At 42.9% G+C, this 55,744-nt stretch overlaps 6 protein-coding genes across 10 annotated transcripts in view; 5 read left to right on the top strand and 1 right to left on the bottom strand.

Moving 5' to 3' along the window:
• Positions 1-15,164: 15,164 nt before the first annotated feature.
• Positions 15,165-27,627, top strand: eda (ectodysplasin A). Of its 2 annotated transcripts, none has more exons than XM_069171801.1 (8): positions 15,165-15,571; positions 22,368-22,467; positions 24,400-24,438; positions 24,757-24,927; positions 25,249-25,283; positions 25,406-25,457; positions 26,023-26,153; positions 26,460-27,627. In XM_069171801.1, exons 1-8 carry the CDS (start codon positions 15,248-15,250, stop codon positions 26,721-26,723), a joined length of 1,116 nt encoding a protein of 371 aa, XP_069027902.1. In that variant the 5' UTR covers positions 15,165-15,247; the 3' UTR covers positions 26,724-27,627. The 2 variants fall into 2 exon arrangements, with proteins under 2 accessions (XP_069027902.1, XP_069027903.1); XM_069171802.1 differs by having other exon boundaries at positions 26,023-26,147.
• A 294-nt stretch (positions 27,628-27,921) lies between these two features.
• Positions 27,922-30,163, top strand: LOC138211279 (tumor necrosis factor ligand superfamily member 13B-like). 2 transcript variants are annotated; one of them, XM_069171041.1, is made up of 6 exons: positions 27,922-28,146; positions 28,272-28,359; positions 28,485-28,541; positions 28,625-28,737; positions 28,828-28,972; positions 29,429-30,163. In XM_069171041.1, the coding sequence occupies exons 1-6, from the start codon at positions 27,961-27,963 to the stop codon at positions 29,542-29,544; spliced, it is 705 nt and encodes a 234-aa protein (XP_069027142.1). In that variant the 5' UTR covers positions 27,922-27,960; the 3' UTR covers positions 29,545-30,163. The 2 variants fall into 2 exon arrangements, with proteins under 2 accessions (XP_069027142.1, XP_069027141.1); XM_069171040.1 differs by having other exon boundaries at positions 28,625-28,972.
• A 196-nt stretch (positions 30,164-30,359) lies between these two features.
• Positions 30,360-33,321, top strand: LOC138211267 (transforming growth factor beta activator LRRC32-like). The gene is made up of 2 exons (XM_069171022.1): positions 30,360-30,447; positions 30,612-33,321. Exons 1-2 carry the CDS (start codon positions 30,370-30,372, stop codon positions 32,484-32,486), a joined length of 1,953 nt encoding a protein of 650 aa, XP_069027123.1. The 5' UTR covers positions 30,360-30,369; the 3' UTR covers positions 32,487-33,321.
• A 9,160-nt stretch (positions 33,322-42,481) lies between these two features.
• LOC138211438 (gap junction beta-1 protein-like) lies at positions 42,482-46,551 on the top strand. 2 transcript variants are annotated; one of them, XM_069171327.1, is made up of 2 exons: positions 42,482-42,645; positions 43,554-46,551. In XM_069171327.1, the coding sequence occupies exon 2, from the start codon at positions 43,568-43,570 to the stop codon at positions 44,393-44,395; it is 828 nt and encodes a 275-aa protein (XP_069027428.1). In that variant the 5' UTR covers positions 42,482-42,645; positions 43,554-43,567; the 3' UTR covers positions 44,396-46,551. The 2 variants fall into 2 exon arrangements, with proteins under 2 accessions (XP_069027428.1, XP_069027430.1); XM_069171329.1 differs by lacking the exon at positions 42,482-42,645 and adding an exon at positions 43,197-43,275.
• Positions 46,552-46,857: 306 nt separating this feature from the next.
• On the top strand, positions 46,858-50,001 carry LOC138211336 (gap junction alpha-3 protein-like). 2 transcript variants are annotated; one of them, XM_069171125.1, is made up of 2 exons: positions 46,858-47,150; positions 48,007-50,001. In XM_069171125.1, exon 2 carries the CDS (start codon positions 48,025-48,027, stop codon positions 49,105-49,107), a length of 1,083 nt encoding a protein of 360 aa, XP_069027226.1. In that variant the 5' UTR covers positions 46,858-47,150; positions 48,007-48,024; the 3' UTR covers positions 49,108-50,001. The 2 variants fall into 2 exon arrangements, with proteins under 2 accessions (XP_069027226.1, XP_069027228.1); XM_069171127.1 differs by lacking the exon at positions 46,858-47,150 and adding an exon at positions 47,626-47,847.
• A 5,506-nt stretch (positions 50,002-55,507) lies between these two features.
• The window catches only part of vma21 (vacuolar ATPase assembly factor VMA21), a 3,466-nt gene continuing 3,229 nt past the window's right edge, over positions 55,508-55,744 (bottom strand). Inside the window, exon 3 of the mRNA XM_069171128.1 lies at positions 55,508-55,744. This exon is cut by the window's right edge and continues 768 nt beyond it. The gene's annotated coding sequence lies outside the window, so the exon portion shown is untranslated.

Here is a 55,744-nt window from a genome sequence, read left to right on the forward strand (position 1 = left end):
TGTTTCCTCCTCTGCCTCCTCTTCTTCTTCTGCCGCCTGATTTTTTTTCTCTCTCCTCTCCTCTCCTGTCCTGTCCTGCCGACAATTAACCCTTACCAGCCTCCTATTTCCGAGTTCTCACTTCCTCTGTTTCTTTCTTTATTCCCAGCACTCATCTGCCTATTTAAAATGCAAGACGTGTGGATGCAGTTGTTGCCGAGAACCCCAACGGCGTGTGGGGAACTCTAATTGGTTTGCTTAACCTTCAGAGCACAGTGAGCAGGCTGTAATGAAGGCTCATGATTCATGGCCAGGTAATAAAGCTGAAGAGGGCCGTTTACCCAACAGTACACACACACACATACGCACATAAGACGCTCCGAGTAACACACAGCTGCATATGGGATTTAACACAACATCGGGAGTGTGTTGTCAGACAGGCGTATGGTCCCTAATAAACCCCCGAGCTATTCTACTGAGAGACTATTGAAAAGCATTCCTTCTTGGCAAGTGATTTTCATCAAAAACATGCAACCAACATGGCAACCAGGTGCGGGTAAATTAAACGCTGGATGCCAGGAGGGAAAACGATCAGGGTGTGTGACAGTTGACAACATAAAGTAAAAGTTTTCACATCAGCAGATCTGCTTGTGACGGATCGAAGTTACACAGGTGTTTCACAGGTTTTATGGACGGCACAGCTCTGTCCAAATGTCCGGCAACATTTCACCTGCTGCAGCCTAAAGACAAGTTTCATGTGTTCTGACAAAGGCCTTTCTCCAGGACAACATCCAGATCTTACACCCTGACAAGACACGATAAGAGAGCTGGAGGAAACTTGTTAGCACCACAGGGCAATCCTTCCCAGAAAGCTGAATTAGCTGGTGTGTGTGTGTGTGTGTTGGCGTGCGCGTGTCTGCGTGTTTGTGTTGCGCATATCTGATGAGGTTTTTTAATGAACTGGCAGACTCTTGGTGGATATTGCTGTGTCAGGGTATCGTCTGCCTTTTAAGGGCTTCTGAATAAGTTATGATATTTGGAGAGATAATGAGATGGAGGAAAGGAGATGGAGGGCGTGGGGGAGCCGAGATCATCAGCAGAAAAGTCTTAATGCAAAGTGACAGTTGGAAGTCTGAGGCACTTTTCAAGGTCAAACGCAGATATTCCAACTTCCACTCTTTTAAATATTTTTGCTGCACTTCAACAAATAAGTCTACGGACATGAAATCTGTATTCAGGCACACGTTATCTGAAAATATCCACCTCAAACTGTGGTTGCGATTTATTGATAAAGCTTCCTTCGCTTCTCCATCTAATTGGAACATATTTACATTAAACCTAACCTTTAAAAGGTTGACCATATGCCAAAAAAAGTCCGAAGAATATTGCTCAATCACACTCGGAAATTGCACCATCTATATGACATCATTTTTCAGACAGTGCAGCAGCCAAAGCTCACTCGTATGAGCTAATGACGCTGCCTCACAGTCTGACTGCTGTACTTCCACCTGAGCATCGAGGCCACATTTCAAACTGGCTCTGCCTTCATCGTGTGTTGCCACAGAAATCAGCCCTGGTGCTCTGACGCACAGATGCACCGTGTCACATAGCAGCAATGAATTATGGTCATTGCAGTTCACTAAGAGGCTCTCTGGGCTCGGCAGCATTAAATCTTAAAAGTTTGAAAACTACATTATTTAGGCTTCGTGTATCATGGCAGCTGTGATAAATCCAAAACAAAGGTTTACTTATTGGATTGGTGATTTAGCTGGCAATGCTGTGATGGCACCTCCAGTCATATATCAATGACCACAACCTCTGCTTGCTCACATGTAACGGACTACCTGTTTCCATTAGTCAGTGCCTGTAAAGAAGAATGTAGAGGTAGCCTTACCTTAAAAACCACACAGAAGTGAGGCCTGCCCCTAACCTCAACAAGTGAAATCTAATCTATATCACATACAAAGCTGACCACGTTGTGCTCATGCAGATTGCCATTAAGAGAGCGGTCCAGTGAATAAGATAACTGTGGTCACAACAGTAGCTTGGCTAAAAATGGCAGGTTTACGCAGGATGCGTGTCACACAATGACAGAGTAATGATTCTCTCTCACCTGTCAGCGGTGTTTTCACGTCAACTTTTAGAATCAGCTCGCCTTACTATAAACCTCAAAAGAGGAGATGCCAAAATAAGTACCAGGTACTATCCACAGCTTATGCCGGATGGAAAAACCAAAAGGCGAGAGTCGAGTCGAGTCAGAGGTGAGAAAGAGGCTTAAAGGTCATGGTGGCTCTTAGCTCCACAATTCCCACTAATAGCTCACTAAGGCAGCTGTGCGTTGTTATTTCATATAGGTGGGAAGCACAATGATACACTTGCACAGGCGGCTTCACAAAGCTACTTCATTGCAGTGGTTGCTATATGACAGCACAAAGTTGCTAATCAACTCACAAAATGAATAAATAAACTCCAATAATAGTGGGCCAAGCAACATTCAGCTGCCCATATTGTCATCACCAACACAACAGATGTAGTGTTAATATAGCTAAAGCCTACACATACACACTGGTGATTGTTAACTTTTTCAACCAGGGCGTCATTTAACCTCCACCCCATCACACACACACACACACACACACACAGATACACACAACAAGAAACATCTCCAATCCGTGGGCGGCGCCAGGATTTATTTTTTGCAGCAGTAGTAGTTGCTATATGACAGGACTAAGTTGTTTGTCAACTTTTCAAAAATAAACACAACAACACCAGTGGACCAAGCAGCAGTAGCCTGTTCATTCTGACATTGTCATCACAACACATATAACATTCATATATTATGCCTACACATACACAGTGGCGATTGTTGACATTTTCATCCATGGTTTGGCATTTAACTTCCCGCAAAAAACAAACACACACACACACACACGCACACACACGAGTGAAAAGATGTAGGACGTCACGTGTGTCCGAACATGTCTGTTCTTGTAGTTCCACGATGTCCTGCACACTCTGTCCTTTACTTGAATCATGCATGCTTCCATGTGTAACCATGTCCAGCACTCCCACCACGTGAATAGAAAGACAGAAGCTTCAGCCCAGATGCTTAAACGTCAAGTGTTTTATTTATGGGACCGGCGGTCCTGCATGCAAACAAAATGCTCTCGCAGTCCAAACGTCTTTGGTTACGTCCAGGGCGCCTCAGTCCATCACTGGCTGATATGTCGCACTGCAGCGAGGTAGCAGGTAGCGGCCAGCCGGGCCTCCTGCTGCGGGTCACAGGGCGCAGGCACCCGCGCCTCGTCGTCCCGATCCTCCCAGTGGTCGTCGGAGCAAACGTGTGCGATCCTGGCTGTCGCTCTGCTCCTCTGTGTTGTCTCGCCGGCCGTGGATGTGGCCTAACGTCCGGCTCCGTTGAAGTTTGCGTCCTTTTCGCTGACATCGCTGACAAATTTCACCATGATGCACTAGAGCTGGCTACATTGGCCACGCCAACATGCGACACCTCCATACACCTTGAGCTGCTACATCACGCGACCCTGACACAATCTCGCGAGACTTGCCACGTTGACGTTGTGTTGCGCTAAAACTCAATTGCAGTAATATTTTTCCAAAACTATCATAAAAATGATCATAACTGTATAGATAGATAGATAGATCTTAGTGGGAAAAAAGTCTGCGTGCTTCACTATTATGGTTTGCTATTATGATCTTTAACTAAAAAAGTCGAAGGGAGTTCCAGCAAGCCAGTTCTCTTGTAGAGTCTGATTGTTGACGCCAAAAGCAAAAACCACGGAGTTGGAGAGGTGCTTGTTGATCACTCTTTCCTCCAATCCCTCCCCTTTGAAGGAAATGTAGGCTATTTGAAACATAATACCTATTATAGAAGTAATTACTATAATACCAAAATTTCAAGGTATTCTACGACCTTTCTTTGTTGTAATAACAACATAAGTCATAACATTAGGCAAGATTATGCTGAACTTGCTTCTTTTCTGGAGATGTTCCTATCCGTATTGATAAAAGTCAATGGGATGACCTCACAGTGACTAAGAATCTCGATCACCATGCCTTTATTTCTGGGCCTTCAACCTCGTGTTGACCCATAATGCTATGCTTTCACACTGATAGCATGCACTTGTACTGTACTGAACTATAAATCCTTCATCCACTGGCTGGCTGTGAAACACCAAACTCCCCTCTCAGACACCATACTTCTTCCCAGACACTGCAATAATGACTTTCTTAGGTATGCATTCAAACATCTGGGGGGAGATTGTGCATCCAGTTCTTGCAGTGAGCCTGGGAGACCAGTGCTTTTGAGTTGTAATTTGATGCTTCTGAAATAAGTGGGGATTTTTCCTCGAAATGAATGTTCTTTTTTTAGCCACACGCAGTGTTAGTTTGTTATCCGACACAGTTGGTCAGAACTGAAATATCTCAATAACCACATACAACTTGAACCAGGCAGTAGCTCTTTGTTAAACAGTAGATTACCCTTTACACTAAAGCCATGGAGTCCCTCACAGTTGTCTATAAGGTTGTTATGATAACTGATAACAATGATCTTCAATCATAGCTATTAAAATAAGAGCTGGGTTGTAAAACAAAGCAGAGAAGTCCTTTTATTTGAAGTGGATGGTGTCCATAACCACTGCTGAATATCAACTTCAACTCCAACTTCTTTAATGTCAATCCACCATAAGACATACAGACATACAGATGGATCTAAAAACTGTTTATCACAGTCCCACTGTATGCAAAATAAATAGACAAAACAAGAAAAGCATAAATATGCAACAACAACAAAAACAATAAAACAGACAAAGTAGTGTAAATGTGGGTCCGCAGTGCACAAGTTCCAAGTTTATGGGCCATAAACTCTGTTTCAGCATCCCGACAGCCTCTTGGCTGAGGCCGTTCCTCAGTCTGGAGGAGCATCCACAGAGGCTGCAGCACCTCCTCCCAGTAGGTAGAAGGCTGAAGAGCCTGTGTGAGGGATGGGCCGAGTCTCTCACGATGCCAACTGCTTTGCGGGTAAGACGGATGCTGTAGATGACCAGGAGGGAGGGGAGGGCGGAGCCAATGATCTCACCAGCTGCCTTCACTATGCACTGCAGGGTCTTTCGGTTGGAGGCGGTGTAGCTCCCATACCACACAGTGATGCAGCTGGTCAGGATGCGCTCCATGGTGCCTCGGTAGAAGGAGCACATGATGGGTACCGGGGCTCCTGCTGTCTTTCATTTGCGGCGGACGTAGAGGCGCTGCTGGGCTTTCTTGGCCAGTGATGCAGTGTTGTTTGTCCAGGAGAGATCCTCGGTGATGTTCACATGCAGAAATGTGGTGCTGCTCACCCGCTCCACAGCAGAACCGTTGATGAGCAGGGGGGGTGTTGGGTGAGGGTTCTCCTGAAGTCTATAACAATCGCCTTTGTTTTTGTCATATTGAGGGAGAGATTGTTATTCCTGCACCACGTGGCCACTCGGTTCACCCCATTCCTGTGGTTTTCCTCATCATTGTTGATGACCCACCACAGTCGTGTCGTCTGCAAACTTTACGATGTGATTGGTGCACAGTCAGGAGTTAGCAGGGTGAACAGCAGGGACTGAGCACACATCCTTGGGGAGGCCCCATGCTCAGTGTGATGGTTCCTGATGTATTGTTGCCAACCTGTAGTGGACCGGTTGGCTCGATATGCAAATTGATATGGGTCCAGAGAGGGAGGGAGGGTGGATTTTATTTGCTGCATGATTAGTCTTTCAAAGCACTTCATGATGGTGGAGGTTCATGATTAAAGCAGAATGGGGATGCCTTTTTAGGCACAGGTAGGATGGTGGTGGCTTTGAAGCACGTGGGGACAACAGCCTGGCTCAGAGAGGTGGCCTTCTGTGCAGGAATGTTGTTTTGTGCATCAAAACATGCAACGAAGTTGTTGAGGTTGTTGAGCGGAGAGATGTCCCTGTCACAGGTCTGTGGTGAGGGTTTGTAGTCTGTGATGGTCTTGATGGCCTGCCACAAGCTCTGTGTGTCTCTTCTGTCTCTGAAATGGCAGGTAATCTTTTTTGTGTATTGATGTTTCACTTTCCTGATTCCACGAGACAGGTTGGCCCTTGCTGTTCTCAGACCGGCTGCGTCCCCGGCTCTGAAGGCAGCGTTCCGTACCCTCAGCAGCCTGCAGACCTTCCCCGTCAGCCATGGTTTCTGGCTAGACCAGGTGGTGATGGTTTTCATGTGGGTCACGTCATCAACGCATTTGGTGATGTGGGCAGGAACAGCCTCTGTGTATTCCTGGATGTTTGTGTGGTTGTTTCCGGTGGCCGCCTGCTTAAACATGTTCCAGTCTGTAATATCAAAGCAGTCTTGAAGTGCAGCGGTACCGTTTTCTGGCCACACCTGTACCTGTTTCTGAGCTGGTCTGGTAACTTTAACCCTCGGTCTGTCTGCTGGTTTTAGCGTAACAGTGATGTGGTCACTGGGGTGTAGCCTTGTATGCTCCTTTAAGGGTTGTGTACACCTGGTCCAGTGTATTATTTCCCCTTGTTGTAAAATCCACATGCTGGTATATTTTTGGAAGCACAGTCTTAAGGTCTGCGTGGTTGAAATCCCTGGCGAGAATGAGAAGTCTGGTTGAGCTGTCTGATGTTCACTGATGGCCTGATACAGTTCACTGAGTGCCTCATTTCTGTCCTTGTTGTTGGGGCTGGGGGAGGATGTACACCAGAATGGCTGTGAATTCTCTCGGCAGGTAAAATATGAACACAATATGAAAAACATTGTATGATATAAGGCCTTTTCAAAAGGATTGGACTAGTATTGGGCTTGTCAGTGTTGCATCTTTTTCCACCCTTGTCCCTTTCGTGTCCTCGCAGTTATCACAGGTAAGCCTGAAAGAGCTGGTTGTGGTTTACTGACACCACATTACATGATGTCTGGGTGTCACATTTATAAACAGCTGTCTCTTGCTGCCTTTTAAGGTCATCAGTGTGTGAAGGTGTCAGGTGCCACAGCATTAAAACTGCTTTCTGTGTTTGGTGTTTTTCCAAAAGACAGTCAAAATAAGTGAGAAAGCTTTAAAATGAATTAGTTCATTTCGGGTGAATGAACCTTTGCCACTTCTGCCTGAGCAATTTGATACGTTGCTCTCATGGTGCGCTGCAAATAACTTCTTTGTAAGTTGTTTTCTTTTTCTCTGGTGAACACAGCAGCAATTACTTTCGGTGGTTGGCCTCTTCACACCTCCCATTTGTATTTTTGAGCCTGTCCATTCAGCTATTTGAAGGAAGGAATGGGGTTGTATTGTTTAACTACAGCCATTTCCCAGTGCGAGCGCTGGAGTCATTTATCTTGTCGAGTACAGGTGAGCTCACCCCAAGAGGGAAGAAATATGAACACTGACCCGAACAAACGGGTATTTTCTTCCTAGAAATGACTGTCCTGCGAAGTGGGGATCCAAGTTAAGAATAGTAGTAAGATTGAGGGAAACAACAAAAAAATTGTGACAAAGTATGTGGTCTGTGGTAGATGAAATGGACTAAGGTCACTGGATCTTGGGTGGAAAATGGAAATACGAAAGTAACATACTATTATGACTTTATATTGTAGAGGATTCAGTGAGGTCGAATCAAGGGGATGATACTGTGTTCCGCTACGAAATATCCTTCCCACTCCAAACCAAAAGAAAATCTGAGTAAGTAAAACACTAAAAGACAGGGAGGAAAAAATAAAGAGGGCGGCCCAGAAAGAGAGGCTGGGGGGTTAGATTACCTCTGGGTTCCCCTCAGATGTGCCTCTTGATCATGCTGTTGGACTGGCTTAAAGGTTTTGATAAGGGTAGTGACTGTTTATTGAAGGTGGCAGCCTCACATGAGCCTCAGAAACAAGCAGCGTGGAAAACATCCAGGCAACAGAGAGGCTGTAAACTTCATCATCTTGGCACATATAAAGGCTCATATAAACATGCATCTCACTCATATTTCACCTTTATTGGACTACGTGTCATGTGCACGTCCAAGTGTCTACAAGAAGATCTAAAGTCTACACTATATCTCGGTCACTGTACCTGCTGTGGGTTACTGAGCAATTTGATGCCTAAAAAGCCAAAACGTAAACATTCCTCCGATGATGAAGCTGGCAGCAAAGCATGGAGTATATGACATAGTTTTCACTGTCATTGATGAACTCTGTGATGAACTCACTAATAATAAATTCTATAGTTCATTTTTGGAGCCCTCACCTAACTTTTTTTCAGTTTTCAGGCCTGCAACTTTACTGTTTGTCACTCTCAGTCACAGACAGAAACAAAAGAAATTCTGATAATCTCACCATATACCAGCAAACAGGCCAGAGTTACTAGCTGCTGAACATTGTGGGCACTGAGCAGCTGAAAAGCCATCTATTTACCGCAGAAGTTGGTGAACCAAAAACAGAGCCCAAAAAGAGCAATTGGACTTGTATTCATAATGTGATCAGATGCAAAATAGTGCACTAAAAAACGCTAAACATCTCAGTGAAGCAAAGAGAAGTGATTGGTCCCAACAAAACATCCCTTTCAAAATATGCTTGCTGATTGTATCCATTGCATGAAAAAAAAGAAAAAAAAAAAAAAGATTATTCCAGCTTTAACCTTTACAGTGCATCCGGAAAGTATTCACAGCGCTTCACTTTTTCCACAATTTGTTATGTTACAGCCTTATTCCAAAATGGATTAAATACATTTTTTTTCCCTCAAAATTCTACACACAATACCCCATAATGACAGTGAAAAATATTTTTACAAATTATTGCAAATCTATTAAAAATAAAGAACGAAAATATAATACGTACATAAGTATTCACAGCCTTTGCTCAATACTTTGTTGAAGCACCTTTGGCAGCAATTACAGCCTCAAGTCTTTTTGAGTATGATGCTATAAGCTTGGCACACCTATTCTTGGGCAGTTTCTCCCATTCTTCTTTGCAGAACCTCTCAAGCTCCATCAGGTTGGATGGGGAGCTATTCAATCAGGTTCAAGGTTCTGGTTGGGCCACTCAAGGACATTCACAGAGTTGTCCCGAAGCCACTCCTTTGTTATCTTGGCTGTGTGCTTCGGGTCGTTGTCCTGTTGGAAGATGAACCTTCGCCCCAGTCTGAGGTCCAGAGCGCTCTGGAGCAGGTTTTCATCAAGGATGTCTCTGTACATTGCTGCATTCATCTTTCCTTCGATCCTGACTAGTCTCCCAGTTCCTGCCACTGAAAAACATCCCCACAGCATGATGCTGCCACCACCATGCGTCACTGTAGGGATGGTATTGGCAGGTGATGAGTGGTGCCTGGTTTCCTCCAAACATGACGCTTGGCATTCAGGCCAAAGAGTTCAATCTTTGTTTCATCAACCAGAGAATTTAGTTTCTCATGGTCTGAGAGTCCTTCAGGTGCCTTTTGGTAAACTCCAGGCGGGCTGTCATGTGCCTTTTACTGAGGAGTGTCTTCCGTCTGGCCACTCTACCATACAGGCCTGCTTGGTGGAGTGCTGCAGAGATGGTTGTCCTTCTGGAAGGTTCTCCTCTCTTCACAGAGCAACACTGGAGCTCTGTCAGAGTGACCATCGGGTTCTTGGTCACCTCCCTGACTAAGGCCCTTCCCCCCCGATCGCCCAGTTTGGCCGGGCGGCCGACTCTAGGAAGAGTCCTGATGGTTCCAAACTTCTTCCCTTTACGGATGATGGAGGCCACTGTGCTCATTGGGACCTTCAATGCTGCAGACATTTTTCTGTACCCTTCCCAGATCTGTGCCTCGATACAACCGTGTCTCAGAGGTCTACAGACAATTCCTTGGAGTTCATGGCTTGGTATGTGCTCTGACATGCACTGTCCACTGTGGGACCTTATATAGACAGTGTGTGCCTTTCTAAATCATGTCCAATCAACTGAATTTACCACAGGTGGACTCCAATCAAGTTGTAGAAACATCTCAAGGATGATCAGTGGAAACAGGATGCACCTGAGTTCAATTTTGAGTGTCATGGCAAAGGCTGTGAATATTTGAGTACATGTGATTTTTTTCTTTTTTGATTTTTCATAGATTTGCAAAAATTTCAAAAAAACCGTTTTCCACATTATCATTATGCAGTATTGTGTGTACAATTTTGAGGGGAAAAAATTAATTTAATCCATTTTGGAATAAGGCTGTAACATAACAAAATGTGGAAAAAGTGAAGTGCTGTGAATACTTTCCGGATGCACTGTAAACACATACCTCAGATCACTAGCAATCAGAAACTATATCAAACACTGTCTAATTATTTCATGAAAGATGTACAATAAGTTTAGTCTTTAGTTTGTCCAGATTGTTGGTGATTCCACATCTGTACTTCATCGTCCGACCACAAAGCGGTGGAGCAGTGCATGCTTTGTGCAGTGACCATGTCATACTAACCACAAGTATGTAAATTTGGATTAGCTTGGTATCCATCAGTCTGCATAATTAAATATTTAACAATTTCAAAAAAGCAATTTTCACTTATTTTGATAAATGGCTCAAACTGCCTCATGGAGCCCAAGTGCCAGGTTGCCAGTGACCTGAGGTATCTAAGTGTTTGAAAAATGACATGCTTTTCACTGGTTAATTAATTACAACATCAGTCTAACAGTAAAATGTTCAGGACTTCTGCAGTCATATAAGTGTAAATAATTTGCTAATTAAATGTTGATGAGCGAACAGTCGTGACTAGTCCTACAGTTCCCTTTAATATCCATGAGGTAGTTGATCATCAGTGGTGTTGTATTCTACTGGGGTTTCCTCGAGTGTATGTGTTAAAGGTCCTCTGCTTTTCTTTAATATAGCCTATACAATTACAGATGCATGACTCCGCTGACAGAGCTGCGGTATAACAGACAAGGTTACTCACGGAGGAGTACTGCTGAGCTTTAGGCAAGTTAAGAAATTATATCCTTTTCAGCAAAACATCGCTGTTTAATATTTTGCCTCAAACAGTAAAGCCTTGGCACAGGAAGAACTGCTTTTAGGCCCAGAAACTTTTACTAAGTGTGCACACAGTTTATGTGACAAAGTTCAACTGTGAACTTTGGTCAAATGTGTACTTGTGAATGTGAAATGTCAGTGATCTGAGCTTCCACTTTGTGGCGCTATCTACTTGCCAGATACTATTGTTAAAGCTGCGCTAATTTTTGTTTTTATATGGGTCTAATGACTTTGTGTGTAATGTGAAAGCTATCTGTTGCAGTGAGCCACTGCCAACTATCACCAGAATCTATAGTTCTCCTCAGCTCTGTGGGGCATTTTAGTGTCTTTTAGCCCTCTGTTTTGGTTTCATGGCCCGCAATTTAATTTAATTTAATTGTATGGTTCCATCTATCTGCTCTCAGAATTATTTCTTGAAACAGCAGGCAGCTTTTTTTTTCCACCACAAAAAGCTTTGACAAGCCCACTTTATGATATCTGCCAAATGGCAGACAGAAAAAGTTATTGACTACCTGGTTGAAATAGTGGAGCTAAAGAGCCTGATTGTTCCACCAGGAGACCAAACCAGGAGCTAAAAGGAGAGCGAAGATTGGACTACAGATAGATCATCATCTGTTGGATGTGAGATTGGGCAACTGTGCGCTAACAAATTTACCATATAAATTTTAGTGGTGTGTTTGCAGCTTGTGCCACTTCCCCCAGTTGTCCAAAGGCATTATAATTAGACAAAACAAATTTGAGCTGAAGTTCCTTTAGTGTCTCCATTTTATGCTACTTTTATCTTCAATTTCAAAAAGGATTATACTTTTAATCTGATGCAATTGATTGATGGAACTATGTATGTCCAACTTTATATACAACAGTAGAAAATACTGCAGCTCCACCTCATCCAAATACAACAAGATTTCCTGTGCGCAGATTAATGAACCAGTCAAAGTTAGCAAATAATATTTATAATAATTTGATACTGAGAGGGTCATTGCATATAATGAGCACCATCACTTTTGATAGTATATTTTGTTTGCTTTAGTACTTTTACTGAAAATGCCATATTTTTTACACTTTAATATTACTACCTTTACTTCATTAAAGGCTATTTACACTTTTTTGCTTGTTGCATGTTGAACCTCTGTCTCTGTGTTTCCTACCTTTATCTATTCTGTTCCTATCTAATGCTGACAAAATTCCCCCCAAAATAATATAAAAAACAGAGCTTGTAAATGAATACATGCAATTTTAGAATGGTATTGTTTGCTGATTTCCCTGAACATGGTTACCTTGAGAAAACACAAAAGCAGCCCTTTGCATGCTCAAAAGAGCAACTAAACTGCATCAATTCTGTGTGTAAAGAACAAAAATCAATTAAGCTTACCCACATTGTTTCTATGCTGAGTTGCACACAGGAGTCACAAAATGGAAAGAAACAGAGAGAGCAAGGTGAAGGAACAAAAGCAGCCCAGTACAAAGAGACAAGCAGGGAGAGAGTGTTCTCCGTTTTGATGAGGACTCTTAAGATAGACACCCACAATGAGACAGAATTAATCATTGTTCGGGGAAATGGCAGACATGGTCCAATTTACAGGAGATTTAAAGGTAGGAAATCAAATGCCACAGGATATCAATTAGCCAAGGTTACACCTCTGCAATTCAATGAAACACTGACTCCTTCCTGGGAAGGTAACGTATGGGGTATAGAGGTCTAAAACAATTTGCTGTAATATGTAATGGCATTGTTCTATTCGTCATGAATCACTTTCGCCGAACGTGATTCCTTCTAATGGCGAGCGAAAGTCGATTGTAATTTGTACTCTTTTATCAATCAGTGGGAGAAAGGAGAAATGTACAGGTAGCAACTCCTTAGATGAGACTGAGCAGACAACAGCTGCTTGAAGCCACGAACCTCAGCCCACCAATCAACTCTCCGTGGTAAAATATCAGAGTACCTATTCCTCCTGCAAAACTCTATCATCTGGCACAGAAAGCCTCTAAATCTTGTTATAAGCTCAGAGAGGATAGAGTGGCACACCATTTATGAACGCTGCATCGAAGCCCGGGGGATGTTATAAGAATTATTCCTGCTCTTTTCAATGCCAAAAAACCCAATCATGACAAAACTGGTTTCATTTGTCACAGGCTTTAATACTGAGTTGTGTTGTCTGAAACAACAGTGACTCAGATAGTGGCATTGTGTTGAGTTTGACCTTTTAGCTCAGGGCTGTCTGACCTCTTATATCCCTAAAAACAAGCAGGAACTCATGTAATTTGATTACGAAAATTTATGGAATAAATAGCCTGGAGCTATTGCTCATATGTATGCTAAAAATAGATTTTAAATAAAATAAATTGGCTGAAATTATAGGAAATGCACATGCTTAACTATTCCAGTCCTGAATCATCTCCTCAAAGTCATTGTGCCTGCTGCTTGGATGAGAAGCGTGGCGAACATGCTTAGGCTGAGCCCTCAGTCACAGGCCCTATGAGGGTTACTTTGAATGTCTTTCTCTCTTCGATTTCACTATCTTACGTGCTAACAATGGAGGAATGACTTCCCACGAGAGAAGGGAGGAGGGGGCTTAATGTGAGATCAATAGTCCACAGAGAAGTGAGCTAAACGTATACAGAGACACATATGCAATACAATACATATTTACATTTCATTATGTAACTAATATGAAGATGTTTTATGTTTTAAGTTCAAGTTCATCAGGACACTGGAATGCAGTGTTATTGATTTATGGCTTGGCAATGCTGCCCTTCAGTGGCAGCTGACTAGAATCACTTTTTTTTTTCTCCACATCAGTTGGAGGAATGAAACTGATTGTGCTGAGGAATAATAAAATGTGATTCAGTGGCAGCAGGAGCACAATCAACCAAAAAGAAACACAGGAACAGAGTCTCCCCTTCGATGTCATGGTGAAAATATTTCCCAGTGATGAAATACCCTTTTCTGATCTCTGATAATCATTCTTCTCCATTATTTTCCCTCAGCAATATCAAGTGAAAACCAGCGATTAGTCAGAGCCAGTCACTTTGAGCTCCCGTCATGAAAGAGTGTACTTCCATGTGGGTCAAGTGCACACAAATGTCAGGTTTCGTCCAAGTAAAATAAAGATAGATGTTTAGTGGCACTTGCCCGAAAACTAATCCAAGATGGTGATCCATCAACGCCCCCTCCAAGTTTCAGCCCCGCTTAGTGCACTGTTTTTATCATCTTGATGCACAAGGTTGGACTGATCCGCAGGCTACCTCTGGTTCCTTGCTTAAAAGATCAAAGTATCTACATCTGAAAAGAACTAAAGTTGGCTTTGGATTCTGAAAATGTAGAAACCGCAAAGCCACAGTCAATCTTTTTAAAGCATTGTCCTCAGCTGGCATTTTGGTAACACAAATGTCAAACTATTCCCCAACTCCAGCTGAGTGACATATGTTTAGAGTATTTGATGGTGTTGTACACAAAGTGATGCTGACCTCACTGTGACACTGACTCTCTTCCAAGCCTCCTATCATACTGTTCAGCCTGACATAGTCCAGATGTAATTAAATATAATTGTGTTATTTGTAGTCTGTTTAAGAACATAATTTGTAATACTTTTCCACTCTTTGATGACATGATGTAATCATCAACCGCTTGCTCTTTTTCAATAACAATACTGGGCAATATTTACCAGGGTTTTGAATCAGTTCTTGACACGGGACCACCACTTCATGCGCCACCGCCCATGTGCCACCCACATAACAAAACAAAGTGCCAAACAAAGCAGGCCAATGAAAAATGGTGTGTCCAAACCCCAAAACACATAAAACACATGCATAAACAATATACATTAATCAGTGACCACCTCACCACCTACCCCCCCACACACCCCCCATTCACACTCATACAGCAGGAAATAAATCACCGAAAGAAGGTCACGAAATGTGTTTACCTGCCACAGAGTGCTGCGTAATAATCACACATCACTGTAAACGACAAAACATATAAAAGAGGGGAATATTCTCACATCTTTTCCTTGGTTTGCAGGCGGCTGCAGTAGCTGGGTTTGTCCATTAGGTGTCGCTCAACTACTGCACCTATTACAACCTCTGGCCCGGATCGTCTGGGCTACTAATTGTCCCGGACCAATCATAGAAGAGGTGGGCGGGTCTCCATTGTTACTACAGATACTGGAAGAAGTTTGCAGCGACCTGCTGCTGCTGCTGCTGCACCTATGAGGTTCCATGTAAATGAATAGCCACGGCCCGCGCGAGACAGACAAGCTGATTATGCCGAGATAAAGAGCATATGACTCGCCCTCCCGTCCGATAATGGCACGCGATGGTTCACCCGCGGAGGATTTCCCGGACAAAGTGATGCCCAGAGTGGCTCCCTGCACGTGCAACAAGAAGTGCAGGAGTCGGAGCAGCAGTGTCGTTTTCCTGGGATTATTCCTGCTGTCGCTGTCTCTGCACGCGGTCACCCTCGTCTGTTATTTGGACCTGCGGTCCGAAGTCAGAAGGGAGATTATCCACCAGAAGCGGGACTCTATGCTGACACTTGCGGGGAGTGACCCCGCTGACCCGGCGGCGGCGCTCGCGCCCGGCCACCCGCGACTGGACCCCGGCAGCAGCCGCGTCGGAGGGGTTCATGAGGTAAGAAAACAAAAATTCAAAACATGACACCGTGGAAAAAAAAAAAAATCAAAATAATATAGAGTCAGGAGCTTCTTTTACATTGTTTTCATTCCTCTCACGGAGGCTGTTCGTGTTCATTCACCTCCGCTCAGTCCTCCTGTTCCCGTATCACGGTGTCAGGTTTGGTGCCTGTGCTCTGTTATGGCATGTTTCTGGGCAACTTCTTTTACAGTAGCCTGTCACGAAGTTTTGTCAGCTCAGTTTCCACACAAATATGTTTGAATTTGCGCTCCCGTGTGCTGATTCAGTCTCTTGGACAGAGACGCACAAAGGTATCCGCTTTAAATCTGTCACCTGGCCAAAGTCTCCTGTTCAGGTAAACACATGCAGGGTGGCATATTTTAAGAAAGTTGGAGGGGTTATGGTCCAAATGATGTCTTCATAAAAACAAGAAACTGCTGTCGGAAAACATCTCGGTTGACTCATTCCGTGTACTTCTGAAATGACTTTATTTCTCTTTAATCGCACCACATTTACCCAATTTGTCTTGTTTCCCCAGAGCAGACACAGGTTGATGCTCAAAACTTAGGCAGCCTGCCCAGCTGGGATCGCAGCGACGGGTCAGTCTATGTGCTGGAGCAGGTGGACGGAAAATTAACTGGATCACCAGCAGGTGCAAAGCCCAAGGGCTGATGTAAATTCAACAGGACTTACATGGGGGCAGTTGGTACTTGGAGCAGAGCCAGCCTCGTCTCACATGTGTTTTCTTTTCTGGCAGCAGCCTGATTGAACGTTCATTGTGTCTTCTATGGCTTTGGCAACAGCCCCACCACCACCACCACCACACACTCCCTAATTTCATCAGCACAAAAGGACCAATTGTACCTCTCAAGTTTGCTGTGCTCGCTCAATTAGCTCATATGTCAGCAGTTGTGTAACCTTTTTTTTTTTTACAGTGAAAATGATCCGCTGCCTGGGGCATTGGCCGGACATTTAGTTGTGCAGAGCCGTCAATGTGATAGTCACCCCGAGGAATTCAAGTTATCCACGATGGACGCTTTTGCTTTTACATCTCTGTAGAAAAGATGAGTTGGATCCACTGCTCTTGTTGGGATTTGCTGCAACATCTCCCTTTCACAGGCTCCAACTATTCATTTAGTCCTCAGAGTGTCCTTTAGCTCAGCTTATTTTAGATAGCAGTGGTTTCCCTGGTTAAATCTGAGTGAGATGCATGAGCCTGGTATTCAGCCCAGATGGTGACGCTTCATGAGGTGAAAGACTGTGGCCCAGCTGTAAATATTTAACAGCGCTGTGATGCTGTCCCTGCCAGATGTCTGCATTAAACAACTCTGATTACACATCCCAAAGTTTACATAGTTGGAGAAACAGGAGCATGTGGCATTTAGACGCAGCGGCCGCACTTGTTAGCTTTTCCAGGCGTTTCCTTTGAAGAATCTCTTTTGTCGAGCTAAAAATTGTTTATTGGATTTTTCACACAAGTCTTCATCAAAGGCACTTCAGAAGCATCAGTCACATTTAGTGTAACGGGATGTAACGGGGCAGGTGGGCAGACAAGTGTAACGGAACATGAAAAGGCTCCAGAGACAAAGAAAATCAAATCAGGTGTAGGAACGAACACTCGTACCACACAGCACGCACAACAGACATTAAAACACGAGGGGGTGGGGTGGGGCTTCGTCGTCAGTAAATACCGGTGGATCTCCTCCGCGTGTCTCCTCCGTGCAGACTGACTTCTCATTTTGCCTTGTGGTGGAGTTGCGTTTTGAAAAAGACAAGTGGTGCGGTTTGTCGTCATGTCTGAACAGCTTTGTGCGCGCAATTTAGTGCGCGTCTGATCGTTTTCAGCAGAGCTGGTCAGTGTCGAACAAAAATCAACCATGGTAAACAGCCCACTCCAAACAAATTGGAAGAAGAAGAAATACCAAATCTCTGGTGCAGTCAAGTCAAACTGAAGGCAAAGAGAACTTTTGTTCACTTGAGACCTGGTATTAAAGAGGATTAGGGTTCATTTAATTAGGAAAGACAAAAATAAACTACATGAAAGTTTGGTTTCTAGCTGTAAATATCTAAACTTCTAAGAGTGCTCATGGAAAGAGGGAAATGGGTTCTTTTCATTGAGGGAAAGTTGTAAACATTATTAAAAAAAAAAAATACCATCCTGTGTTTATTCGGTCAGCAAATTCAATTTTAATCAAGACATATGACGTATTTTCCCCTCTGGCCTTAACTTTGGTCCCGTTTTAATGTATTTGTAAGGCATATTTACCATCTGTCACTTTTTTTTCACGGAAAAAAGCACTTGAGGTCTGAACTTTGCTGTTTTTTTTTCAGGACATTTGCACATTTGATTTGCAGATACGCATGTAATCTGTTTTGAAAGTAATTGCGGCTTAAAGTCAACAGATAAGAATCGAGGCTGTATTTGCAGTATCTCTCCCAAGTCTGTAGTCAGATTCAGAATCTGTCTGTGAACAGAGGACGAACTGCTTGTAACTTTGGTTTTGAGGTGATGCGAGGCAAAGGAAGAAAACAAGACAAAAAGCGCCTAATCCAGTCAAACCAGCTTCGTAACAGTGAATCTATTTGATGATATTTGTGTCTCTTTGGATATCTATAAAATTGCATCTTCATCTTTCAGATGAAAGAGCAGCAATTGAGACAATACTGTTTCGCAGTCAAAGCTGCCACTTGAAAGGTTTATTGATCTTTCCAGATTTATGATAATTCAATCAAAGTATCCGGAAAAAAAAATAAAAACAAATTGTAGCGTCGTCAGAGAAAATCATTCATTTCTGGAATGCAGCTTAAAATGTAGCACCACTTAGTACCTCACGCTTTTTTCAGACCCTTTTAGTTGTTTCTTAATGAGAGCAGATGATGTGGTCATTTATGATCTGGGCTCGGGAAGTGAACAAACAATCTTCACCTCAATAGTCACAGTTGGTAATGCCCTTGAGCAAGGCAGTAAATCCCAGCTGCCCGGCAGATCTGCTCAGTTCCCAACAGTAAAACTCCCCTCCCAGGTGTGCGTGGCACTAACGTCTGTGGTAGGGAGAGCGATGTGCTGCACACGGAGAGCCGGAGCGAGTGGCGCAAGACCCCCAGTCAGCCTGACCGCCGTTCACCTTGACGTCAGCCAGCGAAACACAATAAAAGTCCATCCACCGAATATTTAATTGCGTCAGCTCGGATAGTGTTTTATTCTTGCGCCTGACATTTTTCTTACAACCATTATATGAAATAATTTTCTCCTCTGATGTACGCCTTCAAAGTCTCACAAAGAACAGATGCTGAAACATCTGGAGCCTAGTTAACGGCTATTAAAAAAAGTCAGTTTGATGGGACACAAAGTCCTCAACAGCATACAAGCTGTGGGGCGCCCGGGTGGGCTGTCACCCGCATCTACTTTAATTGTGACCAGTGCGTGATTAGTTAAAACAGCGAGCTTCACGTGCGCACAAAGCGGCGAGCCTACCCGTTAGCGGTTAATCGGGATAGACACGCGTGTGGTAAAAGCGCGAGGCGGAGGAGGCAGAGGCATCAGCGATACGAGGCTGCAAACGTTTCCATATAAGCCTGAATTGCCTTGACAGACAGATGGCGTAGACGCCCAGTAAAGATTAAGTCCAGAGTCACAAACATCTACCAAAATAATAAATTCTCAAGGCTTTCACAGCGTTCAGCGAAGAATCACTTTGCCAGCAAAGTGTTGCAACAATCTGAAACGTGATTGGCTGCTGACAGGCTACATTTCCCTTAGGTTGAGCTCCACCAGCTTTTTTTTAGATGACAATCTATGCATACCGTTATTAAATTACCCCCCCCCCCCCCCCAAGTTCTGGTTTGAAACACATGGCCTTACAGAGAGCAGCGTCTGATATTGGCCGGGGGGAGGGCCGCTCCTTTTGTGTGATATTTAAGAAGAAAACACGCCGTCACTGTCGAATCCAGGAGTGTGAATCACAGGAGTATCATGAGCAATCGGCTCTCAAGAGTACGCATGCCGCTGAAGTTAGTAATGCTCGCGCCAGCGGTGATGGGCACCCGGTCGGCAACCACAGCCAACCAGCCCTCCGTTTCACCCCCTCAACTCTGCGACCTCACATTCTCAACCACAAGTCGGTGGCTAATTTTCAGCGTAGGATTTTTTTTTGGGGGGGGGGACGTGCACCGCAACCAGAATGTCTTCATTTTGTGGGGAAATATGAGCTGGAAACGGCACCGAAAGCCAGAGAGCTTTAAAAAAAAAACACACACACACGAGCTGGAGAGTTTTATTTTGGGAATCGGCTCGAAACGGCGCGAGCGTTCGGGGGGGGGGGGGGTATTTCGGGAGTATAAGTGCTAAAAATCGGTAAGAATACAAGCCGTTGTAATGGTAAATGTTAATAAGGCAAAAAGAAGTCTTGTGATCCTGAAATTACACATCCCCGGGGGTGATTGAATTTTAGTCATATCCTCACGAAGCAACAGGGAATCGCGTCCTCCGCGCCCAACGGCAACCCCCCCCCCCCACGCTTTGAAGATTTGAAAGCCCTGTAATTAATAGCATTTTTCCTTTGCGCTGAAAAGAATGGTTTACTCAACAGTTGGCACTTGGCATACATACCAACACATTGTCATCCTGATTTACTGTAACTCCGCGTGCCTTTGAAGGGTATGAAGGCTGTAAATGTTGTAATGACGCGAAATGAAGCAAACAAGGGCGCAAAACCATTGCTCATAGTCGTGTAATGGACGGACTTCTCTGGAGAAAGGAAAAAAAAAAACACAAAACAAAAGAAATCACTTCGTTGCCTTCATCTCCAAATACCAGCTGCACCAGTTTGGTAGTAGCCTTAGCAGACTGCTTGTTTGTCTTTTGTCGTTCTGCTGGAGCTTAATCTCGGGCCAGAAATTGGCTGTTGAATCATGTTTGGCTGTCAGAACAGACGAAAGTGCGCTGCCATATGCCCGAACATACACCCCGAGTCCTTTTGAGAGGTAAAAAAAAAAAAAAAGCTCCCTCGACACGCCGACAGCTGGAGAGGAGATGTGGAGGCACCTGCGCGCCAAATGAACAGCAAACGTCGCCGCTCGCAGCAAACATCTGGAGGTCTGTGTGTGTGTGTGTGTGTGTGTGTCGGTAAACCGTTCCGACACACACTCCTCCGTCGGGCCGGAATTCCCGTGCTTATAAAAAAAAAAAAAAAAGGTCAGACACGGCTGGCAGCCGGTCAGGGATGTAGACTTTTTAACTACTCCGAGCTCGCCCCGACACGGCCGGCGGTGGGGGGGGGGGGGGAGGGGTGTTCGACACGACGCAGCTCATCCCTCGCCCCGGGAGGGGGTTCCCACATCTGAGACGAGGTAGAGAAGTAACTGGAAACATAACTTTTCTCGTCTGTCTTCCAGTGGATCTGCTTTTCCAACCACATGGAGAGGCACCGGGAGTTCACCAAGCTGCTTTCAGGAGAACGAGGTTTTCTTGTTGTTGGGGTTTAATAGCCGCGTTGACTCGAGCGAGACGTCATCCCGTCTCGCGCCCGACCGCGACGGGCTCCCGTGGAAAAGGAAAGGGGGTCACGGGGGTGTCTCATCGGGACGCTCGTCCGGTTCGTTCGGAACACTGCAGCTCATTATTTTTTTCATCTTCTGATCCGCGTCAAGGCGCCGCGCGCGTCGACCGCTTTTGGGAGATGTCGCGTTGCCCGGACGCCCGCCGAGCGGATGTCCGGCACAAACGGGAGCGGTCCGGTTGTCTGTCCCTCGGCGCAACCGGGAGCCTTGTTGTGCCTCGCGCTCGTGCCGTTATTTGCGCCGACGCTCCAAAGTGTGACCGAAGGCGACGCGGCGAGGCTCGAACGAAAGGAGAGGCTTCGAGGTGGTCTCGTCGTGGCGTTCCCCCGGCGCCGGGGGTTTTCTGCGTTTATCGCCTTTCTGGGAATCCTCCGACGATGTGATCGCAAACCGGCTGTCCGACCAGAAAGAGACTCGGGAACAATCTGTGATTTGAGACCCGGAGTCCTCGACACGGGGGGGGGGGGGGAAGACATGCCGTTGTCAGAGCCGCTGCGGTCGGGTCAGCACGTCCTACAGAGTTCATGTGAATGTAGGTCGACACGGAACCGGTCGCATAAGAACGCAGGCATGCGGTTTGTCCCGCCACTCACTCGCCCCGTGGGAACACCCCACCGCCACCGCAAGCGCAGCTTTTTCCTGTTTTTAGGGGATGAGCTCAGACCAGCTCCATCAGATCCTTTTTCTTTGACTTTTTTGTTTTTTGTTTGTTTTTTTTTTTTAGCTTATTCATGCCGCCACTGAATAGGGCTGGGACCAGGTGCCACATGAATGGGTGTTGCTCTCGGATTAACCACGGTTCACGTCCTCCTTTTGTATCCAAAAGGTGAATTTCAGAGCAGTCGCGTCCAGGTGACCGTCTCAAACGGCAACAACGCAGACAAAAGCGACTTGGGTTACGGGATGGGTTACAGCCCCAATGGGACGGACAATGGCTTGGCCACAAATGAATGTGCTGGCTGACAGTGTCTCACATCTTTTCAAATGCCCCGAGTTGTCTCTGTGCAAACATTATACCCCGAAGAATAGAAAGGCCACTCGTGACACGGGTTTCACTCTCAAAACCGTGTATCGCTCGTTCCTTTTGTTTGGCTCGCAGAATTCATCTCCGGTGGTCTCGGCTGTTGTTGATAGTCACAGCGGGGGGGTTCAGCTCTCCGGGTTTAAAGCTGTGGCACATGTGAATTCGGTGCAACCGTCCCGACCTAATGATGTTTTCTTTGTGCCCCCGCAGGAGAAGTTACTGCACAGAAATAGCGACTTCCACGCCACAGAGGACAACAGGGGCATAACTCAGCGAGCGAAAAGGAGTCCCGGCAAGGAGCCAGAAACAGGTGCAAGCCGTCGTTTACCACCGTTGTGTCTTTTGTTCTCGCGCCTCGACACAAGAGCTCGCCGGCCGACACTTTATTATCTCCCGGGTTTGCCCTTTTTTTTTTTAATATTCTTCGAGCTCCAAATTCAGTCTTATTTAACCGCCGTCGCTCTCCAGTGCACCTGCGTCGGGCTGTTTTCTGGATATGTGCTTGGCAACGGCCTGATCGACTGTTGAGCAGTGGCTTCTGTAACCCTTGTTTGTTTGGAGGCAAATCGGTACAGTGTAAATAACAGGCTTACGGTGGGCTTACGCCTACATTTTGAAAACAGTTTGTTAATGGTTTCTCACTTCTTCTTTTTTTTTTGCGGTATCAATTTTTTTTACTGCTTTGTGTTTACTTAACAAAGCGTCTCCACCACAGAACGTTGCCGAGTTTATAGAGCAAGAGATTAAATGGAATGGGATTGATTATTACTTGGATAGCAAACAAGGACTACAAGGAGTTTGGGAGGGTTTCACCAATTTGAAACAGACAGCGAAGCCTGCTTTGATTCCCGCCCCACCCACATCTCGCTATAATATCAGGTCCCCCAAAACATCTTTAGTACCTGTCAACAGAGCCGTTACACACTTTAGACTCCCACTGAATCAAACAAGAATCATTTTGTGAGATATAAACCAGCGGCCATTTCTGAGCGAGTCTCTCATCTGAGACGTTGATGGCTTTCATTAATTCCCCCGAATTGATTTATGTTAATCAATAGCTCCACGGAAAACCATATGGCCAATATGTCTGAATTTGCTTTTGTAGTTTTTGTTTAGAATCCGAACTATGCAAATAAAAAAAATAAAAAAATCAAGGCCTTTGAAGTTTCATGTCTGAGTGCAACAAGTGCAGCATGATCACAAGGCATTCCAATGTCTGTGGCGTGACACTGAATACTTGGAGGGAAGGGGAGGGGGGGGGGGTAGTGATTGTGTTTAAATTAGAAGAAAAAACTCACCTTTGAGACTTTCTACATAAATCAGTAAAGTCCCGAGCCTCTAAACACTAATCATTTCCAGGTCTCTCCTCTGCTCTCAGCACACAGACAAAGGCTTTTGTAATCTCAGCCTTAGATGTGTGCTTTTGTGTGTGTGCGTGTGTGTGCGTGTGTGTTTCCACGTGTGCGTGCGTTCTCGGCACTCCTAACGGGCACCAGATTCCAGATAGGGCTGCTCGTTAAGGGAAATCTATGCGGATGCATCCAGTCATTTAGCCAGAGGAGAAAGCCTGGCCATATGTTTGAGGGGGACTCAAACTGTGAGGTTTTAAGGTTAAATGGCCTTTGTAGTTATAATGACATGGTAAACACAAGAGCAAGCGAGACGGCTTTTTGAAAAGGATTCTTCAGATGCGCACAGAGCATGCACGCACGCACGCACGCACACACGCACACACGCACGCGCGCGCACGCACGCACACGCAGATCCACACTGAGTGCATTTTATCTTTCAAGCACTGACATAGATGCCCCACCAACATGCATGCAAGCTCACCCACACACATGGCTGTAAAGGGGAGACACAGACACACACACACACAAAGACACGCACACATGTACACACACTTTCATCTGCATTCTCCATCTGGGCTTAATTCAAAGAAAAGGATTTTGGCAGGATAAAGTATCTCTCTAATGATCTTCTCCAGTTCCACTGCCTGCGAATGCTTAAGGCACTTGTTCATACAGAGGAGGTGAAACCACACTTACAAATTACTACACTACAAGATACCACAGACTGACATACCTCCACTCCAGTGTTCAGCGCACAACATCTGAATCTGTTATTTTAGCCCGTTTAGGATACCTCCTCGGAATGAGCCGGATACTTGAGATGTTATCGGAGATGATAATTGTTGAGGAGAGCAGTTCAAGCTTAATCACACTGTTTTTGTTTCTTTCAGAATCGACTGGAAAGGAAAAAAGGAAAGACAAGAAAAAAGGTAAGACAGAATTCATCCTAAATTTCATTTACCTTGGTCAGTGACTCGACTGCTACCTGTTTCTGGAAGTGTCCTTGATGTCATCCAAAATACATGAACCATATCGGCTCAAAGTGGATGACAATATTTGATTCTGTCCTTCAGGGAAGAATTATTCATAATTATTGTTCTTACCTCTTGCATTTATTCATATCATAAATTTCCATTTGCACAGATACTCGACAGATTTTTAAGCCCTGCCAGGCAAATTTGGGATTTCTGCCTTCGTATAATTAAAATGGACCTTATCGCCAACTAATTTGCTTTCTCTCTTTCCAGGGAAGAAAAGGTCTGTGCCAGGGCCCCCTGGTCCCCCTGGACCCCCAGGCCCACAGGGGCCACCGGGCATCCCTGGAATCCCAGGTATTCCAGGAAGCAACGTCGTGGGGCCTGCAGGACCCCCCGGACCCCCTGGACCACAGGGACCTCCGGGCGCTCAAGGTCCAGCAGGTATGAAACTTAAAATAGAACACGCTGACAAGACCGAGACTCGAGCCAGAGAGCTTGAAAATGAGCTGAGAGATTTGTCTCCGAGATTACAGTATTTTCCTGCATGTAGACACTTTCCCACACTAGAAGGGGGCTCAAGTTGTCACCATTGATTAACTCACAGTGAGACTTTCTGATGCGGGATGTCAACATTGCATGGAATAGCGATGATTTATCTTTAAACTATGTCAGTGTTTGTTTTGTTTTAATCATCATCTCTCCTTTGTTCCTCGGCAGCGTCGTAGGCCAGAATTTGATCATGTCTCTCTCTTATTGTTGCAGGGGTCCCTGATAAGACCAAAACAAAGGAATTCCAGGTAAGAGTATGTCACCTTTTGAAATTTAATGTTAAAACCGCACCAGTTCCCTGATGAAACAGCTGTTCCCCGTGTTTAATGTGAATTCCGATTAGTCACCAGAGGTCTTTTTGTTTTTTCAGCCCGCAGTGGTTCATTTGCAAGGCCAGGAAACAACCATCCAAGTGAGAGAAGGTGGGTTTGTCTGCCGGCGCTCGGTTGAAGTTACACCACCGGGTTTGACACACAACAATAAGCATGCATAATCCCTGCCAATGCCCTTTTGTCGAACAGCCAGGTCTGGAACTGTGCTAATAGGCATGCCGGTCCAACCTCACAATTACAAGAGAACAAATATAAACACTTCACATTGTTTACACTAGAGATTCAACATGCCAGATTTGGTCAACTTTATGAAAGATTTGTGGAATTCACTTCCAAAACCAAAGATTTTTAGGCAGGCTAAATGCCATCACTAATATTTATTGTAATATTATGAAGGATTAGAGTTGCCTTAAAGTAAATCTGTACGTCTTATAACGTTAAGTCAGAGCTGTGTTACCTCGGGTCAGGAGCAGAAGCCTTGCATGCTAGCACATTCAGATGGCCCCGCTCCAACTTTGTCAGTATTAAAGACGTGTTATCATCATTAGCAGGTTTATATTTTGTTTCCGCACAGAGCTCTGGTTGTAGTTACACGCCTCTGAAAGCTGTTTATGTTGACCGTTTGCCTCCTGTGTGTTTGTTGTGACATGTTTAGATCTGTCTCAAGGCGTCCTTAAGAACTGGAAGATGGTGTCCATCCATCACCGCGTGTTTAAAATGCACTCTCGCACTGGACAGCTAGAGGTGCTGTTGGACGGTGTCTACTTCATATATAGTCAGGTAGAAGTGAGTACGGTCCTTGACGTAACTCTTTAAATTTACAGTTCAAAGTCAAAAGAACTGGCAGTTGTTCCTCAGTTAAGCTTAAAAGCCTGCCTGCTTTGTTTCACCATAAATGTTTGAGTCATAATATAGGACATATTTCTTTCCTCTCTCCCTGTGGCTAAATGTGAAGCTCTATAACTCACAGGCTATTTGGCTTCTATCATATTGCAGCTGTTTCAGCTTTAAATAAGCCCTTAAATTATAGTGTGGACTTGTTTTGACTACCCCTCTCAGTCTTGTGTGAATTTCATGTCCCCTTTCCACCAGGTGTACTACCTCAACTTCACTGACATTGCCAGCTATGATGTGATGGTGGACTCCAACCCGTTCCTCCGCTGCACTTGCAGCATCGAGACAGGCCAGCGCAAGTTCAACACCTGCTACACGGCTGGGGTGAGCCCGCTGCGCGCCGGCCAGAAGATCTCCATACGCATAGCCCACGAGTACACGCTCATCAATATGACCAACCACACCACCTTCCTGGGAAGTGTCAGACTTGGAGAGGCTCCATCTGCTGGTCAGAACGGATAACTACACCACCACCACCACCACCAGCCCTCTGCAGAAACGAACCAGCTGCTCCCAACAGTCACATCAGTCCAGAGTCTTCCTCCTCCTGCCTGAAGTGGGATTAATACATTGATTAGCCAGAATTTCTTGGCCACGTCTTGCCCCGTTTTTAGAGGAAACTCTGGGCTGTTAAAGTAAAGGAAGCCCCTGGGTGACTTTGGCTCACTTTCACATGTTCATATTAAAAAGGACAATAAAGACTGTTCTGCTTCCCTTCACATTGATTCTGTGCAGAGAGATGATGAACCAAATGTCCTCATCAAACAAAAACAGTTTCTATTTATAGTCACCATGTTTTGTGTCAACACAGACAGCATCTCTCTTTATAACAAGGAAGGACACTGCGCTGACAGATACTTAATAATTACGTGCTTTTAAGTGCTGTTGAATGATAATCTTGTATCTCCACAAACACCAGCTATTTGAATGTTTTAACCGCAGTTTGTTTATTTGGCCTTTTTTTTTTTTTTTTTGATGAATTTGATTATGTTAGCAGTTATCAGTAAGAGGTGTTTTAAGCTCCATTATGTCCCTGGGTTATAAAATCAAGAGATTATATAAATGTTCAAAGCAAGTATAAAAAAATATCTATGCCAAGCTAAGAAAATCCATTTAAAACTGGAGCTATAAGGTATTCACAGAGCAACAGCACTATATATTTTGCGCACATTTGCACTACAGCATCCCTGCAGAATATCAGCGATATGTTTTGTTACAGTGCTATTCTTTAGTTACCTTATGAATGAACCCATGTAGAAAAATGATAGTTGTTAATACACGTCTGTACATACTGTATATAAAATGGGATATACTTTTGTAAATGGAGTTGATTGATGGATTAAAATGTTTCATTTTCTGTCTTAAACACATTCGTCTGTCTCTTGCATTCATGCAGCCAGTGGTATTCATTTAAAAAGGTTAAAACTCACGAGTGCTGACGAGAACAAATGATGTTCTGCGAGCGAGGCCTTCGTCTTTATTCAAAACGTGGATTTTACTTTGCAAGTTTCACAACACACTAACGTTGGCTGTAATTTCCATGCGGCCTAAATGAGCTCCATGTTGTGAGGCAGACAAAAGATATAGTTCCTCATTTAGAAACTCATTTTGAAACCCAACGTTCAGGTTTCCGGAGTTTACTGATGCGTGACCTCGCACGTTTGAGTAACTTGGGGACATTCAGTCTGCAAGTCTCACTATGCTTTATAATGCTTTATTGTCACTAACGGCATTAATGTTTAGTCTTAGTCTTTTCCTGGTGCACAGAGCCAGTGTTTTAGAAAATGATTTTCGTAAACTCCAAGGGGACATAATTCTACAATTAAATCAGCCACGTTCTGAGGGAGTCAATGGGAAACTGGCCAAGACGTCTAAAACAAGGGAGGTATGTCACTGATTATGCAGGATGGAGTCATCTTGGACATTGTACTACTGAGATTTATGCCATTAGTGAGTATTCAGATAGCGCTGCAATAATAAATTTTATCTTAATGCTTTGTTTTCTCTTAGGACATCGAGCCAAGTGTTTTCCAGAAAGCTCAGAGTTCTCTGAAGATATCTTCTGGGCGAGTAAAAAGGCAACAGAGCAGCTGCAGAGGTGGGTTGGAGCTGAGAACCAAAAATGTGTCCATTAGTTACGGTTTAATCTGGTAGTGAGACCATAAACAGTATGTGCTAAGTTAATAAAATTAAAGTATTGTGTTTATTTCTCACTCTTGCCAGCTCCAACTTCATTTCTGCAGCTAAGAGCTAACACAAACAAACAGCCAGACAGAAGAGGTAAAACTAAATTCAAGTGTTTGGCTGTAGCATTGCACCGTCTGCCATTATTTTGAATAAGCATATCTTTCCTTTTCCCACAGGAAATATAACAGTGATCCCTTGGACTGTTTCTGCACAGCAAGGAAATACAATTTCACAAAAGGAAAACAGAATTGTTGTCCAAGAGGATGGTTATTACTTGGTGTTTGGACAAGTATTGTGTCACTATAACTCAAGCATAACTAAGTTGATATTGCATATGATTTGTTCCAACTATTCAGCTAATGTTCTGCTCAATTTGCAGGTTTTGTTCGAGAGCCCAAGCACTGTTATGGGTCATATAATTCGCAGTTGGGGCTCCAGTAAAGCAGGGACGACGTCCACAGAGCTGTTGCGGTGCCTGCAAGAGATGCCCGATGAAACCCCCGCCAATACGTGCTACACTGCAGGTAAGTGGGGCACGACTGCTGGGGGGATTTTGTTACCTTAGAGCCATAAAAGCTGTTTTTCACTCTCTGTGCTAAGCAAGGCCGTGCCCTTGAAACTGCCTCACAGACACGAGAGTGATGTCAATCTCCTTAATTTAACTCTTAACAAGAGGACAAATAAACGCATTTCCGAAAAACGTAAAACCATTCCTTTAACCTGAACAGCCTTGTCCTTGTGAGGCATCTCTCTTACAGCAATCATCTACAGACATTGGACTCAATAAATGAAAAATATACTGTAAAGGAGGGAAAAACAGAACAAATGCTCCTATACAGGGTGAGAGGGAGCCCTAAATGGTTTGATGCGTGTGGAAGTCATGGAACTTAAGAATGTATTACGTTGCTTTTCCTTCACTTTGTCACCCCATCTTCTCCTCCGACACCTTCCATTACAACAGTATTCATCCTCTGTTGCAGGCACAGTGCAGTTGGTTCAGAATGACGAGCTCGAGCTGGTGATCCCGTACAGGCCCACCGCCGTGATCTCTATGAACGCAGACTCAACCTTTTTTGGTGTCATACGGCTGAACTGAAACGAGACCGTACGAGGATGATAAGTACGCAGATCATTGTTGCAGGAAGTGGGGAACTGACACTGAGCTGCATGAGAGGATGCCGATAAAGGGTCGAGTGACAGCAGGAAACGTGCTGGAACCATAATGAACTCTTTAAATGAACTGCCCAGATCATCTGTCAGTTATTTTACCTTTCAACCATTAAACTGTATCATCCAGGGAGTTCTCCCGAGCCTATCCCTGTTGTCTTTGTGCGCCACCACCTCCTTTCATCAGCCCATTTTTAGCTCGTCTGTTTATACCTTGCCGGGGGCTTCCCTCCTGCTCCACCTACGCGGTGTCTGCTTATTTGTTCCTCTCCTTTATTTTAGAACGGCTTCCGTTTTCCAAAGAGTATGTCAGGAACAAACAAATGTATCAATTTATATCGCTCAGGAGGCGTTTTTCTGGTTGGCACGACACTCCGCAACACTGTAAATACTTACATGCATCATGTTGAAATTGAAGTTATGATTTGGATAATATTGGTACAAATAAACTCTGTGTATTTTAATTCACAGCTAATTTTAAATGCATTTCTCTATGTAACACATTTAACATGTTTTGTTTTGTCATTGCATGTAAATAAAGTGACATCGCACTGGTCTGGTCTTTATTGGCTAAATATAGTATCCGCAGTGCCTATCTGGTGTCCACAGCTGTTTTCTCTCTCCCTTTTTTTTTTTTTTTTTTTTTTTATGAAGCATGGCTATAATAGGGTGTCTGTGAGTGTGTACTGTATATGAGCTCTGACAACAGCCGTGGTGCAGTTTAGCAGCAGCAGCAGAGGGAGAATGGTCAGACATGTTCTCTAATCTTCTCTTACTCTGGTCCCTCAGCCATGCCCTTTGTATAACTGGACTCACATATTATGCTCCAAAGGTAGGTTCAAGATGATCAATTCAAATGCAAAAATCATCCTTTTTTTTTTTTTTTTTTAGCGAACAAAGTGGATGGTTTTGACATTTTAATGAATGCTAATGTTATTTAACTGTGGTTTCCATGGTTCTCTCTTTGATTATGATTAATGTTCCTTTCATTTGAAGGAGCAGTCCTGGAACAACCAGAACCTCTCCTCTGTCCCTCTGGATTTGGATGTGAGGCTCAGAGGACTAGACCTGTCCAATAACTCCATCAGACAGTTGCACACACTTGCTTTACCATACTTGGAGCAGCTGGACCTGAGCAGCAACCAGCTGGATCTCATCTCCGAGGGGGCTTTTGAAAACCTGGCTCGACTTGAGCAGTTGAATTTGTCCAGAAATGGACTAAACAACAACCTTGGCAGGAACAGCAAAGCCCTCCTATCCCTCAGTAGGCTGAAGAGTTTGGACATATCAATGAACGCCCTGGGTGATGATGCAGTGGAGCTGTACCTTAGAAACAAGTCTTCTCTTGATCATCTTAAGATGACTGGTAATGCTTTAACAAGACTTTCACACGATTTGTTCAAAGAAAGTAAAGCTTTAAGGACCATTACTATTGATGACAATCTGATAGCAGTGATAGAGCAGGGGACATTTGAACCACTGAGACGATTAGAGACGCTCGACTTGGCCAAAAATAATCTCGCACACATCTGTGATTTTAAATTACATCAGGTTAAATATCTAAATCTCAGTAGAAATTCTGTGGAGTTCTTTGTTGCACGCGAGGATGACCAGTTGTACAGGCTCGAGATTCTTGATCTGAGCTACAACAAGCTCCTTTACTTTCCGATAGTTCCAAAAATGAACCGTTTGAGGTATCTTTATTTACAGAATAACATGGTGGGTGCCTTGAATTCAGAGGCTACAGTGGTATCAGAGGTCAATTCTCTTTACAATGAGATTGTAAGCGAGAAAATAGCCAGAAAAAATAACTTGCACTTAAACTGGAGACTAATGCCACTGATTTATATTGACCTGAGCTACAACCACTTCAGGTCTTTCCCACTTGAGACTTTGAGCCTTCTGTCTTCTTTAGAGACACTAAATCTCAGCTATAACTGTCTGCAAAACATCATGTGGAATATTAAAAATTACAGTGATTCAGGACACCATCGCCAGCTTTTCTTTCACTCCTTAAAGCACCTCGACCTGCAAAGCAACGGACTAGCACATATTTCCCCACTTTTTCTCAGCGCACTCACACAAATAGAAACATTTAATCTGCAAGACAATTCAGTGCAACCTTGCTCTTCCACTGACCATTCGACAAGCTCTCAATCAACACAGAAAATGGATCTGAACACATCCTGCGTTGCATTTGGGCAGTTAAGGACTCTTAAACACCTCAGTCTCAAAGAAAACAACATCAAAGTACTTCAGCCGAACACATTTCAGAGAAACGCTTTGGTTTCCCTCAACCTTGCGAAAAATTTACATATGGAAATGCGTGAGGGGGCACTAGACGGTGTGCAAACAACTCTTCAGTCCCTGATTATCAGTGAGATAAACATGAGAAGCTCTCGTCTGTCTTTACCCTGCATGCCAGCGTTAACCCATCTGAACGTATCAAACAACCACCTGGATATGATACCCAGCAGTTTAGGCTGCTCTCCTCTGACAGAACTGGACCTAAGAAATAATGTTTTCATGACTTTAAATCAGTCTTTGATGCAGATTCTATCCACACACCTCACTACTACGTATATCAGTGGTAATAATTACAACTGCTGTGACAGTAGATGGCTGACAACCTTAAATGAGATGAAGATTAAAGTGCCTGACATCAATGAGACTGAATGCTTTACACGTGTTAGAAACTTTGTCATGACAGATTATCTGGAAAAGCCTTTGATCTATTGTTTGTCTCCTTCAAAGGCACTGGAAGTTAATTTTGGGCAAATGATCATTGTTCTGTTTGTTGCTGTAATATTCACAGTGCTCATCGTATTCAGCAGGAAGCTGTGCTGCACACAAAGACCTTTTATCATGTAAATTCTTTTCTTACTGGTTTATTTGTTTTATATGTACATATAGGTTATATAAAATAGCAAACCTATACATTCAGTGAGACACTGGAGAGCAAACTTTGCTTCCTGAAACGTAAATCCAGGGAGTGAATTAACGTAACTGTGGTTTAACGGCTGCAAGAACAGATAATAAAAAGGCAGTAAAGCCACACAGTTCTATTCTCACTCTGTTCGAACTTTCTCTGAATGACTCCGCTGCACATTACAAGTCTGGAGGACGTGCATCACTTTGTGTGACCCGTGCAGCTAAAATATTGTGTTTGAAATTGGCTCTATCGACTCCCAAGCTGCTTGGTTACCGTGCGCGCCAAATCAATAATCAGGCGGAGAATTGTTGCCCATCCTTCATTGTGAAATGTTTGCTCACAACAAAATTTTTAACCTTGGCTTAAATTTTTATGACGTCTGTGAGGCCTTGCACAACATTCCCAGAATCAGGGCTGAACTTCTGAAAAATGCAACATGATGCCAGCAAAAGAGCCCTTGGAAGAGTGTGGATAAACACATCATATATTTTTCTATATTTTTGAATGAAAATAGCTCATTTGACAATGTCCTTATACAAGATCCATTGTACATATCACTATATGAATATGTCTGAGTTTTGAAATGTATGATTTATGTGGCTCTGACCCTTGAGAATGTGGCAACAGTTATGCTGTACATAATAAATGTGCTCTACCTATAATAACCACAATATGCTGGCAGCTGTCATTTAGGAGTATGAATCCCCATTTCCGTACCTGCAAAATAAATCACTGATGTTGAAAGGGAACAATTTCAGTTTCTGTTCATTTCTGGTTTTAGTTGAGTTACTTGAAGTCCACCAAGTCATAAGATGTTTGCTGTAAGGCTACTTCCATTCAATGTGCGTGCGTTCTCACTCAATAAATCTGACTGAATTTGGAACCACTAACAAAACCGTCTATGTAGAACGTAATCATTAAAATTAAGTTCAACTGACAGCATAAATAAACTTTGAGTTTTATACCTCACTGCGGAGCCATGTCAATGAGGTGATGTGATTGGTGAGAATGTGTACGAATGACATGTTGCTATCAGATATCCTGAGGACTTCTATTACAACCTTAATCACATGCTTTGTGTGCAAAACAGAGAGAAACCGCTTTTGCAGGATATCCTGTTAAGCAATCCTCTAACTGTCCTCCTATTGACACATCCTCCTTCTTTAAACTGATGCAAAGTGCCATTTTTCAGTCCGTCCCTCCATTGCCACTGTGTCCACCGGAGACAGTTTTAATGTCTCTTCATAAGAGCCAGGGGTGATGTGATGCCAGCATCGGTGTCAGGAAAGCCTGAATGCCCATCAATCTGGCTCTTGAGCAATATAACTGTAGGAAATGTCTTTGTTGCCCCACCCACAAGCTCTGGGTACGAGATCAAGTAGCAGCTTGACAAGTTCAAGCAAAGAGCACTAAAAGAATAGAACACTGTGTGGATGGCATTAGGTGTGCAACCATAGGAATGCAAGTGGCAAATTGTATTCATTCTTTTATTTGGTGGTTAATAGTAGCTGGCATTTAGACATCAGCAGCAGCTTGTTTGCTAGCACATTACAGCAAGTATTGTATCACTCAGTTTCTCCCTTTGGATTCTGGAAATCTCTCTTAATAAAAGACAATCTTATCTTACATCAGTGAAATGTGGTTTCTCAAATGTAGCACAAGTCACTTTGTATTGCCATTAACACTGCACATGTCTTGAATTATTCAGAATGAAATCCAAAGTTGTGCCTTTGCCTCCAGCTGCTTGGTCTGTGCTCATGTCCCATGTAGTTTCTCTTCCATATATATATATATGTCTTCCAGAAAAGATATGCCTGGTCCACAATATAGAAATTAATCTGAACATATTATTTATCATTAAGTTGCAAAATATAATTTCTTAGTTTTCCTCCTACTTTAAAGCAGACACAAAAGATGATTTTAAATACAAATGATCAAGAGCCTCTTCAAAGTTTCATAAAGCAGATCCACAGGAACTTTATGTTGCAAATATCACACAAACTATTATGGGACATGATACAGTATATTACAGGAGTGTATCAACATAAACCTGTGAAATATATTTCTTAAATGCTGAGGAACTGAGTCATCGAGGTACAGATTTTAATGTAGGCCTATTATAGCCTGAACGGTGAAGCTGTATTATGTATTTTTTTTTTTTTTAAATCAAATAAAAGTTGGTTTGGTGTCTATGCAGGCTCAATGTCAAGGGGACAAGTCTTCAAAAGCACACAGTATGATAAGGGCCGTCTCAGTTATGACATTTTTCATTCACAAAATGTTCAGACAGATTTGTTGGCTTAAAGGCCCTTTGATCCATGATTGAGCCATCACGTGCAGAGGGCCCTGAAAAAGGTGATCCAAGAAAGCATCACTGTAGCGTCCCGCCCTTCATTCACACCAGGACAAATCCCGGAGGGCTGACGCGTCGGTGGCACGTCAAAAAGTCCACAAAGTTTTTACAGGCACTGCCTTCTCTGCGTGCGTCTGTCATTCAGGCATGAGCAGGAGTAATGCAGAGTTCTGCAAGCCCGCTGACAGTTACAGGAAACACATCTGCTGAATAATGCATCCGCACTGTAACTTTATTTCTGGATATCTACAACTCACTTGGTTTTATCAGCTCATACTTTGGGCCAGTTTTTGTGAATTTTGTACATTTAAAAATGACCTAGCCAGAAATAATAGGGGATGTGTTTTCTCAGCAGCAACAATCAATTAAACTCAAAAGTGCATGCACCCCTTAACATTTAGTAATGACACTTCAAGTCCAAGTTTGAGAAGAAATAAATGGTTTTATCAACAGGTACTTTATTTGATCAACTTTGAGAGAGTGAATTTGACACCCCACATTCATTTGTCCTCACTTAAAAAAAAAGTACATTTTATTATCTTAGTTATTCTTAAAGCACAATCAAATATATTCTTATAAATATGAATAATGATATAGTGTAAATATTGAGACATTAATCAAGGAAACCTTGTAAATTTCAGACCAAGCATCGATGAAATGCTGTGAGTCTTAATAAAACAAACAATACTTGACTCGACAATGTTGACTTCAGATAATTTATCACCACCGATGAACCTGGCAAAGAAGATGATATTGTTTTGAAACAGTGGGCCTACCCCTTTGCCAAATCAGAGAAAGTTTGGGTAGTTTTCCCTGCAGCTGTGAACTGACCTGCTATGTGCATGTAATCCTTGGCGGGCAGACACAACCGGGTATAACCCCAAGACTGAGCTCGCTGACTGGCCGTGGTGGAAGATGTACTCCGGCCCTTTACTTAAATTCAATTAGTTAAATTTGCTTAAGAAACGGGAGCCCATGAAGGAAGATCTTATCCTTCAGTTTATCACAAACATTCAAATTCAAAAATCACCAAATTTGGAGATGCATGGTTTTCCTTCATCTTAAAAGTAACTAGCAACTCGAGTTTGTCAGACAAATGTAGTGGAATAAAAAAAAAAGTGCACTATTTTTTTTTTTTTGCTCTGAAATGTAATAGTGGAAATATAAAGTGGCCTAAAATGGAAAATAAATGTATTCAGTTTAATTCCAGCACTGCTGCTCAGTCACAGCCAAGATGTAAATGAACTGACCCAAACCCAGCTCAGGACCAGACAAGGGGTCTGACAGCCCAAAGGAAGTCCACCTGTTTAAACGGCGAGAGCGCTTGAAAAAGCTTTAAAAAAGTTGTCTCAGGTGACAGATGCGTTGAAGAAAGAGCAGGACACCCGCGGCATGTCCTATAAATGAGACAAATAGCTTAGAGAAACTGCATGCCCGAAGACAAGAGAAGAAGACGGTGAGATCCCGGGCTGCAGACGGTCATGGCTCCTCGGGAGGAACCGGCCCACCTGCAGCTGCAGCGCTCCTCGATCAGCCAGAGAGTGCAGTTGACTTACAAGCTGTTCCTGCTGGAAAATGCCCGGAATACACTCGAGCAAGAACTTCGCCGCTTCGCCAACAAGGTAAATGTTCACACGAGTTTTTTTTGTTTTTGTTTCTCTCCCCCCCCATCCACACCTACTTCTTTACGTTAAGATCGCTAGCAAGCAGGCGGGCCACGTGGTCCAATCGTCTGTTAAAGCCATCGGATACGTTTTATATTTGGCCAGGTGGGCTGGCTGTGGTTGCCCAAATCTTAACGAAAATGTCCAAAGATTTTGAAAATATTGCTGAATATATGAAAGTATATTTTCTGTATTATTTAATTAGCATTATTATTATTATTATTATTTTTTACTTGTATTTCTGAATAAACATACAAATATTTCACTTTTCCACCAGGCCTGCGAAGAGGTCCAAAGTTTCTTGAATTCATCTCCTCCCAGCAGTGTGTTCAGTGAGCTCACAAAGACTTTGGATGTGAAATGTCAAGCAATTGCAAAGCTTTCAGCTTTATTAAAGAACCTCACAGTTGGTAAATCAAGATTTAATCCCACAGCTTTAGCTGCTAGTTTGAACTGCGGCATGACCTAAACTAGCATCAGCATTATGCAAATATGCCATGAATGATTTGATGATATGATTTTCAGTGCAACCCTATTCATTATTTTTTAAACTTTATTTAATAGACCTTCTCTCCTGCGTTTCCCAATTTACAGAGCCTCGGGTTTGTGTCCAGCCTCCTGTCAAAAACGGAGTGAGAACAAGCCAACATCAGACCCTTAAAGATGTTCTCAAGTTTGGGCCCATGTTGCAGAGCTCTCTCATGGTGAGCTCCATAGCAAAAGCAGTCCAGGTGCTTGGAGCCACACTGATCCGTCAGCATCTGAAATTTTTCCAAACCTCTCGGCCTGCGGCAGCAGTCCAGCAGGAAGACACGATGTGCATTTCATCCAGCTTTAACAGCACCGGTTTGACCGCAAGCTCATCTTGTAGTTTAAAGGCTGAAGAACAACAAGTTGTTTTTGAGGAGAAAAGCCAGCCAGATGCTGCGATTGTTGCACCTGCTATTTCTCACAGCTGCGAGATCGGCGCAGAGAGGCCACAACTTCTGCTGCCTCCCATACAAGCTGTACTCCTAGAGATCGGCGGCCGTAAACCCGTCAACACAACACCGGTGCTAAGATGGGGATGCGAGGGGGATGTTCAGGTGCAACACCAGAAACAAACATCCGCTCATCTGCTGCACTTTCTCAGAGAAAAAGCTAAAAACATGGGCACGCTGGAGGTCACTGTCACAGAGTGGACCAAAAGCACGTACACTTCAGTTTTGCCACAGCTGGCGCCACCCACCGTCAAAATACAAAGGCACCAATTCGCACGTGTTGGGACCGACGATGCACTCCCTCCAAAAACGTTGCATACAAACACTGAAAACAGAGCGCCGGTCTTCCGAGTGAAAAGAGCCGAGTCAAGCGGCTGTCTGATCTATAGCTGTGTGATTGCTACAGAAACCGAGTTATGGGATATTGGAGACATCTTCACAGAGGTGGTACGGGGGGATCCTCTACTGAGCCCCTTGGAAGGTGAAGACTGCCAAAATGTAATCGCGCAGGCTGAGAGCTCCAGTGTAAACATTGACTTGACAACGCAAATAAAAGAACCTGAGCATGAGAACAGTTCTGCTGATGCAAAAGTGCCAAAGTTCAACAGCATGAGCATTCCCGAGTTCAATATCCGCAGGTTTGAAGAGGCTGAAGTTGTAGTGTCTCATATTGTCAGCCCAGGCAACTTCTACATCCAGCATGCAGACTCCCCCGAGAAGCTGCAGGCCCTCTGCACAGAGTAAGTCATTCAGCATGGCGTCTAATCTCATGTGCTTTTTCTCAGCTTTTCTCAAACCCTCACTGATTCCCTGATCACATTTGCAGGACTTAAAGAGCCACTTATCCTTTTTGTTCATTACAGCTTTCTTTGTAGATTTTTTTTTTCTTTTTTTTCTCCTTTTTTTTTTTGTTGAATAATCCACATGTTTCTGGTTGTCATTATTTTTGCAGCAGCTGGAAAGCCGGTAGTTCATATGCCGAGCAGAACCGCATTCCAGACATTGGGACCCAAGTAATGGGTTGGTTCCCTCAGCAGGAAAAATGGTGCAGGGCTCAGGTGATGAAAATATGCGGAGTGAGCAGAGGTGGGTCCAGTTTGACGTCTTGGAGTGGTTTTGCAAATGCACACCTCTAGATGGTAGCAGTGTCACTTTACCTGGCTGGAGCCACTTGGGAGTTTCACACTGGATTTGTAGCTTGACTTTCTGTGCCACGTTGTTCTCTTATATTTAAGATAAAAATGCCATGTGTGGTGCAAAAGGTGAGACATCCATCAAGGTGGAGGTGAAAAGGCTGGACCATGGTGACACTGCCTGCCTGTCAATGTGGAACATGAAGGAACTGGCTCTAGAAATGGCTCTTCTTCCACTTCAGGCTGTGCAGGTTTCACTGGCAAATGTGAGTGGTTCCCTGTTGTAACCCAAATGATAAGCGCTGTCCTCCACATGCTTGTAAACTAGTACATAAATCTCCCGCTGCTGAATTTGTTACAATTTTCAGACAGGCGTGCAAATTATCCCTCTCTGAATTTGCATGAACGCAAATGGTTCACAAGCTCCGCTGTGAGAGTGTAGACTGAATTATTTGCATTTATCCTCTCAATTAGTCACAGTTTATATGACTGCTCTGTGACAAAGGAAATGAATTGTCTCAGTTCATGGTATTTTGTGTGTGTTTCCTCCCCCTCAGGTGACGCCTGCGAATGGGAGAGATTGGTCAGAGGAGGCAGTGGGCTGGTTCAAAACGATGGTGCACAACAGGACCCTCTATGCCAGACTTTACCCACAGGGGTCCACCGTTACAGTCGAGCTGTTCCTGGAAAAAGGAAAGCTAGGAGCTATGAGGTACTTGAAGCACAGTCAGTTAATTGTGTGTTTTAAATTTAGAACAAAGAGGATTTAAGCAGATTAAATCATTATGATTTATTAGCAAATCTAATGTTGTTAATTCATCAACTCATTGGTACTAGAAAGATAAAAAGGCATTCTTGATTCATGAATAAGTACAATATATGCCTATGTGAGCGTATACAGTTACTGCCCCCAAATCTTAACTGAACAAATGTGTCATCATCTGTTTTTCAGGAGAGGTGCATCGCTGTCTTTGAGATTGGCCCAGAATGGACATGCAAAACATAATAAACTGAAGAATGCAGGTCTCCTCAAAAGAAGTAAGAATGGTTAGAAATTGGAAATTGTTGTGCATCTACAGTGGGTGGCAGTGTAGCCATTCTCTACCAAGGCCACACTTTTCATTTTCATTTATCTGGCACAGTGCTACGTCTCTCATTCCTACTCTAAATCTTGTGGTTTGTTTTATAGGTGCCGTTCAACTTAAAATGCACAAACAGGATTCGGACTGGGAGAAATACCTCATCTCGTGCTATACTCAAAGTAAGAAGTAAGTCGGAGAGAAGAGGATGTGTGTAGAGCAGTTTCATTTTGTGTTACTTGTGTGACAGCCAACCGACGTCAGATTTAAAATACAAATGGTAACTCTGCCATGTAGCACACAGATATAAACGGGGACATTTAAAGCTGGGGTATGCACAAAAAACAAACACCCCATCTCCTGTAACTGCCCCTCCCGCCACCTCCCGAGGCATGCGAGGTTTGTCGTCGCCTAGGCCTCTTGTCATCCCTCGTCCGCGCCCACAAACCTCCCGTAGTAGAGGCGGCCGAGTTACCGATGCGAGAGGGACGTAGCAGCGAAGAACAGTCACCTAGTCTGGGTCTCACTCCTGACTGGATGACCCCGTGTCCGCCGCCACCCCCCGCCTTAGCGCTGCACTCCTGGCGGTCTGCTCAATGGGCTAACGGACTCGACAACAGGGTGCGCTGAGCCCGGTGCGGAATCCCCGTCCGGTGACATCCACTCCTGCCCGCCCCCCTCTGAGCCTCAGAGTTTTATGGCATGATTTTCTCCCATTGAATCAGGTTTAATATCTTTAAATGGCCACGATTGACCTAAAGTCTCAGTCACGGACCGCATCTTCTAAAGCCTGAATACAGAGCTAAAAGTTGTAGAAGCCTATTGTTCTATCAGACCACTTGAATTACAACAAAAGCTGAATGTCTTTTATTTCATTTTTTGCTGCATGATGACAAAAAAAAAAATCCCCAAAACGCATTTACCCCAGCTTTAATAATTCTTAAATGAGAACAAATCGAAATGTTTAAGTGAACATAAAGTATATTCAGCGTGAAGTCTACATGTAAATGTCTACACAAATTATGCTGATTGGATAAATGAAGAATATTTAAATCAAAGGAATATGATATTAAATAAACTGTAGGATTATAACTGAAGGTAATGACTAGACTGGTGCATGTCTCTGCTTTCTTCTGTGTTGTTATGTTTTACTTTGAAGTTCACACATTGCCAGCAACAACATTATTATTCAAATTGTATTTACTGTTACATTACTGGAACTTACAATTTCAGAGTTTCATTATTTTGTATATTAAATTAAAATGTTTGAATCAAAAGGAATTTGAGAATTGTCTTGAAAATAGTGATTAAAAAAATAACAATTAAACAATTGTAACTTTTTACATGCATGGAATATGTTTAAAAATTCCATTTGCTTGTTTTATTTTGAACATTTCCTCCTTTGAGATGTCCATGTCTGCATCCTGTACTCCCCTTCCTGTGCGTCAAAACAGGGGAAGTGTGTCGTGATTATTTCACCCACAAGACGGAGCCAGTATGTCCAGACTCGCAGCCCAATATTAAGTGATAGTTTGTATGCTACAAAAATTTGGTGTATTTTGTGAATAATTTTCATTTGGTTAATAATCCTTAAAGCCCTGCTGCATTGGTTAATCTTAAATTCTTGGACAATGGTTGACTTGTGTTTTGTACATTTCCTTATTTTATTTTTTACAAATAAAGCCGTGTTCTCTGTAGTTGTACTACATGCTCCGTGTCTCTTCCTGCTGTACAGAGAATGTAAATGAGGTTTAGTTCATTCAAAGAATTACCAGGCCACCCAAACACTCCCACGACACTTGTCATAAGTGACGCAGAAATGCTCACAGCACAGTGAGCTGCTGTGGCTCATTCGATAGTACATGACAAACGAGCACATTGTGTTTTCACGTGCATTCAGTTTGTTACTGTAAATTATTATTTCTGCTGTTGTAAGGAGTTTCAACTGTGAAATCTTATCTGAGAGTGCTATGAAGAAGATAATCATCTCAACAGTGGATTATGTGCATTTATAGGAGTCTGAGGTCATGTGCATCCATTATTGTTTGCAGATTTAACAACTAGCTGCAGTTCAGATCTATTGAAGTTACCTTTAACCCAATGACTATGGATATCTATAATCCTGTCCCAGTTGACTCCTGGTTAAAAATGTTTTAGAAATTATTATAATCTGAATATGGAAGCACATTTTATTGTAATGTAAGAGTTGATGGCATGATAAGTAGATTTCTGTAAAATGAGCATTTTAAAAGAGTCTAGCACATAATTTAAGATTTATTGAAAATGAATTTAGTCCCATGTTTTCATTTACAGTAAATTGTCTTTGACAAAACAAATATTTATATTTTTTTATTGCATGTCTAATGTTTTTTTTTTTTTTTGGTATTTCAGATTTCAAATTCTTGACGAACACACAAAAATCAGCTTGAACACGCTCTTGTTGTTGTTTGCGATAGTTGAATAGTTTGTGTATTTTCCAGATGAATCAGCAAACCTGTCAGTGACTCTCAGTGCAGTGGCTCAGGTCAAAAGCTTCCTTCACTTCACTTCCCTGCCCCTGCCAAGCACAATAAATAATGTGGCAGGCTGAGGCCTTTTGTGTCCACACAGATTCCTTCTTTTGCCCGGGGTAGGCGGAAATTGAGGCATTTGATCTGAATTCTAAAGAGTCTTGTTGCAGCCCAATAAAGGGTGCCATTGTATGTAAATAGTTTATATAAGAGCATATGACTGCTACGGTGCAGGGCAGTGGCTAGTGGCGGAGGAATGATTAGCATTTTCCGAACGCATGGTGTTCTCAATCCAGCCTTCTGGCTTGCTAAAAAACACAATATTTTAATTCATTTCTTCCCATTTTGTACACATTTTTGTGTACCAACACAGCTGAAGGTAAAATACATGTTCTATCCTTTTTATTATGTTTTATACTAACACCCAGTGGGCAAAAGGGTTGGATTCGATGTGGGTGATGGCTGATATGCCCCAGTGCCTAAACCTGACAAAGACTAGGCATACTAATGGTCTCATTACCATCACCCTTTATGGAAATAATATTTTCCTGAACGTCCTTTTGAAAGAGTGTGAGCATTTTAAGTTTTCTTTAGGCAAATCTGGTAGAGTCGGTAGGTTTTCTCAAACAATGGATGTCTCTCACTTGACTTAAAAATATCTCAAAATGAGATGCATGTCTTGCTGGTTCCTTGGAGAAATATGCTGGCAGTCTGTCAGTCTGTCTGCAACTGGGCTGCAGGCCAGTCTGGGAGTACAGTATTAATACAGGGTGAGCCAATCACGTGGTTCCGCAAATGTTTCGCAATTGGCTTCGACCTGTTGCGTCTTGTGACGGCGCGTGGTGGTAGGCAGTCGCCCCTGCTTTTATACGGCCAGCAGGCTACTTGGCAATTCTTGTCTGTTGTTCCCGACTCTTGCCAAATCCGGCTCGATGCTCGGGTCACACCTCAAGATGGTCATCTTCGGACCCGGCGCTGCTTACGCCGCTGGCACTGCCGGCTGAGCCTGGTAAACCTCTAAAAACTAATGTTACAACAGTTACTACAGTGTTTAAAGGCCTCAGGTTATTCTAGGAATGTGCCGTTATGCCAATGTTAAGGGCTAAAAGAGGCTAGTTTTTTTTTTTTTTTTTTTTTTTTTTTTTATGAATTACATATTTTACTTTTCGTGAGAGGCTTTTTGATTAAATCCATTGAAAACGTATTGTTATACTAACTTGACCAGAGATGTATCTTCGACTCCGTCCATGTAATTTTAACTGAGTATTTGTCCTTCATTTTCTGCAGACCTGGAGTCAAAAATGAACTGGGGGAGCTTTTATGCCGTGATCAGCGGCGTAAACAGGCACTCCACGGGCATTGGACGCATTTGGCTCTCTGTCATCTTCATCTTCCGTATCCTGGTCCTGGTGGTCGCCGCCGAGAGCGTTTGGGGAGATGAGAAGTCCGGCTTCATCTGCAACACCCAGCAGCCCGGCTGCAACAGCGTCTGTTACGACCAGTTCTTCCCCATCTCGCACATCCGACTGTGGGCACTCCAGCTCATCCTGGTCTCCACCCCCGCACTGCTGGTGGCCATGCATGTGGCCCATCGACGGCACATCGACAAGAAGATCCTGAAGAGGACGGGCCGCGGTAGCCCGAAGGAGCTGGAGCGCATCAAGAACCAGAAGTTCCAGATCACGGGCGCTCTGTGGTGGACATACATGATTAGTATCATCTTCAGAATCCTCTTGGAGGTGGCTTTTCTCTACATCTTTTACTTGATCTATCCTGGCTTTAAGATGGTGCGTTTGGTGAAATGTGACTCGTACCCTTGCCCCAACACAGTGGACTGTTTCGTGTCCCGACCGACAGAGAAGACCATATTCACAGTGTTCATGCTGGCAGTGTCTGGGGTGTGTGTGCTGCTCAACCTGGCTGAGGTGGTGTACCTCGTAAGCAGGGCCTGCAAACGGTGCTTTTGTGCCTCCAAGGATGAGTCGAAAGTGCCTTGGATAAGTCAAAGATTGTCTACTTATAGGCAAAATGAAATCAATCAGCTGATAGCAGATCATTCTCTCAAGTCGAAGTTCACTGTGACCAAAAAGAGCCCACCTGAGAAGGAGGAGAGGTGCTCTGCTTTCTGAGACTCCATTTTAACTACTCACCAGTAATCACCCTCTCCACGGAGCATGTATTAATGACATGTATACTGTATATTCGATTAGTGTCAGTTCTTTGACCATTTATTTATGTTATTCTATTCATTTTTACTGACACAAACATTAACTGCTGTTCTTGTCTGAACCACTTGGAGCCTGTAGAAAAGGTTCAAAGACCAAACTGGTGGTTTTACATTTAGCTCATTTACCATAAATCCAACATCGCTGATGGTGTACAACCAAGCTCACCTGCATTTGATAGATTTTTCTCTTTTTTTTTTTCTGCCTTTGAAGTGGCTTACTTTCATTTCTGTACAACATAAGACTTAAGTTATCAAGGTGGCGATGAGGAGTCAGCCTGAGCTCAACAAACCATGACTGTGAGCATCATGCCTTCATTTTGTTTGGTCAAAGTTGCATTATTGTTGCATGACTATGCACTTCAAAGTGCATTTGTTACTTTTCTTGCAGGTGTGATAGGTTTGTGTACTTAAAAGCCCCAAATTAGTGCCAACACACTTGTAAGTTTATGAGCTGCCATGTGGGAAAATTGAATCCAGAACACAAATATCTAGCATAGAACAATTATCATGATAAAAGTTGCTTTTTGGAAACCTAATTTGGATGCCAGTTTCTCATCAGCACATTAATGTCCCCTGGAGCAGGTTTTTAAAATGTATCTTTTTAGCTGCTTTTACAACAAATATTTTACTTTGACAACAAAAAATATGGATGAACTATTCTAAGCATGTTGCGTTGCATCCCCATGAATAGATTTTCATACTAAACTTAAATGAAATGAAATGGGTTGCTGTCTGGAAGGCATAAAACTGTCCAAAACAAAAAAAAAAATCAGCTTTGCCAACGTTTAGTAGGAAATTTTAATTTATGTGATTTCTAATGAAAAAGAAGCCCAAATGCTCCAAAACACTCGTTTTGCTCCTTAAAAAAAGCAGAGTACCGAAGCTATTAAAATGCTGGATATGAAAGTCGACTTCTTCATTTAGATTTAAAAAAGATGTTACTATGTATCATATTTAATCCAGTCTCAGTCAAAGCTTGTGCAAGTTTCTGAGAAAAAGGCATTTACATTATGCGAGTAAACTTGACTTGAAGGTTCTTTAAACCAATGACAGTATGGTGGTTCGATTTTATTGGACTGTCATTGTTTTTGCTCAACTTTGTGCAGACAGCTTTAACTCTTATGTAACTAAATATATTGCAATGAAAATATTATAACAGATGGTGCTAGAAAACCAAAGAAAATGTTAAGATACTGTCCAACCACGCCTGTCATTATGACATACAGTATGAAAAAGGAAAAAAAGAAAACCCTTCCCTCAAACAAATGTTACTACTTAACCAATAACAATACAATTACTCTGAATGATGAACTTATTGAAAGCATTATAAAGTCCTCATCTTCAAAAGGTCAGTAAATGTTATCCTGGATTCTTTCCAGACCATAATGTTCAGCGATAGCGTCATTACAATAATCCTTTGTTTCGTGTTGCTTCTTCTCTTTTCTGAGTGGAATTTTCTCAGTACTTTACATACGTCTGTGGATTTGTCTAACTTCCTTACTCCATTGCGGCTTCTGTCCTGAAGTTATCCTCAAGTTAGCGCTGACAAATATTTGAGGTTGACCTCCATTTGTAGCAGAGACCCATCACTGTCATAAAGTTGCACCTGCTTATCTTAACGTGAGGCTGCACAGTATATTAGTCAGTATCTCTCTGGTCTTGAAAATGTCATGTTCATAAGAATACTTTGTCATAACATTAACTTATTTTTTTTGTACATGTTGTAATATACACAAAAACCCTTATGTTGACATGCCTAAATGCACCATATATACCAGTTTACATCCAGGTAAACAATCCAGATGAAATATATAATGGGTTGGAGCTATATACTGTGTACATTATGTAATATAAAGAAATAAAGTGCCTGATAATTTGAAGTTATTTGGCAAACATGTTTGTGTTGTTTCTTTCAGTGCATCAGAACAGGGTGCGCCTAATAGATGACATAATAAAATGTGTATTCTCAGTTATAAGAAATGTTTTATGGTTTAGTAGCCAGAATTTGAGCTCATCCCTCACCTTTGTCGAAAGTAAAGTTTTTCACTGACTCTTTCCTTGTCACTGTGATTTTTAACTTGAGGATGCCAATGGCTACTCATCTCCGAATCATGCCTCCCCTACTGCTCCGGCCCCCCTCCCACACGATAGGAGAGACCCTTGTGCTATATTTAGACCCTCGCAGCACTTGTGTCCAGACAGACTTAGCAGACAACGCCATTGGCCGGCTGCCCTGTCACTCACTGTAACAAGCGAGTAGATGGGCTTTAATAGTTTACATTCGAGAGTGTGCACCGTGCCAAATTTAACCATTGGGGGAGGGTGGGGGGGGTGTATTGAGGGAGGGCAGGCCGGACATGGTTGAGAGTGTCCGGTTGTGTGTGTGTGTGTGTGTTGTGGTCAGCGGGAAGAACCCCGGGGCCTGGATCCTGATTCCTGCCCGAGTTGTATTTGAAGACAGAAGACCGAGTCAGTGGGTCTGCCGGTGTGGAGCAAAGTTTGTGTCCACTTTTCCTGTCCATTCAAGGGCATTGCTGGGGGCCCTGGGATCAGCGTTGCGCTGAGGCCTGTCAGCGAAGCAGGGCAGCCTCATGGACCCTCCAAGACGAGGAGCGCTTCACCACACGGGATGTATAAGTTGACTCTCTCCAGAAAATGTGAGTTTTCTGTGATTCTTTGTGAGGCTGTGGGTTGAATTCCTTGTTCTTTTAGCAGGTTAAGTTAAACCGAAGATGACTTACATAGGGTACGTGCTGTACATGCTGCAGTTTCTTTACAGCTGTCTCGAGTGGGAACACAAGTTGCAGTTGTTTCCATGATCAGAAGACAATCCCTCTTTAGTTTCTTTTTTTCCTAACAATATTCATGACATTTTTCTCCATTATGGGATCACATGTGAGTACAATTGTTAAAACATTTGGTAGATTTAATGGTGGTGGCTTTTTAAACGTCAGTTCAGCTGTCACATTTCAGCAGCTCAGAATTCCCTCTCGACTGGACAGTACATCATCAGATGCAGAATATATTTTTAACATGATGTGTCACAGGAGCTGTGTACCCAACATTACTTAACTGTTTCTAATTGGCACTTCCACCACATCTGCCTGGTGTTTGATTTCACTTTGTGTGGTTCGTGTTGCCGTGGCTCGGGTCATGAAGGCCAGGAGCTGCAGAATCATGACTGAAGCCTGCCTTCCCCCTGTCCGCACTTGCCAAATATATACTCTCCTAAAGTAAATATAATCCCGTCTGCATTCGTGTGGATAAGGCCACTACCTGCTCGGCAGCAGTTGGACGCTCATTTCGCAGTTTGGCTCCTTAAAGACGCGTTTGCTCGGAGCTCTGATGAATTTGGTAAGAGATTTAGGAACACTGAAGCTCACTTTAGCCTCTGGATTACTTTTATTTTAGTCATTTAATGTGTTTGCTGTGTAGACAAGTCTATAAATAAGTCCCAATTCAATTGAGAGACCGTTTTTGTAACTCTTCTTTGATGCCTTCCTTTGGTCCCAGATCTGACCTGAAGCAGCCATGGGGGACTGGAACCTGCTGGGAAAGCTTCTAGAAAAAGCCCAAGAGCACTCCACCGTGGTGGGGAAGGTGTGGCTTACCGTCCTGTTCATCTTCCGCATCCTGATCCTGAGTGCTGCTACAGAGAAGGTGTGGGGCGACGAGCAGTCAGGCTTCACCTGCGACACCAAACAGCCTGGTTGTGAGAACGTGTGCTATGACATCACTTTCCCCATCTCCCACGTGCGCTTTTGGGTGTTGCAGATCATCTTCGTGTCCACGCCCACACTGATCTACCTGGGGCACATTCTCCATCTGGTGCGGATGGAGGACAAGCACAGAGAGAAAGAGAAGGACAAGGAACATGCGCATCACTTAGACAAACAGGCCCTCATTGTAAATGCTAAGCACAAGAAGGCTCCGATTAGGGACGACCATGGACGGGTCCGCCTAAAGGGGGAGCTTTTGCGCACATATGTCTTCAACGTGATCTTTAAGACCCTGTTTGAGGTGGGCTTCATCGTGGCTCAGTACCTCTTGTATGGCTTTGAGTTAAAGCCCATGTACACGTGTGACAGACCGCCCTGTCCCAATGTGGTGAACTGCTACATTTCCCGCCCCACCGAGAAAACCATCTTCATCATCTTCATGCTCGGTGTGGCCAGTGTGTCTCTGTTCCTCAACCTGGTAGAGATCTACCACCTCGGCTTCACCAAGTGCCGCCGGGGGATGACCTTCAGGAAACGTCAACAGTGCATCTCCAAAGCGCCCAGCGAGGCTGCGGTGCCATTTGCCCCAAGTTACGACGACTACTTTCACGAGCACCGCGAAGTCCAGCCTGCTTACCCGCCCGTACCCAGCTACAACCTCTCCCCTCTGTCGACAGGCACAGACTTGTCCTTCCACCCCTACCACAGCAAGGCAGCCTACAGACAGAATAAGGACAACTTGGCGGTGGAAAGGAGCAGCAGCAAACCGGAGGAATGTGACCTGAAAGAGAAGAAGGGAGCAGGATCAGCCCCTGGGTCACCCACACAGACCAGGCCCGGCCACAGTGCCAAACACAGCAACAACAAGACTAGAATAGACGATCTGAAGATATGAGGAGGTTTATGTTTCTCTGAGGGGTCTTAAATTGCTGTGACGGGATCACGTGTTGTTTGGAAGCATTCATACTGGCTGGACTGACGCACCTCTTTAAGATGGCAAAGGTTTGACTCATTCCAACTTAGAGGGGAGTGACTTTTATAGAGCACACAGAGAAGCTGCAATAGTACTGTAATGTGATACAACAAAAATATTTCCGAACTTTCCAGTTCAAGGAGATTCTGCTGTTGTATAAGGCTTTTTATTTTGAGAAACTTTATTGGATTTCACAATAGACTCGAAGCACAAATTGTTTATGGTACACCATTTCCGGCAACCCCATATTACCTGTGAATGTTGATTTGAATTGGTGTTTTCTGTGTTGTATTTGTGTATGAATCGCTTCACTGTTCAGCACTATCACTGAAAATCGAACAAAGTCAACAACAAAAATAACATATAGTCTGCTCAGCATTACATTGAACTCTTCTTTGTGTGCGTACATGAAAAATTCTACAATCTTCAGAAACTTGTTCAGCACTGACCTGACCTCCTTTAAGGAAATCAAATAGTGTTAAATTGAACTTCCTTTAACCGTTTTGAGGTCATCATCTAGCATAGTTCACTTGCTTAGACTTGAAGTGACGAGTTGTGCAATAACCTGACAACACATTGGACGCTGGAGTCACTCTTACTAATTCCAGAAAGCACCTCAAAAGAAAATTGCACTGGTCTCAGAAGTCCCCACATTTGTAGTCTTTTTTTTTTTTTGTATTGCGACAGGCAACGAAAGTACATAATCATAAGCACATTGTTTTGTTTATATCTGTATTTGTGTCATTGGCTTTCTGCAAAGCACTTGTTGACAACCGTGTTTGTAAAACTGCTTGAAATAAACCCGTCTTAAATTTGCACAGTTAGCAGTTGGTTTGTAATCTCGAGTTTTAAATCGGGAGAAGGGGAACCATTTCACTGAAGGACATGTTGCAACAGATTTTATATTCCTGAAAATGATAAATCAAGTTAGGAGAAGAAAACACAGTATTGGTAGTATTTGCAGTGAATTCTAGTCCTTTTTCTATTCTGACATTACTGGATCTCTGAAATTTTAATCTTCCAGGTGTAGTTGGTTTCTACGCACAAACATTTCAACGTGTTCAAGCGGGAATAGACGTGTCATGTGTACATGCTGTCTACATTTCCCGCACATGTACAACTCATCTGTGTCAGTAAAGTACAGCACACAGGCACCCCTGATATGAAAGCCTTGAACTTAATCACATAGCGTGTTTGAGGAAGCACTCTCATGCCTTCCGACTGGTTCGTTCATCATTTCCTGTCAATGCTTGTTGTGTCAAATGAAGAGCAAGTCGGATTCTCTTTTTTATTTAACTGTATTAAGGAACAAAAGAGGGCCTGTGATAGGCTGGCAACCTGTCCAGGGTGTACCCCGCCTTTGCCCAATGTGAGCTGGGATAGGCTCCAGCCCCCCCTCCGTGACCCTGTTCAGGATAAAGCGGGTATAGATAATGGATGGATGGAAGAAACAAAAGAGTTCAATTTCTTTCAGTTGTAGTCCCTCAGTTTTTTGAGATAAGATTGAGTACAGTCTGGGCATGCTGGACTGTACTTTTGTGTGTTGTGGTGCCAGACACAATATGCTTCACATTGCCCATATATCATTTGAGAAAACAAATAATAGCATAATCAGCCTAACAGTCAAAAGTGTTTTTTTTTCTAATATATAGTTCCATAAATCAGGAAGTAAACCAGAATAGTGTGCATCTCCAAAAGAAAAAAGTAGTCACATCTATTTTTACAAATGCAGATGAAAAATGAAAGTCATTCTGAAATATATTGAAGTGATCATCTTTGAAAAAAAGGGTGATATGTGTTTTTGAAATGATGACAGATGAATAGATATGAGTTATGACTTCGATCTATATCCAGCACTTTGAAATTAAATCCTTTAGTGAGGCTAGAGTTTCAAACTGTGGTTGCATCAGAATTTTGGACTGCGATAGAAGATGTCCAGAACAACACACATTTTTGAAGATACACAGCGTAGTTCAATAAATTATCAAACTGTACAGAGCACAGCAATTTAAATCGTGTTTCTAGTTTGACAAATTCAGGCAACAAAAGTCTGTATCCAGTTTGAGTTGTTTGCATAAAACTGTAGCTATAATTTATAAACAAAAACTTTTAAATTTTGATAAATGGTAGGTTTTTGTGTTGTTTCTCTGTGGTGGGTTCACAACATGATGCAGTTTAAGCAGAGAATGACTAGGTAAAAAAGTGAAACATTTCTGTTCAAGAGAAGAATGGCAACGCGCTCCCTTCAATATAATAGAAGACTTTTGGATTTAATAACTACATGCCGAACAAATGCTAAATTTATGCATCTTCTTCCTATGGTTTCATCTGTATTTTGACCACATTTTTCACTGCTCTGCCTTTTTGTTATTACGGTGAAAGTGGGAGCCGCTGTTATTAGTTAGGAGCTCCCTGCAGAGGTAATGTTAATTTATAGAAGAGAACCTTCCACTCTCCGGATAAAAAAAAAGAAAGAAATTACATCTATTTGACTGTATTTTTGGTGAAAAGCAAAAAAGCAAAACCATCGTCCTTATCTGAACTCCTCTCACCTGAATACATTTTGTACATCCCTCATACCAAAGGGAAGATGAATGTGGTTTGAGTGTGTCATGCAATCATTTTGTAGAGGCCACATATTTATACTTTACTCATTTGAGGTTATAATCTAGTTTATAATCTTTAAATACAAATAAACCCTTCAGGAAATATGAAAAGTTTCAAAACCTTAAGGCTCCAAAAAAATAGTGGCATAAAGACCGGCATGAAAAACACAATGCACATACAGTCAAACGGTCAAAAGAACAACACTGGTTGATTGTTGAAAGGCGTTAACACAACTTTTAGACTATTTTTCCATTTACTTTGACCTCTTTTGGTCTATGGGAGGGTTAAAGGATCAAACGCTGGAGGCTTCTGTTCATGTCACATGAGAATCCATAAGTCAGCATTAGCTTGTTTTAAATTGCATTCTCAGTTTAAAGTCATGCCACATATGTAATATAAGTTTCACAACTGTATGTTAAGCCCAAACCATGAGCTTTTACCTAACCAGGTAGTTTTGGGCCAAGTCAAGAGTTTATTTCTAAAATGTTGCTCCAACTATGACTGAGGTAAAGTTTCGGGATAAAACATATGGTATACAGAGATCAGTGCTGATTTGTTGAAGGACAGTCATTTCCAATCATTGGACTGGCAGTGAAACAATTAAATCACAGCAGTGTACATGGAGTTGGGGTGAGGCCGAGACAAGAGGCGCTCCATCAGCTGGCTCTGCACTAAACAGCCTCTCATGCTAAAGGGAACCTTGTGCCACTTCATGCAAAATTAATTCAGTTGCCAGAAGTTTGAGGGTTTTCTTTACACACACTACATGTATCCCCCTCCCCCCCAGCATCTGGGATTTGACTAGTTCATACAAAACCCTCCATTTATCCTTTTTGAGTCGTTCTTTGGAAGATTTGCTGGTGTGCTTAGAATCATTATCCTGCTGGGAGGTGAATTTTCAGTTGAACTGCATCTTTCAGTCAGATGCTCTCACACTAACGTTGATATGATGCAGAATTCATAGTGAAATCAATGGCTGCAAGCTCTCAGTCCCTGAAGCAGTGAAGCTACCCGAAAGCATAACATTTCTAACAACTTTCAAACAACTCTGTCTTTGATTCAGCCGTCCAGAGAACATTATTGCAAAAGGCCTGGTCTTTGCTTATCTTTTCATTGACACATTGTATTTTTGCTCTAATGGTCTTTTTGGACAGCAAAGGCTTTTTCCTGGCACGCCTCCCATACAGGTCAAATTTGTGCTTTTTCTTTCAGAGTGTAAATACTTACACTTTGATACCAACAGTTGCAAGAGTTAACTGAAGATCCTGTGATGAAGTTTTAGGGTTCCTCGAGACTCAAACAGCCTGCGCGTGGGCTGAATTTGGTGGCGTGGCCAGTCCTGGACAAATTGGCAATTATTTGAAATCTATCTCACTTGTAGATGATCTCTCCTCACAGTAGAATGATTTATTTCAAATACTTTAGAAATCTTTTGAATCTCTTGCAGGACTTGCCAGGCATTCACAACCTTTTTTTCTGAAGGCCCTAGAGGGCCGTTTAAATCTTGGCATGATGACACCACACACTTCACTAGGAAAGAGAGCATCAGACCCTTACTGTCAGAGGTTTCAATTTTTAAGTTTACAGGTTCCTCCTGTCACTCCCTCAGGAGGTTCAATCATCGGTGGCTAATCTGGAACTCCTGAATCTAATTTTAATGGGTTTGAAGGTATGATATTTTTCGAGCTATACTTATTTATTTATTTTCAATTTTACTGATCCGTTTTATTTATTTTTCTGTATTTAAATTGTGAACAATGTTCATAATTATGTCAACATAATGTCATTTATTGGAGTATACAACCTTTACTGTATCTGTAGGCAGTATTTCAGAGAGGATCACATGTTTGCTTGTTGAAATATGTTGAAAAAGTCAGAAATAGTAGTTGAAACGGCAAAGTATCCATAGAAATGAAAAGTGTTTAATGTCAAGAATATTCTATAGCATATCGTGATTGATATTATATATATTTAGATATATTTTTGAATAAAATATTTTCCCTTGTAGGGCCCTAGCCCAATGAAGAGAGTTAAGACCGAGACAATTTTCAAACTCCTTAAAAGCCTTCACAACAATTGTATTATCTATAAAAAAAAAATGACTTTGTTTTGAATAAACACTTCCAGTAAGTAGACTATCTTCTCAAAAGAACATGAGCAGTTTCGTGGGAAATAACAACACAGACTAACACAATGAAATACTGCCATGGTTATGCTTAATTTGGTGGATATAATTGTATGTGTCCAGATGAGTTAGCCTATCACTTTATTCTACTTGTTCCCTGTGGCGCTTTGTGATGCAGATTGTTTTCCACCAGCTGAAGCACAGTCCTCTACTGCCCTCTTCCTTTACTTTCACTGACATGCTGCTTGTTTAAGCCTTAATTGTATCTGCTGTGGACGCCATCTGCTGGGGAAAGGGAATCTAACTTCTACCCTGTAATGCCATTTCTGATTTGATTTGATTTGAGTTGGTTATCTGATTCCTAATGTAATCTGTTCAATTAGAGCATGCTGTATGTGTAGTATATACACACAAGTCATCAGTGCTGAATGTGGGCTGCATTATAGGACAGGCAGAACACTCAAAATAAAATCAGGGATTGTTATTGTGTTTTTTTTTTTTTTTTTTTCTTCATCTCTGACTCAAGCGCTCTCTGGCCTGTTTTTCATCATGCTGACACTACGCACCCAACCTGCTAATGTGTGATAAATGACAAAGAGCCAGGAGCAACGGCTGCCCTTGCACCAATTTTGCATTGCTGCAAGGGCAAGCTTATGAAATATCAGCCAAAAGGAAAAACGGGTGCTTCTGATGTTTGCTGACTGAATCAGTCTGATCGCTTGCAGGCCTGTCACCTCATCATCAGCACCAGCCTCTTTCAACTCAGTGCAGACTGCACAGCTCCGGCTCCACACACTCGCCGGCACACACTGTGTGTGTGTGGTGGAGGAGGGGGATTCACGCAGCACGAAATCAAATCAGCTGCTGACATGGTTTCTGAGGCAGAAAATGTCATTACGGCCTTGCATCAATCAGTTCTCATCATGGCTTCTTTGTTTTGTTGTCCGTGGGAACCGGCTGACCGTCTGCTGCCACCATGTGACAACTCAAACTCCCTGCAGACGTCACTGGGATAGCTCATGGACTGTAGAGAGAAGGCTTGTGTTGTTATGGCAACTTGATTGATTCTTTTCACTATACAGTTGTTATCAGGCCTGGGGAAATACAGGTTAATCAAGTTTGAAAGTTTTTTTTTCTGTGCGCCCAGTATAAAAGATTCATCACATTAAAATGCCTGGATGGATGAAGCGATCAATTGATATAGTTTCATTAGAGCGGTTTGTTCATCCTTGTCAAAAGAAATACACACTTTGATCTCGTGAGCCACACTGAACAGAAATGTGTGCACAAACAGATGTGAGGGGAAGTCATAACCCTTTTGTGTGATACACCTTGTTCATCACACGCAGACCCCATTTACAAAGAAAAAAAATTCCAAGATTTTGTCTTTGTATCTGCTGAAAGATGAGAATACATTTGTTTATCTGCTGATATACTGTGTAATTTTTAACCTCATTAAAATAGCTCTTAAATTCTTAGCATGATATTTAATGGAATTTTGGAATGGAATCTGATTTCGAAGGAATCAGTCGTGTGTACTAGGAATCAGAAGATCTGCAGAAGATTAGTGAAACAAAATTAAGTCTGTAAAAATGTGTGAAACAAGTTTATTTGAGCAAGTCAGCACTCGTATCTGCATCACACCAACAGCTACATTCTCAAATCACCACACATCTTCAATACAGAACATTTAAATAGAGAAGTTGCAATCATTTCCAAATTCAGTTTCACAATGAACTACACAACAAAAAAACAAAAACAGTCCGAAAAACTCTGTTTAAAAAAGGACAAACAGATGAAGAACATTTACAAGACGAGACATCGTGA

This window comes from Embiotoca jacksoni, unplaced genomic scaffold, assembly GCF_022577435.1.
Source record: "Embiotoca jacksoni isolate LCO1_2020_lvr unplaced genomic scaffold, fEmbJac1.0.p SCAF_5, whole genome shotgun sequence".
NCBI classification, from domain to species: Eukaryota; Metazoa; Chordata; class Actinopteri; family Embiotocidae; genus Embiotoca; species Embiotoca jacksoni.

Excerpts from the sequence above, each read along its gene's own strand:
- eda (XM_069171801.1), top strand. The coding sequence starts at position 15,248 with ATGGCACGCGATGGTTCACCCGCGGAGGATTTCCCGGACAAAGTGATG. Across the intron at positions 24,928-25,248 it reads GGGCGCTCAAGGTCCAGCAG|GGGTCCCTGATAAGACCAAA; the intron begins GTATGAAACTTA and ends TTATTGTTGCAG. Across the intron at positions 25,458-26,022 it reads AACCATCCAAGTGAGAGAAG|ATCTGTCTCAAGGCGTCCTT; the intron begins GTGGGTTTGTCT and ends TGACATGTTTAG.
- LOC138211279 (XM_069171040.1), top strand. The coding sequence starts at position 27,961 with ATGCTTTATAATGCTTTATTGTCACTAACGGCATTAATGTTTAGTCTT. Across the intron at positions 28,360-28,484 it reads GCAACAGAGCAGCTGCAGAG|CTCCAACTTCATTTCTGCAG; the intron begins GTGGGTTGGAGC and ends CACTCTTGCCAG. Across the intron at positions 28,973-29,428 it reads CAATACGTGCTACACTGCAG|GCACAGTGCAGTTGGTTCAG; the intron begins GTAAGTGGGGCA and ends CCTCTGTTGCAG.
- LOC138211267 (XM_069171022.1), top strand. The coding sequence starts at position 30,370 with ATGTTCTCTAATCTTCTCTTACTCTGGTCCCTCAGCCATGCCCTTTGT. Across the intron at positions 30,448-30,611 it reads TCACATATTATGCTCCAAAG|GAGCAGTCCTGGAACAACCA; the intron begins GTAGGTTCAAGA and ends TTTCATTTGAAG.
- LOC138211438 (XM_069171327.1), top strand. The coding sequence starts at position 43,568 with ATGAACTGGGGGAGCTTTTATGCCGTGATCAGCGGCGTAAACAGGCAC.
- LOC138211336 (XM_069171125.1), top strand. The coding sequence starts at position 48,025 with ATGGGGGACTGGAACCTGCTGGGAAAGCTTCTAGAAAAAGCCCAAGAG.